Raw genomic sequence first — 72089 nt, 5'->3', positions numbered from 1 at the left:
AGACCTTGACTCCAGAGCCTGTGTTCTTAGCCACTAAACTAGCCTGCCATCCTTAAGCCTAGGCAGTATTCAGAGATTGCACAAAAGCTGGCTACGAGTATCTCTGGTCGACTCAGGGATCTGAATAATAAATCAGAACAGTATTAATTCCAAGTGATTTGGGAAATAAGCCTGTAGAACAAAATGAGCTCTGAATAGGCTTAACTCTGCAAAGTTGATTTTGATTTGGTTTCGTTGGTTGTTTTCTGAGCCTAGTGTATATCCAACTATCTCGTAGATTTTTAGTAATTATGAAAAAATACACCATTTCCTAGGGTTTTTTCACAGGCAATACTATTTTACTCCTATTTTTCCACTCAACACAGAATGTGTGCAACAATCCTCTATACATTCTGAACCCAAAATGACCAAGATCTGGGGCTACATCAGCCTTGCCTCGCAACCACTTGGCCAGGTTGGGGTCAGCCTCTCGGCAGTACTGCCGTGGTCTCCATACCTCAGCCGCGAACACTTGACCCAGTCAAATCTCTTCCACACGCACAGGGGCTGACCTGTGAGCTTGAACTCCATGAGCAAAAAGCATAAAAATACAAAATGAATATGGAAGAGAGACCCAGGTGGCAGATTCCACGTGTTATTTTTAGTCAGACCGCCAAAATCTTTTCACCCTTATAAATAGAACGTATCTAGACTCAGCCTTATTCCTTTGGAGAAGCTGATTAAATAAGAAAGGAGTTTTGCCACTAATAGGCAATGCCCAACAAAAATGAGGCTCTTGTGGCTCATCTCAAAAGGAAAAGCTACAAGAAAGCACTGAATTTGCAAAGAAGTGAACCTCATAAATTGTGTACAAAAAGGTTTTGAAGATTCAGATAAAAAGCTCACTTCCAGCATGACCATCTGTTATTTCCCCCTAAAAGAAGATAGCTAGTAGTTTATAAAAGCAATAAAACAGTTCCAGAACTCAAAGGCAATAGCAGTGACTTGCAGTTACAAACCAGGGAACATACAGACTGATGGGCAGCTGAGCATGCTTCTCTTACCCCTCACCGCCTAGCCAAACAGAAACAAAGATTTTTCAAGTAACTGACGTCTGATCCACTCTTTTTTTCTTCCTCAAAAAGGTTATAATTGGCCATTAAACCTGCCTTTCCCCTGTTCTTCCATGTCCACTGCTTGTTTAATTTTTTATCTGGCAATCTTTTCTGTACACATGTATCTTCTTTGACCCCTTCTTCATCACTATGCCCCAGTCCCTTTCAATTCTTATCTAGTTCTCTTAGAAGATCCTCTCCTCTCTAAGTGGTGAGCCAAGAATGGAATCGAACCCTGATTGGTCGGTAGGAAAAACTAATGATATACAGGCTTACCTCGCTTTATTGCACTTCGAAGATATTGTACTTTTTACAAACAAGGTTTGTGACAACCCTGCGTCGAGCAAGGCTATCGACACCATTTTTCCAACAGCATTTGCTCACGTCCTGTCTCTGTGCCACATTCTGGTAATTCTCCAAATATTCCAAACATTTTCATTATTCTTATGGTTGTTATGGTGATTTGTGATCAGTGATCTTTGATGTTATAACTGCAAAAAAGATTACAACCTATTGAAGGCTCAGATGATGGTTAGCATTTCTTAGCAATAAAGTGTTTTTTAGTTAAGGTATGTACATTGTTTTCTAAAGACATAATGCTACACTTAATAGACTATAGGATAGTGTAAACATAACTTTTAGATGGACTGGGAAACCAAAAAACTCTTGTGACTCACTTTATTACGATATTCCCTTTATTGCCGCAGTCTGGAACTCAACCAGCAATATCTCCGAGGTCTGCCTATACCTGGATCACAAAGAAGAAGGTTTAAACAGAAACCAGTAACATCAACTCCTGAAGCTGAAATGCAAGTTCCCCTTAGCTTCTCTTCCACAGCCTCCTTTCAGCCCCTTCATGGAGCATTATGCCTAAGAGTTTGAGCAAAGACTCATGCTGCCTGGACTTGTAAACTTGGCTCTACACTTACTGAATGTCTAGCCTTGGATGAGTCATTAGACTTACACATCCTCAATTTTCCCAGTGGTAACTTGTATATACTAATGTACCTTCTTCAGGGAGTTGTTAGGAGTAAATGAAATAATTCATTTAAAGTGCATAATACAATGCCTGACCCATTTTTAAGTCCCCGATTAATGTTATTCATCATTATGAGCAGCAGCATCTACATCCTTCTCTAATTAAACTGTTCTTATTGCACCTTACCATCCTTTTGCAGTAATTACTAAGACCACAACTGTATTTTTCCTATTGTTTTATTACAAATCTACACTGCAATTGCTTAAATAACACTGGAGCCTAAGCTTGACCAATGAAAAGTCAAAGGGGATGAAGCGAGGTGAAGACCCAGGCTACCTGGTGAGCTCCCGGTTCAGGGACTGACTGTCAGAATGGACCCATACCTGAGAGGTATATTTGATTTAACTGAACTTAGGAAACATTTATAGAACTGTCATCCTCATCTTTTACTTTACAATGATAAATATAACTGTGACAGGCCAATAATACTTGTGGCAGCATGGCCAGAGAAATCTCTCCCTGTAGGTAGACCTATTTAGGAAGCCAAATTTTAACCAGAAATTGTTGGGTGGAAATGCAAATAAGACAGTGAGCTGATGTTAACTGCATCGCCTAAAATAACCTGATGCATCTGTCTTGCAAAGAGGCCAGTCCCTTCAGAGGTCATCAGCTAAATAAAGCTCCCTCCACCATGTGCAGTGCTTCCCTGGGTCCTGTCGGTGGATCTCCCAGGCGCCCTTTTCTCAGTTCTCCCAGGGCTGACAAAGAAGTTTCTGACTTATGTCTTCCTTTTCTGGATAACATCTTAGAGGCCCAGATTCTATATTGAATTTTTAAAGATAACTTTGCATATCTCTGTTCTGATCAATTTTACACTAATTTTGCAGCTGGGGAACATTTTCTTTCCCTCACACACAAGTTCTTGGGATAAATCTCGATGGACTGACAACATTTAGTAGTTCCATTATATGAAAAACAGGCATGTGGGAAAGGGGTGCTGGTGAAAATCCAATAATGGATCACATTATTCTAAAGGAAAACTAACTTCAAGTTCCAAGTAAATGACTTTACAAATTTACTTGACACTTGCCCCCATCCCTCACCTCCAATCATAAGTAGCATCCTGCTAATTTCACCTTTAAGCAGAAGGATTTCTATTTCCAATACGCTTCTTTTCAATGATAATAAAGGTCACTGTAATTATTTTGGCATAAATGTGGCCCCAAAAGGGTAACACTTGTGCTATCCATGTTTGCACAGAGAAGTTGTAAAGAACACGAGAAAATCTTTAAAGGGTTAAGTGAAAAAAATCAAGATTAAAAATGTTATATTCAGGGCTTCCCTGGTCGCGCAGTGGTTGAGAGTCCACCTGCCAATGCAGGGGACACGGGTTCGTGCCCCAGTCCGGGAAGATCCCACATGCCGCGGAGCAGTAGGCCCGTGAGCCATGGCCGCTGAGCCTGCGCGTCTGGAGCCTGTGCTCCGCAACGGGAGAGGCCACAACAGTGAGAGGCTCGCGAACCCAAAAAAAAAAAGTTATATTCAGGATACAGGCAGTATAGCATAGGATTAAGCCGTGCCCTGAAATTTAGTGCCTGAGACAGATGCGCTGCTCTGCAATGTCCTATACAGATATACAATGTATCATACACGCATATGTACCTTCTTGCCTCAGCTGGTTTATCTGTGTAGTGGGAAAACTGCCTATCTCACAGATTGCAATGAGGATTAACTGACTTAGTATAAGAAAAATGTTTAGAACAGGGCCTGGCACATAATAGTCATTCAACAACTCTAAGCTCATTATTATCTCCACCATCATAAAAATATGAATACAAAACTAAGAGGGAATATATCCAATTATTATTAGTATCAACTTCCAGAAAGGAAGACATAGTTACTTGCTTTCTTCCTCTTTATAATGTCCTGTGTTTTCTCCAAATTTTATGTAATGACCATAGGCTACTTAGATCACCAGAAAAGAAACATAATTCCGAAAAGGAAAAAACTGTCTCAGTTGGCAGCTTGCAAACTGAAATAATGTTTGTCCGAAAGCCCTTTTAATGATGCCATTTGAGGGTTATAATTAATACTTCTCTATTGCTGCCATAACAAATTATCATGAACTTAGTGGCTTAAAACAATAGAAATGTATTATCTTACAGCTCCACAGGTCTAAAGCCTGACACAGGTCTCAGTGGGCTAAAATCAAGGTGTAGGGAGGGCTGCATCCTTTCGGGACGTAGACCATCCATCTAGAGTTGGACTGTCCGATATGGTAGGCATCAGCCTGACATAGCTATTCAAATTTACACTAATTAAAAGTAATATTACAAATCCACTTCCTCCATAACTCCAGCCACATTTCAAGGGTTCAACAGCCACATGTGGCTAGTGGCTTCTTTCCTGGACAGCACAGTTATGAGGCATTTCCACCACCGCACAACAGGACAGTGTGGATCCAGAGGCAAGACTCATCCTGGCTTCCTGACTGGTATCCTGGTTGAGTCTTGTTGCCAGCATTATCTTTTCAAATACTGCCTCACATCAATTCCTTGTCTTAAAATTTTCTTGGGTCTCTTCTGCCTATAACAGATTTTGTTCCAATACATTAAAGTTATAAAATCCTTAATCCACACCAAACCTTATATATAAATCATAACATGTAGCTACTCCAGTTACAGCTCTGGTAGGGACATCGAGATGACCTCCCCACCCCCTGATTTGCCCCATCCCAGGCCTGTAATCCTCTGAGGATGGCCAGACATAAGGATGAGACGAAATTCCTTCACACAATATCAAAAACATTCTTCATCTAGTCTTAGCCTATTTTCTATTCCCTAGGACACCCCACCATTCACTTTCACTCTTTCTTAAGTTCATCCATGAAATCCCCTTTACTGCTATGACCTCCCCTCTGTTAAAAATGACTAAAGATGACAATTTAGGTGATAGAAACAAACTTTGACACTTCATGAAGTGGGCAGTCTCCATCCCCAAGGGGCCAGAGAATTGCAAAATGGGACAGGAGGCAGGAAGCTTTCACAGGATAAAGAATAAGGAAAAAGGAAGTAAGTATAGAGCCCAGAGCTGGCTTGGTGTCTGGGGGTTCGCTGGCTGGATATACTGCGTTTCTGGTCAAGGAGAGCACTTACAGGGACATGAAAGTTATCTAAGTTTCAGTTTGCTGAAGTAGCACTCAGCCAAGAGCAGCTCCATCTTGGGCCCAGAACACCTATTTTTTAACTACAAAACTCCTCCTCAATCTTCAACCTCCAATTCCCTCATCACCACTGAGGAAGGCTCCTGAGGGGAAAGAATCATCAGTGCCCCACAGGCCTTTATAATAGCCTGAGAGCAAACACATGAATGGGCTTTACAGGATGTTTCTGTGAACCCCAAAACTGTATGCACAACTGTGTGTGTATGTGCACTGGGAGGGTAGATGCTCCCGGCTGTCCTGCAACTACCAATTGCTCTGTGACTCTAAAAGTATAAGAGCATTGCCAGAGAAGGTCAGGGTTCACAAAGAAGTCCTTTCAGCACTTTATGACCCCTCTTTTAACTTCAGCTTCCACATATACTTTAAAATTTCCTCCCACAAATATATGACAATACATTTATTCAGTCAGTCCTGCAGTCTCTTCTCCAGGTTAGAAGCACCTGTCCACTCTGCTTCATTCCTTTATTACCTAGACCACCAAGCACTCCAACATATGCTTTCAGAGACAGAAAAAAAGGTGAGGCAGTGCACACCCTCGAACTAGGAAAATGGTTCCATCTTTGTCAATTCAAACTGTGTACACTTTGGAGGAAATTATTAATAGAATCTACAGAGCTCTTACGTGTGCCAGCTGCAATACTATGTACTTTACACATAGTATCTTAATTAAGCCTCACATCCCTTGAGAAGTAAGTATTATCCCAATTTTTACAGATGAGAAATCAGGTGTAAGTCACGGAGCTAGTAAACGGTACACTGGGATTTGAGCCCAGGCCATCGGGTAAGTGGGTACTGAGACCACCACATTCTTGTAGTGTTCCTAGTTCTACCTGAATAATCCCTGCCAAAGATCTCCCTCTTTTTTTTTTTTTTTTTTTCCTGGTATGCGGGCCTCTCATTGCCGCCGCCTCTCCCGTTGCGGAGCACAGGCTCCGGACGCACAGGCCCAGTGGCCACGGCTCACGGGCCCAGCCGCTCCGCGGCATGTGGGATCCTCCCGGACCGGGGCACGAACCTGCGTCCCCTGCATCAGCAGGCGGACTCTCAACCACTGCACCGCCAGGGAAGCCCCAAAGATCTCTCTTAAAGTTAGGTCTGTGACTGTCTAAACTTGGAGGCCCAACAGAAAACCATGAAGAAGATTTTAGCCTAAGTATGAGAATCATTCCCTTCAAAAATGGAGGCAAAGGCTAGCATTAGATAGTGACTGTAGTTTGGATCAAAACATACCATGAATCCACAGATAACCCTGTCACTCACTGGCTCTGTAAGACTGGGCACGTTCCCTAACTCTCAGGGCACAGTCTCTTGATCTAAGAATCATAAAAATACCTGGTTCTTGGAGAATAAATTAAATAACTCAGGTATTTAGTGTGCTTCTAAGCACTTAGTAATGACTAAATACATATTAGTAATTATTGTTATTAATCGCTGGAAAACAGGTCTGAGGTGGGAGAATGTTCTGATTTATTAAATTAGTCTCCCTAAGAGAGCCAAGATAGCTGAGCTGAGGCAGACAGACTACCTACTCCTTTGCTTCTGGGTAAGAAGGAAATAAGGCAGAGAGATAAGACCCCTGACTTGACAAGTAAGTGCTTTATGGGAGAGTGACCGATGAAAAGCTTCTTTTTCTCTGAACATAAGGAGTTGGCGGGCAGCAGGGAGATGGGACCATAAAACATCTGGGTCCCCACACAGATTGGGGCCACTGCAGCTGGCTTTACATCCATCAGAATGATGTCTTAGACCCAGCCCTGCTCCTCCAGCTCTCCCCAGGAATGGACACCCCAGAACCCAAGTGACTGAACGCTGGTCCATGCGGAAGCACGAAAATTGTGTCTGACATAACCACATCCGTCCCAGGAAATACTTCTTGACTCCTAAGAATCTTCTGTCCTGGGGCTAGGAATGGGAAAGTACAATGGCTGAGTGACAAATGAATTTCTATTCTTTTCTTTGGGAACATAAAACCAATAAATGCTCTTATAGTCTGGTTTTACATGTGTAGTATTAATGAGAATTTAATGCAGATGAACCATACAGGCTAAAAGGAATGAAAGTGTGTGGTCATAACTAGTAAAACTAACCCACAAAAGACATTTTACAACGACTTTTGAGTTAAAAGAAGGCTATCCTAAAACTTTAAATGAATTTTCCATACTTATATTCATGCTTGGCATCCGAAAGCAGTACTCGGCCATGAAACACATCTTCCATGTTGCCAGCCTATCTTCCCAGCTTCTCCTTACTGTTCTGAAAACATCCTGAAATCATTCCTGACGCCTAGATTTAAGCCCGGGGTGTGTTCCATTCCCCACCTGCAATACTTTTGCTCCTCTTTACGTACTCACATCTATCCAACCTTCACATTTTATCCCAAGTCCCATCTTCTGTTTAAATGTTAAGACTTCCCCAACCCCTGTCATCTCCAGTCACCTTGCTCACGCTTGTATATATTCCACAAACACTGAATGTATTCTCTGTGGTAGGCAGGGTGCTGGGTGCTGGAGATGTAACAGTGAACAAAACAGACAAGTAGTAAAGAAGGCACAGCAAAAAGGATATGAAAATGAAAAAGGTATTTCCATAGCAAAAGGCACTACCACAAGATGACTGTCTAGGAAGGACTATATCAGAATGAAAAGTGATCTCATCAAGCTTCCTGGGATCTGTGTGGTTTTCTGAAAAGAACCAAAGTTTGAGACTAGTAGTTACCACTATCTGTACCCTATGAAGTACAGGACAGAAATAAACCAGAAATACACACACACACACACACACACACACACAAACTTGTGTGGGTACGCTGAGTTTATGCAAAGCCTATCTTGTCCCCTGTACATGCAAAGCCTGCTGTGCCATTAATGATATAGATGTCTGCCTTTCCTTCTTTATAAAATGAACAGGTCTTTTAAGGTTCTGGTGGCTATGGCTCTTTCAATATATCGTACCAATGCTACCTTTCTTCAAGTACCATAAAGTAAATTTTGAAGTGCTTTATTCTGATGTCCCTTGAAAGATGTCCATTTGTTAAGTATCTCTCATGCAATTTTCAATCTAACGTCCATCATTTGTAGCCAGAAGTGAGGACAGCACAGTTGGAAAGAGGTCTAAAGCTGTTACGTTAAATAAACAGCTACTTACAAGTGCTGGTAAGGGAGAGCTTCTCCATTTCTCTTTTCATACATGCGCTAGTTTGTCACCATAGCATTCGTGTCCTTAATCTGATTAGCTACAGGGGTGTACAGAAACCCCTTAGCTACAAGAGCCACTTGCAAAATCCAAATACATCAAAACAATGATTAATAAAATATATCTATAAGCATGTTTATAGTCACAGGGGGTTAAGAGGGAAATGAAACGCAGCTATTGCAAAAGCTCTTTTCCCCCAGAATTCATAACAGAATCCATAATTTATTTACCTTGTCTGTCTTGCTCCCGGTGTGGCTGCAATCAGTTGTATTCAATGTCAAGTTCTAGTGCAACAGTCTACTGTTCACTTCAAGCTCTACAAGCTAAAAAGTCTACAAATGCTTTTACGGAAACACCAGCATGGACATTTCACTGATCCAAATGAAATCTAATTGTTTCTAGAAAGTGATCTGAGGGCCTAACTCTCTGCCTAAAAGTATTTTTAAGGAGAAGTCTATTAGTCAGGATAGGCTGGCTGCTGAAAGAACCCCCAAACTTCAATGACTTAAGAGAAAAAACATTTATTTCACATTTATGCCCAGTCCAACGGGGATATCCCTGGTCTGGTAGCTCTCCTGGGTGGATCTGCTTTAAGTACAAACTCAGCAATTCAGTTTCCCTTCCAGCTTTTGTTGCTTGCACCTGTGACATAACCCTACACAATTTCCATGGAAGGATAAGAGAAGGTGGACATGGCCTATCAGAAACTTGACCACCTCTTCCAAAGGAACACGCATCCCTTAGGCTCACATTCCATTAGCCAGAAACGGCCACATGCCCTCAGCTAGACACAAGAACCTTGGGAAATGCAGTCCCAGCTGAATGGCACTTCAGAAGTCTACATCATGAGGGGAGCACCAGGCTGGTGATCAGCTACCCATCTCTGGCCTGAAGAACCTATGGTAGACATATATTTTAAAAAACCACAAGATCTTCTACCAAATCTCAGCTCCTACGAATCCGACAGCAGATACCAACACGTGGCTCCTTAGTGCTCACAGAGTTAACAGCAAGAGGTACCAGCTTAAATATATGTGCTTAGGAGGCCTACAAACCTAGATTCAAATCCTGATCCATCATTTAGTAGTCGTTTGATCTTGTGCAGATAACTTACCCCCTCTATGCCTCATCAGAACAACGGAGACAGTAGTAATAGTCTATTCGCAGGGTTGTAGTGCGGATTAAATAATGAAATGTACATAAATAAAGACCGCCCAAATGAGAACCAACACAGGCTCGGTATAGTAAGGAGTCACACACCATCACCTGCGTTAGGCAGAGACTCAGACAGGAAGGCAGTGAGAGAGCTTTATAATCAAAAAAGGGGGGCTTCCCTGGTGGCGCAGTGGTTAAGAATACACCTGCCAATGCAGGGGACATGGGTTCGAGCCCTGGTCCAGGAAGATCCCACATGCTGCGGAGCAACTAAGCCCATGTGCCACAACTACTGAGCCTGCGCTCTAGAGCCCGTGAGCCACTACTACTGAGCCTGTGAGCCATAACTACTGAGCTCACATGCCACAGCTACTGAAGCCTGCAAGCCTGGAGCCCATGCTCCACAACAAGAGAAGCCACCGCAATGAGAAGCCCGCTCACTGCAAGGAAGAGTAGCCCCCGCTCGCCGCAACTAGAGAAAGCATGCGTGCAGCAGCGAAGACCCAACACGGCCAAAAATAAATGAATAAAATAAATAAATTTATTTTAAAAAAATTAAAAGAAAGGGGTATGCTTTGACTGGAGATTGTTGGCATGGGGAGGCTGGAGGTGGGCTAACCAGAAGCAGAGGATCTTAACTGATAGGTTTGAAAAGTATATTTGATTTTCTCTGGTTGATCCTGACTTGGAAATGGGTAAAAAATAGGGGAACTGGCAGTCACTGACCAAGTCCTGACATTAATGGGCCAATTGCTGTGGAGGATGGGGGTCAGAGTTCTCTTATATGATCTGGCCGCCGTCCCTCTGTGTGTTCAGTCTTGCATGACCCGTTATATTCCAAAGTGGGTGGTGGGTGTACTCTCACACTGACAGAGATGCCCAGGTGTACAATCCTCTGGAAAAACTTTAATCAGAATTCTTATGTTCTTAAACCCTGGGCATTAAGGGATGCGGAGTGGGAAAAATACAAGAAAACAGCTTTAAATTCTGTGCTGTTTGGCAAAGCCAGGTCTACCGGGGCACACTGTATAATGCAAACCTCTCTCCAGCCAGGTGAAGCCACTGCTACAGTGCAGTAACGTGCTCCACGGTGCTGTGAATGAATGGGCTTTCCGGGATGCTGGAGAGTGGAGGGCAGAGAGACACAGCCCAGAAATCTGCACACTGACTGCTTTTTTCCCCAGGTGAGGATGGAACCCTCCGACGACCTGAGTTTGGTTCAGCAACCAGCAAGCTTAAAGTTTGCAAATATCCCCTTAAATGGAAGAATTATACACAGAGATTTTTAGTGAATATGTAAATTCTTTCTAAATGGGGATGAAAGACACGATATAAAGTCTAGCCCAGCACAAAATTAAGCTTCTTGGATCCTGCAGGACCTGACTTTAAGCAGACAATGTACCTGGTAGCTGCATGCCCCCCGCCTGCCAACCCATTAGAGACTCTGGGAACCAAGTGAAGCTGCAGAAAGATATCCTGCGTTTGCTTTTGCTCTAACTTACAGCAGGAGGGTGTGTGTGTGTGTGTGTGTGTGTACGCGAACATACACGCAAGCACACTGGCGCTGCAGGGGTTGGGTGGTTTTTATCACTGAAACAGAAATCATCTGAAATTATGCACGTGGCCTGTTCAGACCACAAGTGGTGCCCAGTCTCAGTCACAAATCTTAAGCACGACGTGAAGCACATTCAAAGAAAGTGATCAGGCCGGACAAGAGAGAGGCTTAAATGGATGTCACATGGGAATGAAGAGTTGAAGAATGAATGAAGGAAGGAAGTGGAGACGTTAAACCTGGAGGGAACCGAGTTCATGCTAACACCACATTCCAAAAATTGAAGGGGTCTTCCCTGGATTGGAAGGAGGAAAAGGAGTTGGTTACATTTTTGCCCTGAAGCAGATGTAAAGATGGTATTTTTGAAATGTTAATTGACTTCCTCAGCCCACCACCAAGAGTTTTCCTTTCCTTCTTAACCCTTCCTTCTCTGTACCCTTCTGAGCCAGGTGGCTGGTGCTCACTGCCTCATGGAAGGAAGGAACAGAGAGCGGGGAAAAACGGAGCCCTTTCTTGCATTTGTATTCCAAAAGCCTAAACAACAACAGCAAAACTCACATTAGAAAATAAAACCATGTCCTGGGCAGAAGTTGGAGACAGAGATTCTTGAATGCTGAGTTGGTGCAGTCCAGGATGACAGCCCCTCCCCTGGAGAGACCCTACAGGTAAGAACCAAGTCCACCTTTACAGATGGCACAAGTTCCCCTGGAACCAGGTGCACACACTGCCTATGCCTCAGGGTGCTGCCTGCTGCCCACTTCGGGGACCCCCAGCACCAGCACTGCAAGCACAGAGATGCCCAGTAGAAGAGCCCACCCATGCCCAGAGTCTCTGCTCAGCCTCGAAGACATAGCCCATGAGAAAACTCACTCCCACTACAGCCTTACAGTGTCCTAGATGCTTTCAGCTCCAGAGGTGAAAGGGTAGAGGCTGGAAAGGGAAGGTCAAACCATTAGGCTCTGGCAGAGCTGAATGGGACCAACCCCACTTCCCCCTGAGACAGGAGAGTGGGAAATGCTTTCTGATTACACACAGACTGAATGACCTCTTGGCATGGAGTTATGTAGAGGAAATTGCATTAAGGGTCTTTATTAACCAGGGTTCTCCAGAGTAACAGAATCAACAGAGTGTGAGTGTGTATAATGTGAAGAGTTATTATCAAGAATTGGCTCACACTATTATGGAGGCTGACAAATCCCAGTATCTGCAGGGTGAGTACAGTTTCACTCCAAAGGCTGGCAGTCTACCTATTTAAATATTAACGTCATCCAGGAGCACCCTCACAGATGCACCCAGAATAATGTTTGACAATGATCTGGGCACTATTCCCTATCACCAAGTCAAGCTGACACATAAAATTAACCAACACAAGGGTCTCAATGACATTTAAGGGCATTTTCAAAACTAGATTCTAAGGGTGTTTCATCAGGAGGGCATATAGGCATCCAGAACTTGAAAAAGAAGAAAAGGAAGTGGAGCAATTTGTTAAGGCTCACGTCTGTCTCATCTCGCTTTCAGCTGACGTTTCTTTCTGGGAATATTTCAGTGGAGCCAGTCTATTGACCCTCAGTGGAGCATGCAGGTATAGTGTAAGTGCTTAGCACGTTATTTGTCGTTAAAATCTCCTCATTCAGCCAGTAGAAAACAAGCTTTTTAGAGACATGAATGGCAAAAATTTCCAAGGCTATAAAAATGGAACTTCTTCCATATTTTCTGATAAGCCAATAAGTGTTTGCCCCAGTCAAGTCAATACAACGTCGTGATTAAAATGTGTTCTAGAACACACAGGCCCAGATTCAAACCCAGACTCTGCCAAGACATACACAATGACCTTCAGCAAATTACATTCTTTGAACCACACCCACAAATGGGAGGATAACAACACTGCTTCCCCTCACTAAAACAGAGGATGCCAGTAAATAACTTAGCACAGCATTTGCCACACACCAAATGCTTAATAAGCGTTAGAAGTGATTACTGTAACTTAGATGGAGTTCTTTAAAATGTGCTGCCAGCATAGCCCTGAAGTCTTTCTTTAAAGAAAACCCTTAGGCCACTCATCGTTTCTCTTCCTCCTTCCTTCCACGACTAGGGCAAACACAACAGAACCACCACTAATTCTGGAGGTGAGCAGAAAGACTGCTGGACAGAATACTGGTTGATGATTGCCTTGGAAACCCAGGAACCCCATTCAAAGGCAGGCCTCTGACTTGAATGCCAGAAAGTTGGAAACCCGAAAAGAAAGATAAATAATCCGATTTCCTCCTTCAAATTAAAGTTTTGTGCGCGTGCATGTGCACCAGAAAATACTGACTTAATCAGAGGCATCCGATTAAGATTAGAAAAAGTAAAACACAGCGTCAGAACAGAGGCAGGCACAGTAATCAAGTGGTTATTTCTAAAAGTCCAACCTCATGACAATGCTCAATATTGCGGATGTGTGGATATGAGCAACTCCAGAAAGAAAGATAATTGCACCATTTCACAGTAATGTAAATTTCCTCTCCCTTACTATGTCACTTTATCTCCAGCTGTGAGTCCAGAATTTTCCAGAGAGAAGAGACTCAAGAGAGATCTTGCCTTGACTATTTCTAAAGACAGACTTCCTAATAAATTTCTATATGCAAATGTTGAGTCACAGAAAGAAAAAGGAGGGCCAGCTACAGTCTGCTAAAATTTCATTATTTTAAACTACTCTGATTTCAAGCAATGGTTTCAAGAGTCAAAACTTTGAGAGGATTCTTTGCAACTAATTTCCTTAGAAAAGTTTCATGGATATAAGAAGTCAAGGGAGATGCTGTATGAGTGAAATGTCATTATTCGACACAGAAATAACACCTTTTGTGCCCAGGGAGTTCAAAAGAGTTTAGTCTATATCTATAGAAAAATTTTACCTAATAAAAAAAAAATCATCTCTAGGTAAGAAATAATGTCAGAATGGGATTGTGTTATTAGTCATCAGGAAAATGTAAATTAAAACCTGTGATTCCACTACATACACACATTCGAATGAATAGTTAAAAAAACTGACCATACAATGGGCCAAGAAGTGGAGGCACTGGGACTCCCATGCATTGCTAGTGGGAATGTAAAACGTTACAACCACTTTGGAAAACAATTTGTCAATTTCTGACAAAGTTAAACAGTACCTGCTATTTGACCCAGGGATTCCACTCCTAGGTATTTACTAAAGAGAAGTCAAAACATATGTTCACACACAGACATGTGCATGAATGTTCATTGCAGTTTTATCTGTAACTGCAAAAAACAAGAAACAACCCAAACATCCATCAACAAGTGAATGGATAAATTATAGAGTATATCCATACAATTGGAATGCTACTCAGCCACATAAAAGAATACATTATTGATATATGCAACATGGGTGAATCTCAAAATCATTACACTGTGTGAAAAAACATATTAAAAAAAGAGTACATACTATATTCTCCTATTTACATAAAATTCTAGAAAATGCAAATCACTGTCTATAGTGGCAGAAAGCAGATTAGAAAAGTTGCCTGAGGAGGGAGGGAAGGGAGAGCGCTGGACACCATTACAAATGGGCACTAGAAAACTTTTAGGGGCAATGGAAATGTTTGTTTTCTCGATGTGGTGAAGGTTTCACGGGTGTATACATATGTCGAACCTAAATTGTACACTTTAAATACGTGCAGCTTATTCTTCAATTAAGTATAAAGACCAAAAAAAATGAGAATGTGAATGAACTGTCACAGTGCCTAGCAGACAGTAGGTGCTCGAAAAATGTTGAAGAAATGACCTCTTATGGGCACAGTTTCTCTCCCCATACAGGAGCTATTGTTCTGTAAGTGTTATATGTGTTCTACATGTGTCTATATAGTTGTGTTCTGTATGTTCATAGTACGGTTTCTCTCTGATTTCTGTGCTTACTGTGTCATCATCCCCTCTATGACTGTCTATTCCTCTGTCCCCTATTTCTCTTCCTTACATAGGTATTATGGGCTTCAGCTAACAGCATCTTCATTTCCCTCTGAGGAATATCATTCCCTGACTCTCATCGTGTATTGTGGGGTGAAGGAGGGCATGTGACTCACTCTTGGCCAGAAGAGGGAAGAGAATATCCTCCTGGTGGGAATGGGTTGTTCACCGATGAAGGTACAGCCTAACCAGGGCCAAGGAGAATATGGCCTAAGAGTCCTAGTTTCTTCACACTGTGAAGAAAGAGCTGCTTTCCCTTTTCTGCCTGACTTAGAGTGGTGAGAATGTAAGCATGAACTGAGGGCAGACATCTGGCCTCACCAAGGGAAAGCCTGCCTACGACGGTGCCAAACACAGAGGAGAGATGGAGCAATAATAGTGTGTGAATCCCTGAGTCCAAACGTGCCTGACCTTAGACGTATCTCTGTACTTTCAGCTTTGTGGCCAGTAAGTGTCACTTTTTATTAAGTTAATTTCATCTGGGTTTTTGGTCACATGCCATCTCCCCCCCCCCCAAAAGACCCAGTGATATCCACGGGAAAGCATTCTTTGGTGCTTTGTCCATCAGGAAAACGTGGATGGGAATGTTTAAGTGCTAAGAGTATTTGCAGCCACTAGTTGACGTCTATAATCATGAACGCTGATGTATGAACAGATGATCTGGCAAGCCAGAGGATGCTCACAGGTGTGGCTGCCTCTACTAAAGGTACCTGAAATTCATCTCAGACAAGACGAACATGAGAAGCAAAAGAACTCTTACTAGCTGTGTGACTTCAGCCAAGTTTCTTGACATAAGTCTCAGTTTCCTCATTTTAAAAGGAGGCTAATTAAGACAGTTATGTTAAACTATACACTTTTGTGTGTGGTACGATGCCTGGCACAGAGTAGGCCCTCAAGAAATATTAGCTGTTGTGTTACTAAGATGCTATCCATCTTCATCTATACTGCCAAGCCATAATGTTTCTCCCTTCTCTTCCTTAATCCAAATCCTGTGTGTTCTTCAAGTCTTACCACCTCCTCCAGGAAAATCTTCCTGATTACTTCAACACAAAATGTAGTGACTATTTTCTTATCTGAATTTCCAAGCCCTTTAGTTTGCACATTGTGTCTAATGCCCCATCATACTGTGTCATAAACTGAATTTCCAGTAGTGAGCTGGAGTCAGCTCACATCAGCTTGTGAGAGCTAACTGTTAAATTTTGAGAGGTGGTTATTAAACAGCCATTATTAAATTATTAAAATTTAAATTACATAAAATTATACTTAAATAAATTATATTAAAAGCAAAGGTAGCAAACACTCAAAATATAACACTTCCTAGCTATTTGTCTTATATTTTACTATGACTGATGCCCTTCAGGTTTTTTTTGTCTGTTATACGTTTATGGAGGAAATAATATAAAATGGAGGGTTACCGTCCTCTCTTTCCGACATCACATGCTGTGACATCATGTTGGCAACTTGCGATCAGTCATGACAGGAGAGTTTACACCACAAAAATCAGCAAATGCAAATCCAGGCTCTCTCTCCACTCCCAAACCACAGAGCCGTTGTTAAATGTTCACTGGCATACCACTGCTTTTAACTTCTTCACGTTTGTAAACTGCTCTAATGAGTTCATTAGCTCTTTGACAATAGTGCTGTTTCACATTTCTCTTTGTCCTCTGTGTTGTTCAACATAGCACTGCATACACAGTAGGTGCTAAACATTTTGCCACGTGCTAGAAGCCTAGAAAGAGGCAATCGTTTCACAAAGAAGAGTTGGCTACGGCTACGTCTATGTGACCTGATGCATTTAAAAATACTGCCCACACAAACACCTTGCAGGTCTATCACTGCTTGAGTTGTAAACAATGGAGAAAATGCCAACTGTGAAAGTAGAGTAAAAATATTATAGCCTGACAGTCAGAGTGGATGCATACTGACACCAAGAGCTGAGATCACTCAAATTCATGTCATAGGGAATGGTCAAAAAAAAAAAAAAAATCAGTATTTTTTCAGAGAAAGGAAAAATTATAGATGCACAGAGGGCAGTAAAAAATGTCTTCAAATAGTTGAAAGGCTATCACAAAAGGAGAAGATTGGATATGTTCTGTATTACACTACACAGTCATACCAGAACCAACGTTTAGATGCTAGGATATAACTAAGCAGGACCCTGTGGGGCTTCCCGGAACAGACCCCTTCCCCATATCCTCTGCTGTAGCTCCTCTCTGAAGTACCTAGATAACAGTATCTGATGCACATTTCCTGAGTTGTTTCACAGGTGCTAAAACACCCACCAAATGAAAGGAATTAACTACTTGATGACCATGAACCCCCCAGACCTACCGGCATCTAACGACTGACAATGTTAACCCCTATGACACCGTCCTGTTACCTCACCATCACCCAATCAGAGAACTGTGCACTAGCAGATCACATACCCTGGAATGCCCCTCTCTTACCTTGCCTTTAAAGATGCTTTGCTGAAACCCATCGGGAAGTTTGGGCTTTTTGAGTACTACCTGTCACGGACTCCTTGTATGACGCCTTACAATAAACGCTGCACTTTCCTTCACCACAACCTGATGTCAGGAGATTGGCTTGACTGCACGGGCAAGCAGACCCAAGTCTGGTTCTATAATAAGGAGAGGCACATTTTGATATAATGAAGAAGAAGAGTCCTACAGAGATGACTGAAGATGGGCAGAATGAGAAGCAATGAATTCCTGCCTCAGTGTTACTTAAAACACGTACACTGGTCACAGAGCTTGGATAATAAATAAGTTAATGGGCCAGTAATGGTTCTCAACTGGGGCCACGACTGCCCCCTAGGGGTGTTTGGAAATTCACCGAGGCACTTAGTGAAGGGGGTGGGATGCAAGGCAAAGGATGTCTCCATACAACAAATAACTCTACTACCCAACATGCAAATCATGCTCCCACTGAGAAACAGCAGGCTAGACAAGTCCTGGAGGGCATGTTTCAGTTAATGTTCAATAATCAATCATTTGGTTGAGCAAGTAAGTTTCAGCCACTCTAGGGTTAACTGCACAAGATGAAGCTTTCTCTTGCAAGAGGCTTGAGACTAGAAGAGGGAGATAAGGAAATAAGTAACCAGTTTCAAGAGAGTCATACATGGCTAATCTAGAAATGTGAACAGGTGCTGAAAGAACAGAGTGCTCCTCTAACTACTGGAGTGTGGCTGGGTTATACAAAGAGGGGGAAAGGCCTCTCAGAGGTGGTAGTGCCTTCTAGTTGGGTTTTATAGAGTATGCACAGGAGTTCACGAGTTGGATGAAGGAGTTTCAGGTGCAGAAAACAGTACGTGTAAAGGAACAAAAGTGTGAGGGGACCTGGCACTAGCATTCTAGGAAGGCAATTCACTAAAATTTTTTTTTTGCAATAGTTACATATTGGGCACCTGCGTATTCTTTAAGCACCTCCAGTGTTTATAGTGCCGCTACAGAGGGCGCCGTAAGAACCTAAGTACAGCGTGAGTGAAGGCTGAGCATGAGTACTGTGGAGAAGAGAGACTGGGGTGTTTGGGAAATGTCCCTTCCAACCCTGAGAATCTTTAAACTTTCCGGATGCAAGAGGGGAGGTGTGGCCAGGATCCCATATGATGAGCAGAGACCTAGACCGTCATCTAGTGTATTCTCCTCCTTCTGCCCATCCACTCTGCTCCAGCAACATGGCCTTTCTTTCTGCTGCTTGATCTGATGGCTAAGCTCGTTCCCACCTCAGGGTAACTGCACATGCTCTTCCCTTTGCCTGAAACACTCCTTCCTAGATAGTCACACAGTTGGTTCCTTCTCCACTTGAGATCTCCTACTCAAAGGGGCCCTCCCTGTCCATCCAATATGAAACAGCATTATCTGTCTCCATCACTAGAATGTAGTTCTATGAGCGCAGGGCCTCTTCCATCTCATTACTTGTACATTGCAGAGCTAGTAGTCAGTAGGCTATTCATACATATCTGGACATCCCATCCTACAACAGATGATAGACAAACAGAAAATAGATCAGAGGAGAGCACCTAGGATCATTAGGACACCCTGAGCCACAGGATACGAAGGAGGAACTGGTGTGTGTGTGTGTCCTTCTAGTAGCCTGGGATGAGACTAGAACTAACTCGGAAACCAGGTCTTTTGAGAGAAAATTATAGGACGTGGGATATTTAGCCCAGTGAAAAGTACTCTCAAATGGTGCATACTCTTTTCAAATATCAGGAGGGCATCACACGGAAAAAGAACTGGAATTCCTCTGAACTGATCCCCAAGGGGAAAGACCACGGGGTAGAAGCCACATGAGAGAAAGGGAGATGTCAGCTCTACACAAGAAAGGGCACTAACAGGCAAAGTGGCAGGCAAAGTTCAGAAGGTTCCGACTTCCATCAGTGGAGCAGTTTAGCAGAAGCTAGCCAGCCAACCAACCCAACAGAGACGAAAAGCTCAAGCCTCAGGCAGGAGAGCAGACCAAAAAGCTAACATGTGTATGTCACTTACTGCATGCCAGCAGCACTACTGGAGGTACACCAAAAATAACTCATTTAACCCTTACAACAATCCGCAGGGACAAGTGCCGTTATCATTTTACAGTAGAACAAACTGAGATGCGGAAGTCTGATAACTTGACCAAGATCACCTTTCTCGTAAGTGGCACTTACAAAAGAAAAAAGACCTTTAATGTCTCCAGTAATTCTTTTTATGCCCTCTATTAACTAGAAGTGAGGTGATATCCTACTTTTGTCATCTCCTGGGCAAAACATGACAGAATGTCTAAGTATGACTGCCAGCCACCACGCGGTAAAGGCTGTAGATGGTACCTAACACAGCACTTGCCCAGAACACCTGTGCTGAATGAGGGACATGCCCTATGTCATAGCCCATGTGTCTTTACTTTTTATTGCCCATCTCCTCCTATATTCCAGACCCATAAGGGAAGGGATTTCTTTTGTTGACTGCTGGATCCTCAAGTGTTAAATAGATATTTGAAAAGAAAGGAAAGAAGCGAAGGAGGAAGAAAAGTATCTTCATGGGTCCTCTACTTCGGGCTCTGCACATTACGCTCTCTGTGGCTCCGTTCACTTGAACCTACCAAGAGGAAGAAAGCCCTGGGAGCCCAGATCTCAGACAAACTCAACATGTAGCCCTTGTGGTTTTGAAAAGAATCTGTCACCAACAGTTTGGTTTCTACATTAAAAGAAAAAACAAGCATCTTTCAAGCAAGTAGCTGAAGCACGGATAACAGTTGAGAGTACTTCTCTCAGTAACTGTCAAAATCCCACTCTGCTTAAATGTAATAAAACAGAGTCAATACTAAAATGAATAAAATGCTGTTTTTCCCCAGTCACTACCATCTAATAAAGGTGTTTTTATTCTATTTATGATATAAATTATATTACTTAGTACCCAAGGGAGCTATTTTGGCTGTAAGAGGTAATCTTTTTCTAATTTAATGACAGAGGGGGAAAAAATCATGCACGACTAAAATAACTACAACACAGGCTATCCAGAAGACTACATCTTGTGAGGGGCTACAGACATGCCAGTGCCTGTTCAAGTATTAAAATTAACAGGCTTAAATTTTTTCATCTACTATGTATTCAGTTTGCCTTCTCCCAGACCCCGTAAGCCCACACCATCTTCCTCATGAATATTTAATGTCTTTTCCCGGGAAGTCAACTCTGCAGCCACCCCTCCAGAAAAAGAACTGTAAACAAGGCTGAAGGGAAAAGTGAGACAGGAAGGTGAGGCAAGAGCAAATGCAAAAGGACAGATGGCTAAGAAAAGCAGAGCACACCAGAGTCACCCTCCAAGGAGGAGAGAGAAACAACTGGAACCCAGAAGTGAGCAGATGCATTGTGGAGGCATTTAAAGCTCTCATACCTTATCCAAATGGAGAAATGGGTTCTGTTTTGAGGCAAAGGGGAAGCTTATGAATACTTTACAGTCTGTGCATTAGAGCCTAGTCAGAGTGAATAGACTGCATCCTTTGCGTGAGTAAGCCACTCCCTGGTCAGTGGTTAGAAATTTTAAATGTCTTCCCTGAAGCAAACTTCCCAGGGGCGGTGGAGTCACCAATAAGGTGGTTTAGAGGCAGATCGGAGGAATAATGAACGACTTCGTAAGCATCCATTAGGCCCATGAGTATACTTGGCCCCCAAATAGAGTTGAGCAGAAAACCATTAGTGCAGCCCCATTCTGAAGCTGTGTGAAGACAATTGTGGAAGGGCTTAAAGAGGAAACCCTCTTCTCGCCCAGACCATCATCATCTTCTACCTCAAGTTGGGATGGGATTCCTGGGAATTGATTTTGTCTAGAAAACAGGGGTCGGCACCATTTATTAAAATTCAAATTGTTGAATCAAAATTTCCAGAGAGAAGAACGTCCTTTTCTAGTACCCAGGCCCCATGATTAAGGCCAGGCTACTATCACAGCACGTTTTTCTTTCTAGTGAGTAAGAGAAGTGCTGGGCCTAAGTGCCAGACTCTGTAGAGTTCTGTAGGAAAGGCATATGCCTTGCCTTGAGATTGCTCAGGGCTAACGAAATTCCATGCCTAACTTATTTCATTAAAGTGGCATTTGGTTTCAGGTTATTTTATAGTTTAGGTTCCCCCAGAAGGAGATCTAGAGGTGGAGATCAGAATGTAACTGGGAAGTGATTCGGGGAAACATCAGTAAAAACATGAGGCAGGGAAAAGGAAGAAAGTTAATCAAGGGGTCATCATCAATTGGTTACCAGCATGGGCAACTGGAGCTCACCCCCACTGAGGAATTCTGAGAAGCAGCCTCATAGTTCCCCCACCTGAGGAAGGAGGTGCTGGTGTTTTCAAACACCAACTGCCGTCACATCCGCTGCTGGGGGCGGAGGGAGGGCCTTACTTGCCAGGCACCTCCAGCCTGCACGGCTGCGGTGGGAGGGCAGAGAAAGCTCGGAGAAGAGAAGCCGGCGCTAACACTGAAAGTCAGGTGCGGTGTGCACGGAAGTGGCACAGGCCGAGGGGACGTAGGAAGGGCAGCAGTTACAGCTGCTGCTACAAGAACAAGAGTCAGAAAGGAGACACAAGTGCCAGCACCTGGAGGTGGACCACAGGGCGAGCTATGAGTGCTCAACATTCAGATACCGATATCTGTTGGTTTCAACCGCAACCAGAATGGTCACTGGACTTCTATCCATTTCAGCAGCAGCAGTAGTACGGCTGAGTGCCCAGGATGCTTAAGTGTGGGACAAAACTGGATTGCTCTGCTTAATAAAAGGAGTGGAATTTGAAGACCCCTAAGAGAATCAGGGAAGGAAACAGAAGTCTAATTTACTAGGTATTGTGTGAAGGTTGAGGAGGAGAAAAAAATCATTCTGCTCCCCACCCCAAGCACAGCAGCTGTGTAGAAAAGACTGGAGGAAAGAAATATGTAATGGGGGATCTGTAATACAGTTTTTCTTGTGTTTTGATGTGACATGAGTGCATGGCCATACATTAAACTCCCTCTCCTCCTATTCTTCAAAATCTTCAGTAGAAACTACATTATTTACCAATGCTTTGGTCTGAGCTGATTCTAGGTACGCTCAGAAAGTCACGGAGTTCTAATCTCTCTGGGGCACAGAATGACAATGGGACAGCTGACATCAGGTTACATCACTGTTCAGAGCACTTTCTTATATACCAAAGTCCTAAAACAAGTGACCTGCAAGCTAATTTAGTCTCAGATGTAGATTTTTGCTCCCACCCTACCCCCAACTTCCAGCTATTTTAAAAAATTGGTACCAACATTTTTCATATAAGAGATTTCACATTAAATTTCTGACTTCTCATGGAACACAAAACAAAAGATGTTAGCATTCACTGGGATAATCACCAAGCAATAATTAGCCAACTAGTATGCATTATTTAGATTGTAACAATCCCTACCACTCTTGTTCCCCAAACATCACATTTGCACTGATTTTTCCTTTCCCAGCAAAAATGGGACTATCAAAAATGGAAAAAGGAAAACTACTGAAAGTACTTCATAATTCTAGGAAAAAAAGGAATGCGTGCTTCTCCATGGAAGTGAAGAACAATCCCTTGTTTAAAACAAAAAGTGTGCATTAAACGTGAGGTTTCTAGAGTCCTTGAGGGTGACCTCTGTGCTCAGAAAAGATTAGTCTGATGGTGCTTGGGTTTTAAATATTAATGTTGGATTTATTCAAGTTACAAATTTACCTAGTTTTTCCTTAAGCTTCTCATTTCAGCTTACAAATTTAATTCTATTTATAATCTAGTAAATTTTAGCAATTGCTTTTAAGAGGACCTAGAGGAACATTTAGCTTCATTTATAAACAGCTAATTAAAGCTCTTCAAACATTTAAAAATTCATTTATAAATTTAATGTATTTGATTTCCTTTAAGTATTTCAATTGTCTGACTTAAAACTTTCCTGAGTAATTAAATAAACCTCTTAAATCAAATAAACTTATAAACATAGTGAATCAAGTTCTTCTAAATATTCCAACACTGTAGATTAATTTAGTAATATTTCAACCTAAAACCACAAGTCTAAATCAATTACTCAATTATACATTTTAAATTGGAATTACGAAACTGATGTTACTCTACCAGATCAAATTCTCTTAAATATTATAAAAACTTTAAATACCAAACACACACAGATTCCTTTTTTAACACAAAAGCTCCTTGTGTTAAGTTTTGATTCTCTTAAATATTTATATATTTAATTTAAAACCTTTCTGGCTAAAAAAAGATTACAACTTTTCCAGCTAATAAACATAGCTATTGATTTTGACCAGGACACTCATTGGATTCTTGTTGGTAAAACTCATAGGACATCCTGAGTCCTATTTATACTCTACATGAGGGACTTCAAACTAAAGTTGGTGGTCACATACCTGGTTCCTAAGATTTTAGTCACATCATTTCTAAATTTCAAATCAGATTAGAGTCTATAACTGCCACTCAGATGGTTATACCACTTTGACTGAATTACATGTTTCTTCGGATATTGATATCTCCTCTTTTAAGTCTGAAGACCTATGTCTTAACAGCAGAATACATATTCTTCTCCTATATTTCCTACCTCTGCCCCAATACTCTTATGGACATTAAAATGATATCCAAATGGATTTTGGACATTCCAGACCCACTTCTGTCTATTTAGTCACGATGTCGAAGACAGTTGTACTGACAGTGCTATGTGGAAAGACGACGCCAGGCCCCCTACTCATCTGTTACTGGTAGGAATTCACTTTGGCCAACTATGAGCTACACCTACAAGACAGGAAATCCAAAGGCTGTTAACAATGGACCTCAGGCAAGCTGTAAAACTGCTCAAGTTAAAATGGTGGGTAAAAGAGAGATGTATGATTTAATTATTCTTAATGTTTTTAGGAGTCCCCAACCCTTTAGAGAATCTGATAAAAGTTTTAGACCCTCTGCACAGAAAAACGCCCAAGCCCTTTAATTAATAATGTCCAAGACTTCACATTTCCCTTGACATTCATAAATGGATACCAAGTGAAAAAAAAACAAACAAAACAAAAAACCCTTGGACTAGATGGATCTTTAAAGTCCTTTCCCAACATGGTTCTGAAAACATAATCTATCAAAGTGACATATTACAGAGGAGAGGTCAGAAATTTGTTTCAGAGGATTGATTTTCAAAATGACTAATCTAGAGAGCTCACTGAGTCACAACAGAATAGAGTTCAATGGAGACTGGATGGAGTAATTTTCTTATAAAAGTTCATAGTCTGTTCTAATTTTCATTAAACATGTATGTCATAGGTAGGGTGTAGTGAAAAAATTAACCTATAAGGTCAAAAAATTTTTTTATTATACTCAGCATTCAGAAGCAGCAGTGAGGAAAATTTTTATGAGGTGTCTTCCAAGTAGGTGAAGGGCTTTTATGCAATGGAAGATAGTAAGTTTGGCTGCCGTCTTTCCTAAAATTTTAAGATACAGGAAGTTTTTGGTTGGTTGTGTTTTTGGTTGGTTGGTTTTTTTGAATGAGTTACTGAACACAAAACAGAAACAACTTCTCTGGAAGTCACAACCTCCAATATTCCTCATCTGTCTGGGATAATTAAGGGTTACTGAATAGCATGAGGAAGAACTACATGTTTTGTGAATGAATGAATGAATGAATGAATGACGTCTTAATAGTCCTTTCAAACCCGTAATTTGACATATATCTTGTAGTTTTCCATGAGCTTCAGCAGCTGTTTCATCTATACACACTATACCATAATATTTACCAAATAGAAATAATTCTGCACCACATTATTGTACTTTTAGCGTCTACATTTTATCTAATAATGTCAATGCTGTTGAGTTAAAATTCCACACTGATAGCACAAGTTTAAAGAAAGATTTACAGCTACCTTAGGCTCTCTGTGTCCCCTTTGTGCTAAAAGCTCAAGGCAAACTTCTAACCTGGTTTTTACCTTCTGCAGTATTTTTAGAGGTGTGGTGTGGTTTTGAAACTATTTTATCTACAGAGCCCCCAGAGCTAGGACTCCTGTGTTGAACACATTTAAGTCTTAGGTTTAAGCTGCCTGGCTTTTAGAGTAACACAGAAAACAAAGCTCTGATGCATGAGGCCGTCAACAAAAGCAACATGCTTTCTTTAAAGTTTCAGTTCAAGAAAGGTTTGCCATACAGAAAGGTCTTTGCTTTCTGAGACTTTTTCACTCAAAAGCTCTCATTTTACATCACGTTTTAAAAAAAATCTTTTTTGTCGTTGGTTGAAAGTGGAATCACCAAGGTGCCTACAAAACAATGGGGTTGTAGCGAAATGAAAGGCAGGAGGCTTGAACTCTGCAACCTTGGGCAAGTCCTTAAACCTCTATGGCAGAAATAGTGAGAGTAAAACCTAGGACAGAGAGAGAGCAAGAGGAGATGGAGTAAATGTCTTCACCATTTGGACAGCTACCATAAGACTGGCTCTGGAAGGAGGGTTCATACCTCCTCTAAAAGCATTAGAGTTTGATTTTTCTTTTTGTAATGCAATTAAAGATATGTCCATGAGATGGGCTAAACCCAAGGATTCAGAGTCTGAGGTGCTTTTGTCCCTTCCTGCAGAGACATTCCTCATCAGGGAAGAAGGTGGCAAATCTCCTTCCATCTTCTCCCTGCAGGAAAAGGGGCCTAGAGGTAAAAACAACTTCTATCAGCCTCCTCTGCACTGTTGAAGCCAAACCTGTCAATATTTCAGTAAACGTTTCATTTTTACCCTCGCTTCCTCTAGGGCCAAGTCCTTTTTTCAGTACTGCACATTTTTCATAGAACATTCCGATTAACAATTTGAAAAAACAATGCTTCATGTTTATGTTAAACATGTCGTATGTTAGAACCTAAAATCAGGATATGCAAACCCATAAAATGAAAGCAAAATGACACGTGAAGATACACTGGAAAATGTATTTTAGTCCAATCATATATAAAATCCAGAAACAATGCTAACTCAGCAAAAAATGCATTTATTCATCTATCCACTCATCCAATTAGTATTCATTCACTCATTCATTTATTCAGTCATCATATACTAAGCTCCTATTATGTGATAGGCACTGAGTGTAAAAAGATGAAAGAAAAAGACACTCTTTCAAGGAGACACTGCCTGGAATCCGGCAGAGACAAAACACTGATCATAAGATTGTATGTTAGAAGATTACAGATGATGCTCTGGGAGCAATGGAAAGGCATACCTAGCTCAGATAGGGAGGGGGTGGGAGCTCTAAAGTCTTCTTGGATAGTTTTAAAGGATAAGCAGGAATTACTTGGGTAAAAGGAAAACAGCATTTTAAAGTTAACAGTTTTTTCATAGATAACAACAGAACACATTTCTAGTACACAAAACTTTTCCAAGTCTAATATAACCCTGTGAGATTCAGATCTGATCTGAGCACAGCCAATCAAATTCTCTCTCTGAAGATCACAGGAAGTTGGCATGATTTTTCCTAACACAGGCCCCAGTGATTCCTCTGATGGCCCAGCCGACACACAGGGCAAACTCTATGGCATCTCAAAGAAATTTGGCTAGGAAAAGACAGCAATTAAAATCCCATCTCTCTTGTGCAGCGTGCATGCACACAACCACACAGACACTAATAAGAGTCCCAGAATCCTAAAACCCCATCCTTGCAAAGGAACATTCACATCCCCTTCAACCAGTGAAGTAAATTAAAAAACAAGGGAAACTTTCTTTTAGAAATAATTGAAATACTTAACAAGGAAGATTAATTCTTGAGACTCTTTGCATATTGCAAGTAAGCCAGAGGAGCTGTACTTTGTCTTTCCTACTTGAAGTCACTTTTGTTTTCAGCTCACTGTACTTTTATTAATATTAATTAGAACATACTTCCTGCCAGAGTTTAGCATTTCCAGATTATTTCTGTAGGTACTGATTTAATGGCACTGACGTTAAGCTTTCTATCCACTGGGTCACATAAAAGTCAACTAAAATGGGCTGCATTAAGAGAAGAGTGTTGAAAATCAAAAGGAGTGGGAGGGCAGAAGAAAGACTGTCAATGTGCTTAGCCCGCTGCACACACAGGGTAGCAGGTGCTGACTCCAGTTATTAGCACAGCTTGTTCAAGGTCTACTGAGAGTTTCCACTGAGCCTCCTCCTGATGGGAAAAAGCTCAGGAAGGAGGAGAAGGCTACAGTCTATCTTCTCTAATCTCATAGGCTTTGAATCGGATATTCCTATCTCAGTGGAAGAGAGAAACAAGCCAGTCTCCAAATCAGTTCTTTGAGACTTTCCCAAGGGCTGCTTTGCCATCCTAGTGAAACTTAGGCATTTCTGCAGGAAGCACAGATTCACAGCTCTTTCAGGAGGAGAGCATAAAGGCATGAAGTGATGACCAAGAGTGTAGCCTTTCTAAGGTCACCTTGAATCAGTTAGTGCTTAAATTCTGCAGGAACCAGACAAGTAATTGAGGGAAGCAAGTATGGACGCTACTGTAAGAGAGTGAAGAGGACTGTGGCAAACTGGAGAGTTCGGGCTCTACTGAAAGGGCAGCCACTGTTCAACCTCAGCCCAACGTTTTGTCATAACAGCATGGAGGTCCAGGATGGACAAATCTTCTGAATATTTCAAGAGAAGTAGAAATATAAATTTTAATGTGAACTTCCCCAACTTTGAAATGTTGGCAACAAACGTAAAACACATCCAGGTCAAACAAAATACACCTGGTGCCAGATGCAGCTGAGAGACCAATGGTTCGTACCATGTGATCAAAGTTTTAAGGCAAGGGTTTGGAGATCATCTCAGCAGCAGGAAGTACGACGAAGTAGAGGGCCCGCTAGAACTTAGGCACCTGAAATGCTACTCTAACCCAGAAGGGCCTGCAGAAGATTACCAGCTAGCCTTGGATATAAATGCCTTTTATGTTTCCTCTTCTTTTCTCAAAGCAAACTTAATATTGGGTTCAATATTTCCAAGGAAGAGAAATAAAAAGGGGCCTCGTTTTGATATTTTTTAAGGATTTCTGGGGCATGTGGCACTATCAAATCGTTTGCACTGAATATCTACACTCAGTCTTCTTTATTGAAATAAATTTGCTGGTTGAGTTTTCTCTGCTTCTCAAGATGACTTACTCTCAGAGATATTAGGGCTGAAGGATCTGAGTCTCCTGATTAGTTTTATCGACAGAATAAGGGTTTTTTAACCTGGCTTTCTTCAGTGTTTCAGGGACTGTATGTAAGAATAATTTCCACACACAAGGATACCACAGCTGAACTGCGTGGGGTCAAAAGTTGTTCAGGGCTAAAAATCATATTTAAGGGCTTCACAGCCACTGAGCCTGGCTCTGCGAAGTGGGCAGTCAATGGGTGAGGGATGGAAAGTGCTTTATTCTGGACAGGCAGGGGTTGAGCCTTTCATTCTGAGAATCTGCAGCAATGCAGGGCACAGGCTTGAGAAGAGTGAAGGACTGTAGTTGAGTGGATTCATGTGTTCGTCCAGTAAAAATTTATTTAACGCCTACTGCAAAGCCAGGAATTGTTCTACGTGCTAGGGAACAGTAGCAAGTTAAACACGGTTTCTGCCACCACTGAAAAAACCATTCTCAACAAATAAATGTATACTGTAACGTCAGACAGTGCCAAGTGCCACAAGAGAGAAAGGACAGAAGAATAAATGAGTCATGACTGGATAATAGGCTGCTTCAGAAAGTTTTCTCTAAGATCACGGAGAGCATTTCCTGGTTATGGCAAAGAGCAAGAAACGCTGTTGCAACCCAGCCTTCACATCCCCCCTCACCCTGGAGGGACAAAGCACAGTTTGAAACCCAGCTAAACTAGTTGAAACTCATGTTCTTAGGCAGACTTAGACTCCCTGGGCTTCAGTTTCTTCACCTGTACAACGGGGATAATTGTACACCCATTGTACAATAATAATTGAAATAATCACCCGCCACAAAGGTTAAATGTGGTTTACACGTGACAATGACGTGACGTGCTGTAAAGAGAGCTATGGACAGAGTTAGCACCGCATTAACTGAAATCATTTTCATCACTGTCCCCAGCACACTGTCCGCCGCCTCCAAGCAATCCCTTAGTTGAAATCAGCTCCTCTCCCTTTTTTGTCTCCCTCAGATTCATGGCATGGAGTGGCTGGGAACATGCACGTCTGTGTTCCCAGCCGGCTCTTCTGTAGGAGGGTGTTATATTGGAGACATGCTGGAGTTGAGGGAGGCTAAAGAATTCTTTTTGAACCAAAGTAAAGAGCAAAGTTAGCTCTTTTCTCTTCTTTGTTTCCACACATAGAGTTAAAATTTACACACTAATGAAGAATTAGAAAGCAACTTTCAAAGGCACTTGTTGGACTGTACTATTTCCTACAGAGGATTTCTTTGTGGTCAAAACAAAAACTTCCTATTTCCGTTAAAGAAAAAACTAAGAAAAAATTAACAGAATAGAATTCTATTAAATAGAATCCTGTTAAACAGAATCCTTCGAAATGGTATTGCTCTAATGGGACTTGACTTTGATTTATATGGGTTGATGACTGCCAAAAAGTTGAATGATAAAATTTTCCAATGCAAAACTAATAACTTCAGTGAAATGGATAAAATGCTCCAAATATATGTGATGAATAAATTCTAACACTAGTTGAATGCTGACTGCCAGATTTTTACAAAGGTTGTTGAAAATGGTCCCTTTAGCAATGCAGGTGAGAGAAAAGTAGTGAAACTGATTTCAAATTAAATTTGCAAACTTAATCGAACAGCTGGCTTACTTATATTTGGCCAAATATGAATTTAATAGATTTTTCTCACTTACCATTGAAAAGAATGTGTGTTAGTCTCCTGAAAAACTGCCCCTAGGAAATCTATTTGAGAAATAATAAAAATAAACAACCATTAGTTTATGAAGACCAATTAATTTGTAGATTGCTATACACCATTATATCTAGCATATTTGTAAATTTATTCCAAATCTTTCAAAGTAATTAAATGTATTAAATCAAAAGCTCCATAAAGCACAATATATTATAAGAATTAATGTTTATTTCTATACCTAACGTATCTGTGGAGAAACCATGCCAGTTAATTTTCATGGATTGTCACAGACAGAAAGAAACCAAGACTGCTCTATCTTTGACTGGAAACAATGAATCTGCACTGCCATTATCAGCTTGCACTACTCCACACAGAAATGACAGGTCAAATAACCAGGCCTAGCACTAAATACATTTTTGCAAACCCTTGCTGAGTTCTTTGCAAACTTTTAGCAATAGCCATTATAAGTTCATGTATATCTAATCCTTTTGCCCACTGTATTTAATGATTCAACACTCCTCAGCTTGACTCCTGATACCCCTTACTTTCTTTCTTATCCACAATTGTCTTATTTCTTCTATGTCCATGTAAATATATGTATACATTATGCATAATATTTGTGGCCTATTTCCCCTCAAAAGACTATATGATCCACCACAATCCACAAAATTAAGTAGAAATCTTAATTTTGTTCAGTGACATGACCCAAGCACTTAAAATGTATGAAGGTGGAAATTTTTTTTTGATAAGATAAATTCTTCCATTTAAAAAATGTATATTCATTTCTTAACCATGAGCCCATATTTGTGTTTGCCAGGTGCTCTTAAAACAAGGATTAACTGCAGTTTATCTATCAAGAGGAAAAAAAAGAAGAGGTCACAAAACCACCACGTAGGAACAAGAGAATGGAGGCCGTGGCAATGCAGCTCACAGCCTCATAACCAGCGATAGATACTCTTATTTAGCAGCTCCCTAGGCCAACAACATAAAAATGGCAATGTACCAAAATACTTGTCCCCATACAAACATGGCCTAGGGCTCAGAAATCAAAAGCATGCCTTGAGACATTCGTGTAACAAGCAGGCTTCCTGCAGAAGACCACCCTTCATGCCAGAGTAACCACTCAGCCACAATCACAATTTCATCTATATTGATGTTCACCTTGTTTTTCTCTTTCAAGGCAAAATGCGAAACACTTAAGTTGTGAATACTCTAAAGTACAAATACATTCTAAGGTATAACGTTCTCTTTCAAATGGCTAGCCGAGTGCCTTTTCTCTCTCATTTTGAGCCAATCATCAAATCGTCCATAAAGAAATGTATGAAAGTCTCATATATTAAAAATTCAACTCTCGGGCTTCCCTGGTGGCACAGTGGTTGAGAGTCCGCCTGCCGATGCAGGGGACACGGGTTCGTGCCCCGGTCCAGGAAGATCCCACGTGCCGCGGAGCGGCTGGGCCCGTGAGCCATGGCCGCTGGGCCTGCGCGTCCGGAGCCTGTGCTCCGCGACGGGAGAGGCCACAACAGTGAGAGGCCCGCGTATCGCAAAAAAACAAAAAACAAACAAAAAAAATATTCAACCCTCTAATCCAAGCTCTATCATTTAACAGCTGTATGTCCTCGGGCATATCATTTAAACTCTTGGAGCCTCAGCTTCCTCATTTGTTAAACAGGGTCAATACCATGCAGAATTATCAAGGTTTAGGGGTACTGAACGCAAAGTTTTGAACATGATTTCTGACAAGCAGGACTGCGGCATAATATCTATTGAGGTGATCGTTTGAATTTTACTCACAACTCTAAGAAGCAAAATCCTAAGTAGTATTTTCCCTGTTATAAAAACATAGCTATACGTCTTTGTGATCTGAGTTCCGGGGCTTTATGTGAGGGCTGAAAGGGGCAGCAGGTGGCAAGGAAAGAGGGATGGGTTAGCTTTCCTTCGAGTGAGACAACAAATAGGGTGCCCAAGTGCATCTTCTAAATAAGACTATGTGGTACCTGGAAAGTGTAAAACAAATCCTGCAGCTTAGTGCCCTGACAAATGATTGCTGTGCCCATCTTGCCTTTAAAATGGATCATGTTGACTTAAAAAATGAGTCAATGTCAACCGATACAGATAAGAACAAGAATACTTTCACAGAACGTCAGAACTGTGTAAGGTCTCAGGAACTCATGGGAAACCTTAGGAAGATTCCCATCCCAATAACTTGTGTTGGGCATCTCTCCACTTTGGCAAGAAAGGGCTTAGTCTCAGATCTAATTTGAATTTTGAGCAAGGAGGAAATGTAATATTCATGCATTCAATTAGAATAGATCAAATTCATATCCAGCACTTAAATGCGGGACCCATACTATATTAACTCTACGCAGGGATTTTCTTTTGAGTGTTAAGACAGTTAAGATCGTTTTATTAGAGTGATATCATGGCATCTGCAGCACTGCTGCATCATGCCTTCAAGCCCATAGTACATTCCAACATCCAATCTGCGTGACAAAGCACTGGGACAGGGTCACCAGCTTCCTCAACAGATGAGCGGCAACTCCCCTGCAAAGCAACTAACCATTCTAAATTCAGCTCATCGAACAAAGCTTTCTGCTTAAAATGAGCTTCAAAAGGTGAGTCACTCTTTAGCACAGTTAGCAAGTTATCTGTGGGTAAAAAGATAACTTCAATACTGAAAACTTGGGCTATGAAATGCCTCCTTTGATGCCATTCAAAACAAAAGGACATGAGTAACTACAGCCACAGACGTCAAAAGGCATTCCCCAGGGTGACTACACAAGCAGCAGCAGCATGGAAATGGAAAATCCTTAATTCAGAGATTATTCATGTGCCAGCCATTGCCCTAAACACGTTGTAAGTATTATCTCATTTAGTCCTGCCCATAACTCACTGATATTATTATCCCTATTTTTTCAGGTACAGAAATTCATATTTAAAGGAATCAAATAAACTGTTGAAGAAACAACTAGTTAAATGGCAGAGCTGAGGCTCCAGGGCCCAAGTTCTTCACCCCAATGGCACTAATCCGGCATCCTAGTCAGAGGATCTCTGAACTGCTGCTTCTCAGTTGAGCCTCTCAAATCCTGGTTATCAACCAGTCATCCTACCTTCTGCTCTTGTACCACTTCTACTGACACTGTAATTACCGTATCTTCCATCCTGGATCCTGGGAGGAAAACAGAAACCATACCAAGTATCTTACCAGAGAGACTTTGATATAAGGAATTAGTTAAATAGGTATTGTGGAATCGAAAAAGTAAACAGGGAACAGTGAGTTAATGCAGAAATAAAAACCAAAGGAAGCAGTTTCCCTGGTGGCGCAGTGGTTGAGAATCCGCCTGCCAATGCAGGGCACATGGGTTTGAGCCCTGGTCCGGGAAGATCCCACATGCCAAGGAGCAACTAAGCCTGTATGCCACAACTACTGTGCCTGCGCTCTAGAGCCCGCGAGCCTCAAGTACTGAGCCTGCGTGCCACAAGTACTGAAGCCCACGCGCCTAGAGCCCACGCTCCACAACAAAGAGGCCACCGCAATGAGAAGCCCACGCACCGCAACGAAGAGTAGCCCCCGCTCACCGCAACTAGAGGAAGCCCGCGTGCAGCAATGAAGACTCAACGCAGCCAAAAATAAATAAAAATGAAAATAATTTAAAAACCAAAGGAAGCAACCACCACCCTTAGGGAAGAAAGGGTAGAGCTCTAGAAGCTTAGAGAAGGGGCTCTGTGAGCTGGGTGTGGACTTCTGAGGAGTCGGGGCTGCCCAGCCAGTGCTGGCTGTGTCAAAACAACAAACAAACTGGAGGCTGAACCAAAGGACCACTGCCAGGATGAAAAGCATAACAACAAACATACAGGAAGGAGCAACCCCTCCTCCCCTTTTCCAGCCTCCCAGTCTCCCTCCCTGTGGGCGGGATCAAAGTGGGAGCTGGCTTCAAGGACTGACTCCCAGTCCAAACCCCAAGTCGAGTACAGAGTGCGAGTTGGGAGTCGGAGACAAAGCTTAGGTACTAACCAGCACACGTCCCATCGGGGTGCACTGGTAAATGGAATAGACAGAGCAGCCCCCAGGAGCCCACCACCAACGGTCCCGTCCCCTCACCTGATGATGAAGTGTGACCCATATTAATGCTGACTGAAAAGATCCTTCCTATTTGATTGAATGGCTTCCTGAATGGAGGAAAATCAGCCTACGTGGATGCCCACAACGTGTAAATATTGTACCAAGAATGTTATCATATGCATCCTAACATTTAATCTTCACAAAATAGTCAGTTCTGCTAGAACTCAACACAGGCATTCTTAAAAATCACTATGCTATGCAAAATCGCACAATAAAAACCACAGGGTTCACGGGAAAATTGAGGCTAGGGATACAACACTCACAAAATTTTGTCAGTGACACAGAGAAACCTAATAAAAAGAGTAGCATAGTTTTATACATACTGAATGATTAAGAAATACATACATACTACAATAAGTATGTATGGAATTTTATGGAACTTCACCTTGAAAAAGGCCGAGTTTGTTTGTGGAAATGGGCAGCTCAGGAGTTACTGTGATGGAGGGAGGGTTATCTGAAACCAGAGGGACAGTTGTAATACCAGATTGGATGGCTGTGGCTTACAACCCTTGCAGAGAACTGAGGCAGCTGGTAGATTCCTGAGGTGTGGATTTGTGATCTGTGTACTCCTATGTGACCTGGGTCATCTGTGTTCACCTAATGTTTCTTGCAGACAAAATCTTGAATAAGCAAATATAAAATCCATGTTATGATCAAATTTTCCCCTTATTGAGCATATTAGAACAAATTAATGGTTTCAAAATAAATATAGCAGAACTGATTATATTCTGCAGGCCAGATAGTAGGAACTCCAATTTTACAGATGAGGAAACTGACTCAGAAAGATTAAACATTTTGCTGAAACTTATCTTAAAAAAAAAAAAAAAAAAAGCCGGTGACCTCTCTTGGGCCAACACTGTATTTTCTCATCTAAGGTTAAGTTGCTTGACGGTATGAGGTAAAGCAGTAGAACCTGAGGGCAATGACCCTTTCTAGGTGGTGTAAGTGCCCCAGGATGGAATGAGCTCAATCTTCTGTAGGTCAAAGTTCAAGGCAGAGCTGCTGAGCAACAGAATTCATGTCTCTCCCACAGTTTCTCATAAATGGACTTCTAGACCTGTGTCACAGTGATCCTCAAAAGATGTCTGATAATAGTTAACATCCCAACTTTCAAGGTCCAATTTACTGATGAAATAAAACGTAACATGACTTTCTAAATTTGTTCTTTATAATGTGCCACAGTGATCTTTCTAAAATGCAGAAGTCAATGTCATTCCCAAGCTTGATACCCTTCAATGGTTCCCCAATACCCAAAAGATAAGGTATAAAATCCTTACATGGGGTGGGGTCCTCCTGCATAGGGCACCTGCTTCATCTCTAGCTAAGTCCTCATGTAAAACCCATGCTGAACTGTGTGCTTTTCCACACACACCAGGTCATTTCAGAGCTACATAAATTGGCAACGCTGATTCCTCAGTCGAATGCCCATGTCCTCTATGCCCGACTTCCGAACACCAACCCACCGTTGCTCACAAGCTCCTCTGACAGGATCCCCTCCCCTATATCTTTAGGCAGAAAGAACCACTTCTTTTGTTGGGTCCCCACCGTGCCCTACACTAGCTCCTATCACAGTACTTTGCCAGGCATATTTGTGTAAAGGCTGACTTTATTTTTAATTGCAAGCTATCTGAGGGTACTGACCATGTCTGAAAAGTCTCTGCATCCTTAGCACCTAGCTCACCGCCTGGTACGTAACTGTGTCATCAATGTTTAAGGACTGAATGAATAAATAAACAGCTATAATGTTATCACGACAAGAAAAAAGTGCCGTCAGGATGATCCATCTGTGCCTTTTTCTTTCTTCCATCTGAAATGTGGAAAAGACCCTCAGCTCCACTAAACAAGTTTCTGTGTAGGGTAAAACCTACTGAATTGATAAAGGTAGGTATTGTAGGCTGAATGTCTGCATGTCTCCCAAATTCATTTGTGAAGCCCTAACCCCCAGTGTGATGGTATGTGGAGGTGAGGCCTTTGGGAGGTGACTAGGTTTAGATGAGGTCACGAGGGTGGGGCGTCATGACGGGATGAGTGCTCTTACAAGAGGAAGACAGAGAGAGCTCTTTCTCCATGCACATGTACCAACCAAGGAAAGGCCATGTGAGCTGACATTGAGAACGTGGCCATCTACAAGCCAGGGATTGGGTCCTTACTAGGAACCAAATCAGTCAGCACCTCCATCTTGGACTTCTTGCCTCCAGAACTGAGAGGAATGAATTTCTGTTGTTTAAGCCATCCAGTCTGTGCTATTTTGTTACAGCAGTCCAAGCAGACTAAGAGTGATTACTAGATGTATCACATGATTTTGCCAAGATGAAGATGGCCTGGGTATACCATCTTACATCAAGGTGTTAAGATTCTTGAGGACAGGAAACTCACAGATGCTCAACATGAAAGGCATATTCGATTAAATACGGATAGCACGGAGGAAGGTAAACTTAAACCATAGGAAATGTTCACCCAGGTTGAATTATTAAATGAAGTATCTGCATAAGAAGCTATGGAGGGAGAATCTAATTTTGACTACTGCAGATAATAAACACTTCTTTACAGAATCCGAGGACTGTGAGAAAACTCCTCCCCTGTGGTGTGAGGTTAACAAACTGTTCAAGTGCAAGCAGCCAGTCACCCAGTCCTACACTGAGGCCAACTTAAATCAAAATACCATAAAAAGTTTGCAGACACCAGATAGATGATGGTATAATGAACATGGATCACGCAATGGCTTGCCCGGAGTTCTGCTGGATCCATATTCCTCAAGAGGTCTACTGTACTCAAGGGTGGCTCACTCTCCCTGGGTGGCAGTGGAACAAATATAAATCATGTGATGGTAAATCCAGTCCCAAGGTACGCTAGGCACAGTCTTCTTGAAAATGCATATTCTGAAAAAGATATCCAAAAAAAGCCTAGATTTTCCCCTCTGTTTGGGTTGCACATGAAGGAAAGGTAAGTCCTGAGCTTCGTCTTCTGACAGCTCAGTATCTAAGATGGATACAGGCAAATGTGCCCTCATTTAGGAAAGATGGCCAGGCTGAAGCACTAGGCCTATTTTTCCAAGCGCCTAAGGAAAATTTCCATGGTACAGCTCACAGTTGCCTCAAACACCCTTCCCTGGTCTTTTTCCCACAAAGGTGCTGACCTGCCCCAAACCCTACTTCCTATAATGTCACGATCACCAGCCTAGTTAGATCCACTACTTCAAACTTCAAATCCTTCTTCCCTTCTCCTTTAATCTCCTCTGTCACCAAAATCTCATCACTTCTTCCTTTAAAATATTAGGGACAGACAAAACATCTAAACCTTCACTTGACCGTGCTTTGGAACCTCAGCATAGATTACAAGTTGGCTAGCTCTTCTCCAGAATTCATGCACCCTCTCTGTGGTGTAGAGCTGGGAAGTGGCTGCCCACCCAGAGGTTCTATTTCTCAATCCCACTACTTGCAGTACATGTGAAGCCGTGAATTAGTTCTAGAGCATGGAATGTGAGCAGAAGTGATATGCACCACTTCTAGGCCAGAACCATGGAAAACCCTCTCACAACGTCCCTTTATTGCTTCTCCCTTCTTTGCTGGCACCAAATTTGAGGTCTTAAGGGCTGGTGGAGCCACAGAATGGAAGAAGCTTGGGATCTCAATCACTACGTGAAGGAAAGTTACCCTCTGTCCAGCAACATCCCATTTAACAGATACATTAAGAAATGAACTTTATTGTACTAAGTCACTGAAATATTGCAGTTTCCTTTATTACAGCACAAAAACCGAGAAGACTAGAACCATGTAAGGTTCTATTTCAAGTCATCTTCCTATGCATGATTATGAGGGCTGTGGTACTGCCCTTGATTATATGACTCAAACCCATCAAGTATGCTTTTGCTTTAAGAAAATAATTGTAATTATACTATATATCATATTGAAAAAGAGCCAGCATTTACTGACCTCTTTCCATGTGCTAGGCAGGGATCCTACTATGTGTTTTATGCCATTGTACTCTTACAAATATCCGATAAGGGAGATGTTGCTACTCTGGCTCATTTCATAAATAAGAATGCTTAGGCCCAGGGAAAGGAACAGGGACAAGCCTAGGTCATATAGCTAGAAAGCGGCACAGCCAGAACTCAAGCCCTACGCTGTCTTTCTCCAAAGCAGTCTTAACTGCTACCCGCCTTCTTTAAGAAAAACAACAAACAAGAGAAGAATGCCATATAATGGCTCTCACTCCGGTTACCACATGAGACTCTGCATTTTACAACGTGAATGTAAACTTATTTTCTGCCACACAGAATAAGCAAGCTGGTACTTCAGTTAGCACCACCACAGAGTTGTTTAAGTCTAGCTTCAGGGTTCCCCAGCCGGATCTCGGCAGCTGTGTAACGAAAGGATGTTTTCCTGCTGCTCATCTCCACCTTCCCAAGAACCATGTTCCGCCCTTCACCCCATGAGCGCTTCACCTGCCTCACATGGATGCTTCTGAAGTTACACTAGGACCATCCCTGACCATCTTTTAATTCAACCGCCAGTTTGAGAATCCAGATTTCAAGCTCTCTTTCCAAAACAGGAGACCCTCCCTAGAAGCTGGTCTAAAGTGAAAGGCACTAAATTCATCATTTAATCATGCACTAATTTTCTTCCTGTCTTCAAGAAAATCCAGACAACAGGTAGCTGGCACCATGCCTTAAATTGGTTTTGAGAAATGAATCAGATCCCCAAATAAATCTACCATAACGAATTGGTTTTTTTTAAATTAATGATCTTTACATAAACTGCCTTGTTTATGACTGACCGCTTTCCAAATTACAGGCTGATAGGACACTCATCAGTCACGGAGTCTCCCTAGACAGAGCAACTTACGTGACCGACGGTGACTGACAAAGCCTTTCCAGCAGATGACAGGGGAGCCAATTTGTCAAACAGGATAACCAGGGATGCTGAGGTCATCGCCAGAAGCACTGACCCCCTAACCCAGGAGAGATTCCAAACAGGTATTTTATGTGTCTTGGCACAAAATCTAACTTTCTGAGCTAAAATGAAGACAAAGACAAATTAGCCCCTTCCAAGAGTACTGATTATTTTTTTCCTATTGCTATGGTAACACTATTCCATTTTAGGAGAGGGAAAAGAGTGGGCCTTAAAAACTAAGCTATAAAACTTGTCAATGACGTATCAAAAAAGAGTTTATCAAGAAATTTCTTTATTTCACTGCTAGGAAATTATCCAAGAGAAATAGTCTGATAAATGTGCAAATATACATGTAAGAGACTTATAAATAGTACTTTATTATACAGTGAAATTGGAAAAAGATCTGTGTCCAACAATTAAGTAAATTATGGTATATATTTGTACAGAGGAATACCAGAGAGTCATTATGAGTTAGGATACAGATGTGTGTTTACTTGCATGGGTGCATGGCCATTGTGTACCTTGAAGTCAGTACCTAAGTGACAGGATAGTATAGACCATTTGACTCCATTATAAAAATTTCCCAGGGAAAAATATCTGAAGATATTTATATCAAGATTCTAACAACAGCAGTTATTTCTAGTGAGAGAAACTTGGGGTGACTGGAAATGTTTGCCATGTGCTTTTCTGTGTTGTCTATGACGATTTTCATTGTTTGTGTAATTCAAAATAGGGATAAATGTAACCATAGCTGACCATTATTTATTCATATATATTTGCTGCCCCAATGCAGCTCTTTCCTGATGACTCTTCTTGTGAGAGGAATATAATTCTTGTCCCCACAGACATCTGGCTTAACTATATGATCTGCTTTGGCTAATACAAGAAAGATAAAATAAAACATCGAAGGGACATGTGTGACTCCAAGCAGAAACTCGGGGAGCTATCATGTACTTTAATTTAGTTTCCTTCCACCCTGAGACAGGATTGTTCTAGATAGGGCTGCTGCTTCTGCCTGATCACAAAATAGAGAAGATGTGAGGCAGACTTGAGTTGACTTGCAATAGTCATAATAGGAATGAGAAGAAGTAAGTCTTCAGTTGTCATAAGCCACTGAGATTTCGGAGCTATTTGTTGCCAGAGCATAATAAACTCTAAGCTGACTGATGTATGAATTTTTACTACCACTCAAGCAAGACCAAACTGAGATTCAAATATAACAGCCTCTCAGTTACCTATCTCTGATTAGTTCTAGAGTTTCATGTTTAGTACAAACCTCCCTGTTAACAGTATTTTAAAACTGTTATTTGTGGCAGAGTTGACTGCACCCAGCCTTCCATTTTTTCCTTTCTGCCTCCCCACTGCCTCTTGAGTCACGTTGATTATTTCTGTCTTTCATGACCGTTTCTTTTAGTCCCCGCTATTCTGCCTCTGGTCCAAGCCTTGCTCATTTCATGCCCACATATGGTGGCCAAGGTCAGTGACACTATCCTTCAATCCTCTTTATAATAACACTGTTGTGAGGTTCATCTTCCTTAAACACTGCTTCATGAGTTACCACCACTAGTTCAAGGCTCCCTGAGCCTTTAATCTTGAATTCAGGCCACCACTTAATTCTTCAAATTCATTACCCTCCTTACTACAAACCCTCATCACCAATCAAACTAGCTCATTCATTATTTCCTGTGTACGCCTCACACATTCCCAGAATCAGGGCCTCTCTGCCCAGGGTTACAGTGATGATGTTAGTAGCCTGAACCCTCTGAAGAAAAATTATCCTGGTGGGTGGAATGAAGGAATAATTTCATGGGTGACTCTGATATACCAAAACACAGGTAGCACACCCTTGAGGAAACAGGTAACAAAGTGGACAGGGTGACAAGGCATGGTGATAACCTCCTAATATGACCACCGACAATTCCTCCCGTCCCCAAACACATGAGACCTATTTCCTTTCTCTTAGAATCTGGGCTGTTTTTGTGACTTGCTTCGACCAATAAAATGCAGCGGAAGTGAAGTTCTGAGACTTCCAAGACCATAAGAGACCTGGCAGATTCCCCCTTCGCTGAGCCTAACCACTGAGCTGTCAGGAAGTCCAGGAGAAACTCCTGAAGGATGAGAGCCATGTGGACACGGCCCTGGAGAGTGGGTGCCCATCTCGGATTTACCAGCTCCAGCCGAGTTCCCAGCTGAAAGCAACTACCTGAGCAGACCCAGCGGACAGCACATGGAGCAGAATAACTGCCCAGTTGAACCCAATCAACCCAAAGACTTGTGGAAAAAAATGAATTGGAATTGTTTGTTTCACAGCAATAGATAACTAAGACAACAGGAATTCTCCTTATTTCTGCCCTGAATACAGTACCACTCCAGCCTCTCAGGGGACGAGGATTTATGGAACCCAAGTCAGTGTTTGTGGCACAGTAGCAACACTAGGGTGCCCTCAGGTGACTAACAGGGAGTGAGTTTAAACTATGGATAAGGGCTGGGGGTGCACATGAAATGGGAGACAAAAAAGTATTGCTAACAGACTGACCTATTAGACATAACTAGATGAAAACCTAGAGGTGGTGGAAGATCCCTGCTGAAGCTGTGGGCAAGAGCCAGTACAATCTGAGTTATTTTTTCTGTGGTTTTATCTGGTCCCACAGGCCAGTAGTGACTGAGTCTATTCCTACTCCTCACACCCTCCTTGCTCCGGTTATTAGGAAAGAACATAAATCCAACATGAGCAGAAGCACAAACCTACTAACATCAGAGCAATCAGAGCTCAGGTGGCAGAGACTGACAGCTGATCACCAAACTAATTTCTGCTTGTTCCCGGACACACGGTCAGACCCTATTCCCAGCCTCCCTTGTAGTTAAGCACGGCCACATGACTGAGTTCCAGACAACAGAATGGAGATGGAATTGATGACACCACTTCCCAGCCTGCCCAGTCGAAACCTCCATGTTCTCTCCCTTAACATGGCAACCTTGGAAGTCACATGTTGACAATGGTTGAGTCTCAATCTTTTCTCTTTAGGTCTTCAACTGACTGGATGAGGCCCACCCAGGTTATGGAGGGTAACCTGCTTTACTCAAAGTCTACAGATTTAAATACCTTCACAGCAACATCTAGACTGGTGCTTGGTCAAATGACTGGTACCACAGTCTAGCCAAGTTGACACTAAAATTAACCATTATGCCAGGTGATGCTGAAGTCCTGGGGTCCTCTCAGAGCCACTGCTGTACAGGACTGTGGTGAAGATAAGTGAGAAAACATAACATCTTCTGGTGGCAAAGGGTATCCAATTACAATTACCTCTTCTCTTCCTTTACAGGCCTTTTAATTTTGAATTGACCAGGGAAATGAGGGTTTCATTCTCCAAATACTTGAGAGTGTGTTTGCGTAGAGAGGGTATGCGTAAAAGTATACATCTGTGGCTGCTTCCTAAATTCATATACACAAGTTCCAGATTAGCCACTTGCTTACATTACCTGAGCCCCTTCTTGATCCCGTAAGTATAAAAATCAGAAGTTTAATTATGGTTCTGAGATCACCATTTTCATTTGACAGACATGGACACTAAAACAAAGTTAGTGTGGTTTTCCATCCACCGCCCCCCCGCAGATTTCTCAAGCCTTCAGAGATCTAAATTTAGTAACCTGAATTTCAAAATTAAAGCTGGTGTTCTTACGGGGCACTTAATAATTACATGTTACATAAACACGATGAATAATTTTATATGTTGAAAAGTTGTAAAATGATGATATAAATGAAATGCTAATTATTCTCTTTTAAGAGAGTTGTTTCCTACCAGGATTAAATTCTTGCTTTTTTGACACATTTTAAAAATCTGCACTTCACAGCAGTTAGAAAATAGCAGAATTTAGCTCTGATTTAATCAGATGAGAACTAATTCAGCTTCAGGCCAAAATGACACTTGGTGGGAGAGGTTGGGAAGCTCTCACACTATATTTTTTTAAAACATACACATTTCTTTCACTCTTCCCTTGAACTTTCACTTTGCTTGGTACTATTCCTAGATTTTAATTCCTAACTCCCCAAAGGCTAGAGAAAAGCTATCTAATGTATTATAATTTAAGATATCTTTAGTTAAAAAAAAAAAGGTTTTATAATACTAGAATCAAATAAGCCACTTTTTAAAAACTCTGATTTTGGCAAGGATGACAGCAACACTACTTACATAGAGATACAGATACACACACACACACACACACACACACATTTTTTTGACCAGCCAAAATCATATCACACCAAAACATTTGGTTATCCCTTATCTAAATTCATTAATACTGTGTTTCACAAATAATGCTCCACATAGTTCTTTATAACAGGCTGGAGGGAAACTCTAGGTTAAACAGGTTCCTTTATTCTAGAAGGTCTTTGGCTTTTTAAAATGTTAATATGCATCATGACTATTAAAACACACACGTGCATGCACGGTTTCCCAAACTTACTTGTTCCTGAACAACATTTGTTTCCCCCTCAGAGCATCTCTCAGGATTGGGGTTCTACTAAAACATGCTAGAAAAATGGCTTAAAGATGCACTCAGGAAGAACTTACCCTAACAACTGATGGCCTTCCATTTAAGGATATGCTTGCAAAATCCGGATATCTCTGTACCAACTCAAACTCAGGGTCAGTAAGGCCAACTCTTAAACTGTGGGAAGAAAGCAGAGTCTAAGCTGAACAACAGCACTGTTTCTTCAGTTCTCCAGCATTTCAGAAAATCCTACCAACAATAATCATGGTGTTTCAACCCAGTGTGGACAAATGGTATAACAACTGCTAAACACTCTAGGGAAAGAACCAATGTAACATGATAAAAGAAGCCGAAATATCAAGAGTCGTCATTTCTAGTTGTTAAATTACAGAGGCTTTTTTTCGTCTTCATGCTGTTCTGGGTTTTATAAATTTCCTAAAATGAGCTATCCTTTTCTAATCGCAAAATAAATGTTAGATATCATTTTAAAAGGTAGTCTAATGCAGTTGCTTCTCAGGGGAGCTTTTATAACAGAACTATTTACAATGTCATCATTTTCATCTGCACACCCAATAGACTATAGAAAACCTAGATCAGAAATTAAAACTAAAACATGGAAAATGAGCAAAAGTGCTAAATTTGCCTTTGTTTTCTCTGGCAAGGTATAGGAGCTGCCCTTCATTAGAAAGGAAAACACATTCACTTTCGCAAGAGATTCACAGCACACCACCGTAAAGATACGCTCTTGCCTACCTAGAATTCAGATTGTTTTTTTCTAAAAAAAAATTCAGCATTATAGTCGGTAAGTCAATTCCAGAACGGTCACTTCCAGAACAGCTTACATGCCTGTGGTAGGCTGAATAATGTACTTTCTCCCCCAAAAGATATCCACATCCTAATCTCTAGAGCCTGTGAATGTGGCTTATATGGCAAAAAAGGATTTTTCAAATGTGAATAATTTAAGGATCTTGAGATGGAAGATTATCCTGAATTATCTGGGTGGGCCCTAAACGCAGTCTCATGTATCCTCATAAGACGGAGACAGATATGGCAAACAAAGGTGAGAAGTCCTGTGGCCACAGAGGCAGATGTGAGAGTGATGCAGCCACAAGCCAAGGAATGCCGGGAGCCACCAGAAGCTGGAAGAGGCAAGGAATGCTTCTGCCTTAGAGCTTCCAAGGAGGAGTACAGCTCTGCCAATGCCTTGATTTCAGCCCCATGGATCTGATTTAAGACTTCTGGCCTCCAGAATCGTGAAAACAAATTTCAGCTGCTTTAAGCCACCAAGTTTCTGGTCGTTACAGCAGCCCTAGGAAACGAATGCAATGCCCCAGTCTAAAGTACACAAGTGGTCTCGATTTACACCAGGACACAGGAGATTCACTCTCTGGCTGACCAGCTGGTGCCTGAAGGCAATCCCCACCGTGAGTGACTGTCCCTTGGCCTTGGTTCAGGAATGACCAGGACACTGGCTTGCAAGCTCTGGACATAGCACCTTTGAGTGGCACACTGTTAAAGTGAGTTAAACCTAGGAGATAGGAGCCCAGTCATGTGAAAGCTACCTGGGGTAATGTGAGTTTATCATTAAATACATTATCCCCTGACATTTTTAGCATCTGTTTAAAATCATCTCTCTGGCCAGGATATTATTAAAACATGCACCTGGCACAATTATACATATACCTATAATCCCGATGTCAAGAAAAAGCTCCACGAATCTAGAAACCAGAGAATATTTTATACAGGAAACAAATGAGAAAGACATTTCACTTAACTTTAGTTATTGATTAAATTTTGAAAGAATAAAACATACACTGTGAAAAACATCAGCAACTGAAGAAAGAATTGCTGTTCTTATAAATGAAATTCATTCCACTTCAGAGCTCCATTATCTCCTAGTAGTACCAAAATTGAAGAGAGGTTATTGCTTTTAAGGGTTTAATTTAAATTTAGGCCCTTCAACAGTAAGTTCAATGATTTATCACACTGATTGAATTCTAATTCTCTTACTAGGTTGAATTCCAGAACGCCATTTCCTTCAAACACATACCACACTTACAGGAACTCCTTCATCCTCCAAAAAATAATGTAATTTATATGACACTTAATTGAATGAGACAGGGTTACTGCCACATAGTGATGAAAGTAGTGGTGCTGCGTACAGGAGTATGATGAGGCATGGTATATTTTTTTCACACAGTCTTCTAGAAAATCTGGCTTTGCAAAATAATAAAGTATCGATGGCTCAATGTATCCTAAATAAGGAAAGAATGATATGTAACTACTAGAATGCAGGGATAACTATCTACACAACTCACTTTTCTGCAAGAGGGACTTAACTCCCCCTTCCTACTACTCATGCCACACCACACTCTACGTAAAAGTGGCTGAGTATCTCCATGGAAAGTAATGGGAATTCAGATCTGAAGGTAGATCAATTCTCAATAAACATATGGCAAAGACTTGCTAGCTATTCACAAACCATATCCATCTTCCTCATGGAAGTCTAGCTAGACTAGATTTCCCAGCCTCTAGGCAGTTAGGGTTGAATATACGATTGAGTTCAGGTACAGTGATGTGCATCGCTTCAAGGCCTGGCCCACAGACCCCCAAGGAGATGACTCTCCACACTCCTTATCCTTCTGCACCAGCCTTTGGAGCCATGTGTTAAAGAAGGCTTGCACAGCCACAGAATCAAATGAACCTGGAGGAATAAACTATTGCCATTATTTCTTGAAGCAGCTAGCATTAGCTTAATACAGTTGTTTTGCTTAATTTGTTAACTTCTATGTTGACTCAGTTAAAAACAATAATACACTGGCTACTCCACACATGCCAGAAAATGAGGAAACACAGGACTTAACCCAGAAAACTTGCCAATCAAGGAAACAACACAAGTAGACAAAGATCTAAGGATGCATGTTCCTAAGTCCTATGAATGAAATACATGCAGAGTTCTGGAAGTGTGGAAATTGGAGAGTGGTGCTAGGGGAATATGGGCCATGATTCCCAAGTTGATTCCTGAAGCACAGGTATGACAGAAGCTTTTCCAATCACAGGAAAAACCGTGTGAAAAAGTGGTAAGGGGCCAGATTGTGGGTCCTGTGGAGAATGGAATAGAGGAAAGTAGTAAAAGATGAGGCTTCACATACTGGCAGGGGAGTGATAACCACAGGCTTGGCACTCTTTGTGATACCCTCAAACACTAGTCCCACTGACTAAATGATGGTAATATCTTTGCTAAGGAGAGTGAACTCCATCCTCAAAGCAATGCAAAGTCACTGAAGGTTTTTATGGTGGGCACAGAGAGTTAAAACCATGATTTGGGGAAAAAACACCCACATATTAGGACAGGTTTTTTTTTTTTTTCCTTTAAGAGATGGGATAGTTAAGGAAGGAAAGGAACCAACAATAGGGAGATAATGTTTACAAGCTACTGGAATTCTTACATCACAAGTCAAAGGTTCTGCATGTATGACTTTTAATCAACCTTCTAAAACTTACCCAGGATAATATTTCGCAAAATGCATATATTCAGTTGGGTAAATGACTCTTTCCTAAATCTAAAAGTTTTATCACTTTTTACATGCTCCCATTATACACTTATCACAGAGAATTTCCAAGAGAAGAGACAATAAATATGAAGTATCAATAACAGCCCATCTATCCAGAGCTCTGGCTGTCAAGCAACCATGCTCATGAGAACCTTCCAAAAGTGAAAAGGTCTCTGACAGGTAAAGAGAGCCATCACACTGGCTGGTGACTAAAGACGTGGTACTATTCCCCACAGGAATGTCTTCTGGAATCTTACTTTGTTAAAACTGTATGGAAATAACTGCGTGGAAAAGGCAAGGATCTAATTTTTTTAAATTAATAGACTTTATTTTTTAAAGCAGTTTTAGGTTTACAGAAAAATTACACAGAAAGTGCAGAGAGTTCCCATATACCTCTTCTCCTACCCCACACATATCAGTTCCCCCATTATTAACACCTTGCATTAATGTGGTACATTTGCTAAAACTGATGAACCACTATGGATACATCATTAACTAAAGGTCCATAGTTTACATTCGGTTTTCTTTTTGTGTTGTACAGTTCTCTGGGTTTGACAAATGCACCATATCAGGTATAGACAAGTAGAGTATTAAACAGAACAGTTTCATTGCCCTAAAAATCTCCCTGTCCCCACAGATTGTTCCCTCCTTTCCTCTCTCTCCCTGAACCTCTGGCAACCACTGATCTTTTTACTCCAAAAACTCCATGGTTTTTCCTTTTCCAGAACGTCATAGAGTTGAAATCATAATGTAGCCTTTTCAGATTGGCTTCTTTCACTTACTAATATGCATTCAAGCTTCTTCCAAGTCTTTTCGTGGCTTGATAACTCTTCTGATCACTGAACAAATTTCCACTGTATGGATGTACCAGAGTTTGCTTACCCATTCACCTGCTAAAGGATATCTTGGTTGCTTCCAAATTTGGGCAATTATGAATCAAGCTGCTATAAACATTCATGTACAGGTTTTTCTGTGGATATAAATTTTCAGCTCACCCGGTTAAATAACTAGGAGTGTGATTGCTGCACTATATGGTATGACTACACTGAGCTTTCTGAGAAGCTGCCAAACTGTCTTCCAAAGTGGCTGTACAATTTTGCATTCCCAATGGCAGCCAATGACAGTTTCTGTGGCTCCACATTCTCACCAGCATTTGCTGTTGTCAGTGTTCAGGATTTTAGCCATTCTAACTGGTGCATACCTCATTTTAGTTTGTAATTCCCTAATGACATACGATGTGGAACATCTTTTCCATGCTTATTTTCCTTCTGTATATCTTCTTTGCTGAAGTGTCTGTTCAGATATTTCACCCATTTTTTAATAGGGTTGTTTCCTTATTGTAGAGTTTTGAGAGGTTTTTGGTATCTTTTGGATACACAACCATTGTGATATATGTGATTTTGCAAAGATTTTCTGCCAGTCCATGGCTTGTCTTTTCATTCTCTCAGTGTCTTTTGTAGAGAAAAGTTTTTAATTTTAATGGAGTTCAACTTGTCAATTATTTTCTTTCATGGCTCATGCTTTTGGTGTTGTATCTAAAAACTCATCACTAAGCCCAAGGTCACCTAGATTTTCTACTAGGTTATCTTCTAGGACTTTTACATTTAGGTCTATGATCCATTTTCAGTGAATTTTTGTGAAAGGTGCGAGGTCTGTGTCTAGATTCATTTTTTTACACGTGGATGTCCAGCTGTTTCCATTTGTGGAAAAGACCTCCTTTCTCCATTGTGTGGCCTTTGCTCCTACAGTCAAAGATCACTTGACTGTATTTGTGTGTGGATCTTCTTCTAGGCTTTCTATTCTGAGCCAATGATCTATTTGTTCTTTCACCAGTACTACACTGTCTTGATTACTGCAGCTTTACAGTAAGTCTTGAAGTCAGGTAATGATTTTTCAACTGTTAATTAAAAAGGAGAAACAAGACTCGCCATCCAAAGGTTCATGGGCAACTCATTATACATATGTAAACTGGAGAGAATAGAGCACCCAGAGGAAGGCCAGAAAGTTCAGTTAGCTTGGACTCCAGGGTGCGGACTATCAGGCAGAGCCCTCAGCTGAGGCACAGAACTCTGAACTGGGAAAACTCTGCACAAGTTTAATGAAGGAGATGACCTTTGGGGACTTCCCTGGCTGTCCAGTGGTTAGGATTCTGCACTTCCACCACAGGGGCACAGATTCAATCCCTGGTCTGGGAACTAAGATCCCGCACGCCTCGAGGCACGGCCAAAGGAAAAAAAAAAAAAAAAAGAAGGAAATCACCTTTGATTTCTGAATCCTTCATCAAATGAGCGCCAAAAATGCTCCTGTAGGAGTAGTCACGTAACATTAAACACGGCCCTTTCAAGAAGGAAGAAGTGAGCCCCTCGGCTTTGGCAGATACAGGGCTCTTAATAGTAATAATTTAGAGGTTTCAGGCTATCTGTACCCCGTAAACAGAATAGTTTCTAGTTGAACCTCAGTTAGGCAGAAATCTTACCACCCAACAGAGTAGCATGCAACTCCTCCCACTACTGTAGGGAGGCTGAAAGCAGGGGCAGGAAATGAGAGGAGAAAATAGGTAGAGCCACCACACCACAGCACAGAGACAGCAGTGCCTAGACTACCAGAGATTGGCTGCATGTATTTTGCGGATGAAAGTGGACTCAAACCAACTGAAAAGATTTTGTACCTGAAGGAAGTTTTGATTTCATTATGAGATTGAGACGCCCCTACAATGAAGGCAACTGATTCCAAAACAGACTCTTGGGGAGGAACAAGTACAGGGCAGGACAATGAGCAGGGCACAAAAGGGGTAACCAGACTGGCCCGAAGGGAGACTATCCTTAGCCATGGGATATGGGTCCCCGTTACCTACGACACCTTTTAATGTGTGCATCCCACCTTGAGCTATTATTGTAAATAAGTTTTATTGTTGTACCTCTTTGCTTATGTATTGCCCATGGCTGTTTTAGCACTGCAACAGCACTACAAAGGGCTGAGGAGCTGCAAGAGAGATCATATGGCTTGTAAAGTCTACAAACTATTTACTATTTGGCCCTTTACAGAGAAAAAGTTTACCGACCCCTGATCTAGAGTATAGATTTAGTCAACCGATAAGTCCTTTTGTTGTCTTTGGGAAATCTCAAGTTTTAGAGAACAGTTCCACTAACTTTATTTTAAAAGGCCCTATCTGACCACTAATGTCGACATTCCTGTACCCTCAAGAAACTGATAATGGCACTTGCTTTGAGGAGAAGGACTGGAGGGTTGGGAAAGAAACTGCTACTCTCTACCATATTCTTCCTGTTCGTTTTGACTGTTTTAGCAAAAGCATGTGTTAAATTCAATTTCTATGTATATATGTATGCATGCACAGTTTTTAATTAGTTCTTTAAAAAACAGTTCTAACAACCAAATTTATGTGGATTAGAAGTTTAATTAGGGTTCATTTTATTTAACTCTGCAATTGTAATGATAAAGAAGTCATCTTAAATCCACTGGGTGTTGAAAGAGTGTTTATCTGATTCACTTTGCTGTACATATGAAACTAACACAACATTGTAAATCAACTGTACTCCAATAAAAATTTTTTAAAAAAAGAAGTGCTTATAAGAGTGAAAAGTAGAAGCCTCTTAAATACCCAATTTTCCAAGAAATGAGGGGATGAGATATATAAATTGTGGTATATCCATTCAGTAGAATTCCACACTGCCATTACAACAGTGATTAGATGTGCATTTCCTCATATGGACAAAATGTGGTATTAAGCTAGAAAAGCCAGTCACAGTACAAGATGAATCTCGGGATCCCATTTTAGTTTAAATAATACATCTATGTGCATATGTGGGCATTGAAAAGACTGGAAGTATATACATCAGAAAGTTAAAATTTATGTATAAAAGAGTACAGTGTTTCCTTTTGCTTCTCTGTACTTTTAAAATTTTCAACAGTGAACATGGATTCCCTTTCATTATTGAAAAGTAAGAAATATTTTAAAGATTATAGAGTGAGTAGAAGGGAGTACAAGGTGAAGCTTCTGGGATACTGGGCACGTTCTGCTCCTGATCTGGGGATCTGTAACACACAAATGTTTGATAGGTAAAAACTTATCAAACTATACACTTATGTGTACTTTTTGAGGTATATATATTATACTTCAATAAGACACTTTTAAAAATATATTATAGAGCCCAAAAGGGAGAAAAAAGGCACGAATACACCATCCCTTATAGAATTTCACTCATTCAGTTGGCATTTATCAACTACCTCTCAAAGACTGGACTCCATGCTAGGTATTAAAATAAAGATACACAGAATGTACATTTACAGAGCTTGGTGGAATACACAGGCACTATAAATAAAATCACACAAATAAGTACATACTTATGTGTATCTAAGTAGTAGGATTCAATTACATGTTCCAAAATAACTAAACTAGCTTAAGCAAAAAGGAACTTCACTGGCTCATCAGAGAATCTAAAGAAGCACTGAAAGGCAAACTAAGAGCAGAGGCGCATCTAGGCCAGTGGTTCTCATGGGAGATGATTCTGTCCCACCCCCAACCCCAGGGCATCTGACAAAGTCTGAAGACTCTTCCAGTTGTCACACTGGGAGAATGCTAATGGCATCTAGTCGGGAGAGGCCAGGGACGGTGCTAGACATTCCACAAGGCACATGACAGGCCCCCACAACAAAGAATAACTTGGTCCAAAATGTCAATGCTGCTAAGGTTGAGAAACACTGACCTTCGTTACTATACATGTGGTCTGTTGATCAGTAGCTCTCTCAGTGGCATCTAAAAGCAGGTCAGAAATTCAGAACTGTAATCCCAGCCCAAATTACTTAAATCAGAACCTGCACAAGATCCCAAGTGTCTCTTAAGCACACCAAGACTTGAGAAGCACTACCTACTGCTCTAGTAACAACTGGAGTCAGGCAATGCCTTCACCAGGCAAGTCTTTCCTTACATTATTTCCCTCCTCCCGCTGAGGATAAGGTTCTATCTCACGCAGGAATCCTGGCCGCTGTTGGTTCCTGAGGCTCACGCCTTCCACAGGAGAGGCAATGGGTCTTTTTCTCAGATGCTGGGCTTACCAAATAATAGGTGGCTCTTGTAGCTACAAAGGAATAAGGACAGCCACCTTTATTTGACAAATAATGGCATTTCTCAAATATTGACTAAGCACCTATTATGTTCGACACTGTTCTGGCCCTGAGAATTTATCAATGAAAAGAACTTTGTCCTGATTTTGCCCTTGAGGAAAGGCTTACGTCCTACTGGGCAGAAGCAGATAAACCTGGAAACAGAGACAACACAATTACAGAATGTGATGAATGCTAAGAAGTAGGGAAAAGGAAGGAAAGAATCTGAAGGTAAAGGATGATGTGACAAAATGCCTGGAGCACCAGGATGAGTATTTGAAGTAGGATTCTCCAAATGAGGTAACATTCGAACTGAAACCTGAGGGATAACGAGCCCGACAAGCACCCAGGGGCAGGGCATTCCATAAAGAGAGTGATGATTTCATCTGTGGTGAAAAGGTCCCAAGGATGCCAAGAGCTTGGCAGGTTTAAGGATGAGGGCAGGGTTGAGGGGGAGGAAGGGGGTGCGGGTGGCAGAGAAAGGGACAGAGCTGAGGGGACAGAATGAGGGAAATGTGGTCCTGGTGGTTACACTGACTGGAAAGACTGACCTCCAGGCAGGAGAGAGGGTGGTGCAGACTGGGGTGGCCCCTGGCTCTGGCTGCCTCGGTGTGCATCGGGCCTCCACCATTTATTAGAAGTGTGACGACCTCACGGGGTCGCAAAGATAACAATATGGGAAGACACCTTAACAGGCCCACTGCCTGTTTTGATAGGACTGTGACATTTTAAACGGTTATGTAAGTACTTGCATTATATCCTTGATTGTGCCCTTAGTCCTCAAAGCCTAAAATATTTCCCATGTGACCCTTTATAAAGAAAGTTCATTATAAAGACCTGAGCCAGGTCTGCAAGTAGCGGGCGCTCAGGAGGTGAGAACCACTGCTGCCCTCTGCCATCACATGGACTAGGTGGACACCCAGCCAGCAGTACCTGAGGCTCTTCATGCAACACCTCCCAAAATAACCATGTGTCTAATTTACAGTTAAAATGCAGACAAGTGACTTCCCAAAAACATACAATTAACTCTAATTCTTGAATTCAAATCCATATTTCTATGTCCCTAAAACCCATGGTCTTTCTATCATGTAAACTCCATAAAATTAATCTGTTCTCCGAGCCAGATATTTTGTTCCCTGCATATCTGACACATACAGACAGTTAAGATGGAACTGAATGAATCTGTATCATGTTGCTCATTGTACGGCCAAAAAAAAGGGTGGGGGGATAAGAAAGAGGAGGTGGTTGTTAAACCAATTCATTGTCCCTCTGTTTACTTTTCTCCTTTTCCCAATTTTCTATAATAGATGTTACTTTTATAATAAGGGAAAAATACTTCTTTTTTTATAAAGAAAGCAAGCAGATATAATCAGCCTTACCCAGAGTATCTACATTGCACTTTTTAAAGACAGCACTATTTTGACAGCCAAAAAAGACACTTAGGAATACAGCATTACAAATTCAAGATCATGTCTATGAACTTGGCTTGAAAAAAACTCTCCGCAAAAATACAACCTACCATCTGTACAACGTATTCGAAAATGATTAGCATAGTATGAAAAAATAATGCTGGAACAGCAGAATATTTTTCTACTTTTTTAAAGAATGCTTCCTGTTCAGTATTCGTTTCAGATTTCTCCAGGAGGTATAAGCAAAGGTGAGATGGAACAATAGGTCAAGAAGACAGAAACAGGAAGTAAACAAAGATGAGAAAGGAACACTAAATACTCTTTACTGAAGAGCATTTACATGGCGCCGCGCTGTAAATTTCACCAAGCCTGAGCATCTTCGTCTGCACGGACCAGCGTCAAGAGCTGTACGGGGAAGCCCACCTTCTCTGGCTTCAGTGTTAAGCCTGAGTCCTACTTAGACGATCTCAGCCATCGAAAGCTATAGTGCCATTTCTCTGACAGCAGTACTCTCCCTCTCAATGTCACTGAAAGTGAACCAGCAGAGCTTGCAGACATGGAGCCCAGAAAAGTGCCTCTCAGATGACTGTGCAGAGAGCACAAGGGCGTGTGGATGGAGTCCGCTGATGGCCTCAGGGAGCGGCCTGTGGCCCCGGGCTGGGCTTCCTCACTGACCAGATTGCAGCCTTGCAAACTCCTCAACCCCCTGGAGCCTTAGTAAAGAGGATTAGGGCAAGACCCCACCTCCAACCAAAGAGCCATTCTATGCTTCTGTGATGGCAAATCATGAGGTCACACTCACATTTATCGAAATACACTCCACTAATGTAAATTCTGAACAACATCAGTTTTAGGAAACTGTGTCCCAACCATAAATGTTCAGATATTATCCCCCCAAATGAAGAAAACTTTAAATGTATCAAATTCATACAAATGAAAGGATATTTACCACGTAGGTGCAGTACCTACCCCCAAAGAACTCAGGAATACGGCCTTTGTATCTGAAAAGCAGGCTGGGTGGGTTTTGCTTTTATCTTGACAGGGGGTACTGGAGGATCCCTGTTGAGAAGCTTCTATTTGTATAAAACTCAGCCCCAGCAAGAGCTGATCAAGAGAACGACCTCTGGCCCTATATGGAGGCGGAAGCTGGATGCCTAACACACAACTTCACGTCTCAAGGGGCCAGAACTGAATGATGCCAAAAACAATCTCTGCAGAATTTAACTTTAAAAATGAAAAGGGTTAGGTCTGAGCTACTGCCAGGCACCTTTCCTCCTTTACCTCTGGCAGCTGGTCCCTCCATCCTCAAGGCAGCCAATGCCCTTTGGTCTGTTTTCCCTGGGACACTGGCCAGCTGGTCCCTTCCAGGACAGAGGAGGCTGTGTTCCTGATCCTAGATCTTTGTTCACCACCTCTATAATCTCTTCAATTTCAGAAGCTTCCTTAACTGGCTGTTGGAATAGGTCAAGGCATTAAGGCTGGTGAACAAAATGCCTCTTTAATGCTGGCTTTCTTCAGTCCACCAACAGCAAAGACAGAAAAATGCACACTTCTGACAACGCCCCCGCCAAGACGTATCTCAGGGTTAGATAAGATGGACGAATGAACACCAACACGTTTTTCCAGAGACAGCTAGCACAGGATCAGTAAACTTTCTGTAAGAGGCCAGATAATAAATAGTTTAGGTTTTGCAGGCCATGGTCTCTGTTGTAGCTACTCAACTCTGCCGTTCTAGGGCAAAGGCATCTACAGACACTATGCAAACGTTCCCATAAGACCACTTATGGGCACTGAAATTTGAATTTCATGTAATTATTAACAGGTCACAAAATACATAGTTATATGGGGATTTTTGACTGTGTGTAGGGTTAGCGCCCCTCACCTCCGCCTTGCTCAAGGGTCCACTGTATTCTTTGCTTGACCTTTATTTCAACCACATAAAAATGTAAAGAGCACTCTTAACTTGCAGGCCACACAAAAAGAAGTCGGCTGTAGTGTGCTGATACCTGACTGGGAATGAGACAACTGTCATATTCAGCATCCTACCCCAGAGAATGCAAAGCACAGAGCCTTGCTTCAGAGGCTTGGTCACACCCGATTTATCCCTTTCCTTCCCCAAACTCAATCCTTCCAAATATTCCTCCAGTGGATCCACATGTCTCCCCATCTCCCATCACCCTGCCTCATCTTGCACAACTCATACCGTCAGAGCAGCCTCCACCCAAGCATGAAACGTGAGTGATGGGCTTGGAAAGGAGATGGGGCCGAGTCATTTCCTGTGTAATAAGCACCTTCAATAGCCCCCAAGTACTTTCAGAATAAACTCCAAACTTCTTACCAGGACCTGCATAAGCCCGTGCCATTCTCTCCAACCTCTTTTGTACTCCCCTCCTTGTCTTTGACCCTGTGTGATGTTTAAATTTTATATGTCAACTTGACTGGGCCACAGGGTACCCAGACAGTTGGCCAAATATTATTCTGGGTATGTCCGTGAGGGTGTTTTTAGATGAGATTAACATTTCAACCAGCAGGCTGAGGAAAACAGACTGCCCTCTGTATTAGGCAGGGGTCTCCAAAGAAACAGAACCAATAGAAGATTGGCTAGTGGGATTATGAAGGCTGGGGAATCACAAGATCTAAGTCCAGTCCAAGGGCAGAAGAATGATGTCCCAGCTCGTACCCTTTAATTTTCTCCCCCGCCGATCTGATTCAGCAAAATGCACCAAGTGAATGAGGAAATCAAATAGGTAAGTTGATTCATTCAGCAAACTTTTAAGTACCTGCCATGTGCTGGGAACCGAGGTACCTAGGACCTTCAGCAGTGCATACAGCCCAAAAATAGGAGAGTCTTTGCCTTGAAAAGTAGAATTTGAGCACCCATTGGCCTAACATCATCTTCTACTAACAAAAATTGTTTTTTCCCTATGACTTACAGCTACCTTTGGCAGGTTCCACCCAGTCAGTGCTTGCTTCCTACTCCCCACACTGGCCTGTGAGGAGATAAACTTCCACAGTGCGCAGAAAGCAAAGTGAAAGTAGGACGGGTATGCACTGATTTGTTTGTGGTTGGTTAGTGATGAAGCTGATGAGCTTCTAACTGCTGTGGTCCAACTCACCCTCTGAGCCCCTCCCCTGCTTCACAAACTGCAATACAAAGAACATCTTTAAGTAGAACAATCTGATCTCAGGGCATGCTACAACTTAACTGAAGATAAAATAACCTGTCAACACTAGTTACGTGAGTTTGTCTCCCTACACCCGAGAGTTCCCCAATGAGGCCAGATACAGTTATCTGAAACCTGCCAGCAACTCTGGGAACTGGGCCCTGGGAAATCTTCCTTTGCTAGAACTGCTTCTTATCACAGGGAATTCAGACCCTAAAAGATCTTCGGGTCTGTGTGTGCCTGGGATAGCATCCTGCTCACCTAGTTCTTTAATGTAGAACATGGATGGGATTGGACTGTGAAATGTGTTCACTTTCTGTACAATTTTCCTTCCAAGTAAGAAGACCCCTGTACTTGCTCTACTGAAAAAGGCTTAATCCCTTCACTTTTCCAGTGTGAACTTCATGCTGCAAAGGGGCTAAGTTTTGGAAAACGAGGCAGCTATTGTTATACCTGCCCAACTTTCTGTTCATATAGGCAAACAGGAATATCAGTGGCGATGCTTCCCCAAGATCTCTTGAAAAAGATCGTTGATTTAATTGTGACTTACATCTGGGCACTTCCCCTTTGAATTAGATTTTCTTCACAAAGCAGTACCTTGAGGTGCAAACTTCAAAACAGCAACCAGAGCAAAACTGCAGGCATTATTCTTTCCTAGCTCTACACATTACTATGCAGGCTGTTTTATTTTTCAGCTCTCTGATATAATGTTGGGGTGCTATGTCTGTCATGTGACAGTAAGAAAACCAATTATGTGGGTCACACTCTAAAGTGATTAAGTGCTGGCCGGTGAAGCCGAAGCTCCTTTTGATTCACTAGAAATACATTTTCCAACCCTGCATTTTTACAAGGCAATGCAGTTCAGTTTGTACTGCAGTTCCCTTTATACAATACTTCTTTATTTGACTCAAAGTACGTATTTGTGAGCTATCGCTGAAAGGCACAAAGGGAAGGAGGGCATTAATTGATCGTACATCTCCTAAAGCTTTATTTCCCCAATACACGGGTAACTGCTAGAAATGAGGGAATGTCTCAATTTGCCTGAAAACCTCCAACATGGCTTTCTAATAAGTAAGACTACAGGGTAAAAGCATTCCTCAGCATTTGACTCGTGAAGCCTCCCACAGCTGCTAAGATTAGGTTTCTAGGAGGACGTGTCCCTCTCTCCTCAACTGCATGAGTGAGAAATACAATGGTCTCACAGCTTGATTCCAACTATACTTTATTCCCTGGACTTATACTTTGGTTTTCTTTAGGATAGAGCTGTTTAAAGTCAATTGCAGTGGTAAAATAAGTAAATAAATAATGGCAATGTCATGAATATTCTTGCTGAAAAATTGTTGTGCTTCGCTTAGATTGCTGAACATACTACTGGTCTACTCAAGAATGCAGGGCCACAAAAGCCAATTCACGTGACAAGAAATGTCTATCTAGCCTGACAATCAGAACAGGTTGGCATTTTCAAAAGTGTAATTTATTAAGTAGGGACTAAGAAGCCTTCTCTGATCAAACAAGTACAGGAATAAGTACAAGAAATTCAGAGTGAGATAAAAGTTAACCTGGATGCTTTTCTGCAGTATTTCTCTGAGCGTTTAATATTCAGGCATGTATTCTAAATCTTCTTTAACGTTTTACCACTGAATTCTTTTTCATAAAGTGCCACGTTTTGTAGGGCTAGTGTTCCATGGGACAAACTTCTGGAATCTCTGGAACTGGTCATTTAAAAGTGTTAGGGGGCTTCCCTGGTGGCGCAGTGGTTGAGAGTCCGCCTGTCGATGCAGGGGACATGGGTTCGTGCCCCGGTCCGGGAAGATCCCACATGCTACGGAGCGGCTAGGCCCGTAAGCCATGGCTGCTGGGCCTGCGCGTCCGGAGCCTGTGCTCCGCAACGGGAGAGGCCACAACAGTGAGAGGCCCGCGTACCGCAAAAAAAAAAAAAAAAGTGTTAGGAATCTTCTACTATCTTTTCTATCACACACACACTCTTCACTATTTCCCACTTTTCTATGATGATATTTTGCATAGTGCAATCTAATATGTAGTATATCACAATATAGAAAAGATAACAGGACGATGAATGTGCTTCAAAATGCTCCCTGGCATGATTACTCCTATTTCCTACTTGGCTAAGATTTCGGGCAATTCTGGTATGGGTCTTTTCTCCAAAGCACACGGCGGTTTGAAGAAAGCATGAATGAACAAAATGAGGGGCTGCACAGTGTGACTGCCACATCTGTTAGCAGTGCATTTGGTAAGCTTTCTCCTGTCACTATATATATTCAGAAATAATGACAAAGAAATGTAGTTCCTCCGGGCAAATGAAATGGAGGTGCAAATTAGAATCACACCTCCAGTCTCATTTTGGTATCACTTCTTATCTGGATAAACAACACTTACTCTCACTTTCCTACTCATGGCAAGTAGCCACTGTCAACACTTGCATTAGGGATCAGTCACAACACATTACAGTTAAGTTTCACACTGCACTGCAGGAGGCAGCCCGGGCCCCAGGGGAACACCAAGTTAAGCTAGGCCATTACCAATTTTGAGGTAACTAGCATTGGTGCTGAAAAGGCCTCTGTGCCTCAGCCACATGAAGTGGTTAAAATTCTAATACTCTAAGTGGTATCTCAATATTTCTGTGTATGGTAGTTTATTATTCTCTGTGGAGGGCAGCCGTGGGTAGCTGCTTGCAAAAAGGGTGATTTTAATCACCAATCATTTTCAAGAACACAAGAGATCAGCAGTACTCAACTGTGAAAGAAAGCTGTATTATGGAAACTGCCTGTGTGGATTAAAAACATAAACAGCGTTCACGTCAAGATAACTGTGTGAGGAGCCAAACTTTCAGGATATGGAGAATACCTATAGACCGTGAGCCACCCAAAAAAGTCCACGGGGAGGGATGGGGAAGAGACAACGCGTAGACTCACAACACCCAGGAATTTGCCCTGTCTATTGGATGAACTGAGGAAAACAGGGTTTTGTAACCCGAATCCTAAAACAGCCAATTTATTAGTTATTCAAGTACAGCAAGATCTACCTGTCCTAACGAAACACAGGTGAGACCTGCAAGAAAGTCTATAGAATTCATACAATCAACTCTTCTAAGAAAACATAAAGAAAAATAAAATCTTAAAAAACCTTTAAGAATCGGCAATGCTGTGTATAAATGTGAGAAATAAGCTGCTAGATGTTCTTCAAATGAAACAAATTAGGATGAGCCCATTGATCATCAGACTTACTACAGTTTTAAGCATATTACTTATCTAGGGCACCTCTAAGAAGTTCCCTGAGTGGTCTTGACATTCCAAACTGGGAGGAAGAATCAAGGCCCTTTGTGATACAGAATCAGATTTTTCCAGATCTGGGAACAAGATTCGTTCTATAATTTAGTAGACTAAAAGGTGGGGGGGGGGGTAGGGGTTGGGTGGGGATATTTTGGATATGCTTTAATCCCAAGCAAAACATGATGGGTTTATGCTGGTTGCAGATTTCTTTTCCACAAGACTCCTGTTAGTTAAGTTTCAGGTATCTGCTAGTTCTTCGAGAAGTACAGGAAAATGATTAGAATCCATCATTTGGACATAGCCTCATCATTACACCTTGGGACATCCATTAGTACAGGTGTCCTCTCTTAGTTACAAGAAATCATTACGTGAAGTGCCCCTCATAAACCAATACCCACATAGCTATTAGTAGCAGCACTCAATAATGCCAGCTGTCATGCACCGAACGCCACGCTATGTACAGGATATGCATGACCTAACTTACCCTTCACAACAAATCTGTTTTACATTGGAAGAAGTTGAGGCTCAAAGGATGAAATAAACTGCTCCAGGTAACAGAACCAATAAGTGATATGGTACAGATTCAATCCCAGACTGACCCCAATAAGCATGCACAGACGTTCACTGAGAAACTACTAGGTACATCAGAACAAACACAGGCCTGAGTAAGTCAAGACATATCCTGTCAATGAGGTTAAAGCTTAGTGTAGCCAGATGTGAGAACCAATCACCATGAAACCCTACAACAGATTTCAGGCCAAGGCAGGAGGATGAGGGAAGGTGGCTTTTGAAGTGAAGCCTGCGAAGAGGAAAAAGTTCCCTTTTCTTACTGAAGTCCTACTCTTTCTTTCAGGCTCATCGGTGTTTGGTAAGTGGGACAAGGGCATTTAAGGTAAAGGAAAAACGTAGGGAGAAAAATACAAAAAACAATGAAGCTCACATGTTCATGAAATTGCAAACTATCAAGGTTGGCTAAGATGTAAGGGCAGGAAAGGAAGTATAAGGTAAGACTGGGAAGGTAAGACTGGGAAAGTAGGGCTTCCCTGGTGGCGCAGTGGTTGAGAGTCCACCTGCCAATGCAGGGGACACGGGTTCGTGCCCTGGTCTGGGAAGATCTCACATGCCGCGGAGTGGCTAGGCCCGTGAGCCATGGCCGCTGAGCCTGCACGTCCGGAGCCTGTGCTCTGCAACGGGAGAGGCCACAACAGTGAGAGGCCCGCGTACCGCAAAAAAAAAAAAGACTGGGAAAGTAAAACTGGGCCAGCTGTGCAAATGAGATATGCTTCCGAATTATGTTGAACTCTTCTGTGTCACTGCTACATTCCAACATCTACCCCTGCCTTTTCTTGCAAGCCTCTTTTTCCATTTCCATGGACACTTTCCCTTCCCTCACTTGTCCTAAAGCGAAGGCCACTTAGTCTCCTAGTCCTTTTTCATCTCTCTTGAGTTCTCCTTCAAACAGAGGTCAAATCCTGTCACCTCTCCTTATCTGCAAATCTGGCTTCACGTGGAGCATTCACAGACCACCCCCCCACCCCCCCAAACCTGGTCCCAAGCCTCATCTCTTGCTCCACCTCTCAACGTTCTTTTACACCTGTTCAGTTTAGGCCTCTTCCCAAGCAGCTGTAATGGCTTTGATAATAAACCATTAACTCATCTCCTCCCTTCCCAACACTGTTTCTCCCCCATTGCTCCCCATCTCAACAAATGAGCAACTGAATACATGGCAAAATCAAGTTAGATACCTCACCATCAACCAAAACTCCTACCTTTCCCTTGCTCTGATTTTGAATATAATTTTTCAAAAGATTCTATAGCCACTAATTCCCTGACTAGTCAGATTTTAGAAATGGATACCATCATCTCTCATTTGCTTTACAGCAATGGTCTAACCAATCTCCTTGCTTCCAGTCTTATCTTCCTCCCAACCCTTCATCCATATTTTCCATAGTGATCGAATTTAATCGAATCACTCCTCTGCTTAAAACTCCTCAAGGCATCCCACTGGCCCTGCGGGGGTTAAACAAAAATTTTTTTTAAACTCATCTTTTTGACATGGTGTATAAGACCTATCAAGATCTGACCCCTCTTCATATCTGCAAGCCTTGCCTCTCACCCACTCTTCTCTCCCTTGTCCCTATACTCTAGTTAAAATGAACTATTGGAAAGTTCCTGAACTCACATATATTTTTTCTCATCTCTGAGCAGGCCAGGTCCTGCACATGGCATGCATCTCCCTGCTTTCTCCTTGCTCCCTGCTAACTGCCCTCATCTTTCAGTGTCTCAGCTTGCACATTACTTCTACCAGAAAGACAGATCTATCTCTTCAAGTCTCAGTTAGGAGCTATTCTTCTCCTCCACAGCACCCTCACATTCTGCATTGCAATTGCCTTTTTGTCTTTCTCACTCATTATCTTAAGAAGCTGTGGAAGATCTCATCAAATCCCTGCAATCTCACAAATGAAAAAGTGAACTATTTTCCACAGTAAGTCAATACTACTGTATTTACTGATGCTTATGTATTATTCACTCATTACTCATCCTTCACAACTCTCCCTCCAATTCTGAGGAAAACACTATAGGAAAAAAAACTATATGTTCACATGTACCATTTTTCATGACACTACTATATAAATTCCATTAACATCAATTAATGGTTCCTAGAAGCTTATAGTTCACTGGACTAAGATGGGAGAAAATACACCAGTATTCATCCCTCTGCCTCACTACAGTTCCTTACTTTCTTCATTTCTCATTCATTCTCCTCTGTTGTTTGACAGTGAATTTTCCTGGTAAAAATAAGCTCAAGTGCACATAAGGCCTACTACGTGCATTTGAGGTTTCCATGTATCTCCAAGAACAAGATATTTAATTAAGTGAGAAACAAGTCATTGCCCAGTTGCTCAACTTATCCGATCAAAGAAAATTAAGTCTTAAAACCAATGCTTAAATATAAATATTGCTTTTCAGTCACCTAGCAAAGAGGTTAGTACCTCTCCCTACTGCATATTCCTGATCACAAATAAAAAAGCAAACATTGCACGTGTCTAACAAGGCATTGTCTCTTTAAATTGGGCAGGAAAAGCAGAATGTTCAGATGGGCGCAATTACCATCCCTCCCCTTGGAGAATGAAGAGAAAGGAAATGATACAAAATAAAGTGGGAATATTTGACTGGTATTCACATTCTAGCTTGTAAACAATTTCTAATTCATTTGCCTAGATAGTTAGCTATCAGTCTGGATGTAAAGAATTTAAGCCCAACCAAGAAACAGGAAGCATCAGTTTTGTCACAAGTGCATTTATTTTGGTGGCTCACATCTGCAGCTTTTTCCCTTCAGTGTATCCTTTCAGAGCCAAAACGGGGAAGGGAACATAGTTACTGGGCCTAAATCCATCACTGTAATTGTGATAAGCTGTACCACCCACAGCATCTTTAGAAGGAAGTTATTAGTTTCCTGATGAAGAACTCCAACCCATATGTAGGCAAAATCTAGAAGTAAAGGAACAGTCTATTCGAGATGACTGACTTTATTCAGTATACACAACAACGTCAGGACTGAGCTGGTCACACTCAGTTTAGAAGCAGCATATTTAAGTGGATGTGTTCAGACTGACATTCAAAAAGCATCTGGTGTTCTTCTGGGAGTCCAACATCAGCACAGAATCTTCTTGGTGTCATCTTGTGTTGATGATGAAATTACTTCCAAATAATCAGAACTGTGACTAAACAGTGAACACCGTGGAAGTGGAGGGCAAAACTGCCTTAAGAAAACTGCAAATCCAGAAGCATAGATTTCACAACATCAGCCTGGACAGCTACACTGCATGAATCCAAATCCTTCAAGGGAAAAATCCCCCATATATACTGATTTCTTGCAGTCTAGAACAGGGTCATAAACTATGGCCTGCAGGCCAAATCTTGCTGGCCGTTTCTTTTTGTAAATAAAGTTTTATTGGGACACGGCCACGATCACCCTTTTACGAATTATCTATGGCTGCTTTTGTGCTACAAAGGAAAGGGTGAATAGCTGTGACAGAGGCTGTGTATGGCCTGCAAAGCCATATTATCTGGCTCTCTGTGGAAAAAGTTTGCTGACCCCTGGTCTAGAGTGATGGGTCATCCACCAATCCTTGCTCTACAAAACTAGGTTCTGGATCAAAATTATTTTGTCTTCATTCTATAATTCCTCACTGAAGAACCACTACTTAAGGCTTTGGGTTGGCCCAAAGACAGCCCAACCCTCCACTTGGAAGCACTATAGGAACAGGTCCAGGTGGCAACCCTGCAGATCTGAACAGATGCCTATTTTTCTTCTGCCCATGAGACAGATGGTCCTTAGAGAGGGAAGAAGAATTAGTCCATGAGAGAGAATTCTCTGTGCAGCACTAATTTTGGAAATGTATCCCTGGTCCATCTGGCCAAAAAGGATTCCTTAGGAGTACCTTTGCTATTTGAATTTGTTCAGCATTCAGGAGGGAAACCCTAGGTACAAGGCTAGAAGCTCAGGTATTTGCTCTCTGACAAAATGTCAGTAATGCATTCCAACTCTGCCCTTGAGACAAGATATCTCAAAAAATTATAAGGTCAGAAGACGACTGTAAGGTTGAAGATAAGAACAGCTAACACTCATTTAGGGGCCCCATTTCAAAGGATTTGTTCACTCCTCTTACAGTAAATAATCCCCCAGAGGAGGAAGATAACACCCAGATATTTGTGCCATGTGCAGAAAGCAGGAGGAGCAGTATTTACCTTCAGACCTGCTACCAGCTGCTCTCCCCTAGACACAGCAATGCTTCTCCTCTCATTAAATGCCCTAACTCGCTTCTGATACTGACCTTGTTCTAAAGAGTTTTTCTCCCAGGGTAACAAACCATACATTTGCAAAGTTAATTAACCCAGAAAAACTGATGTTTTCCTCCATTTTGCTCCTAATTCTACTCCACAGTGTAGCGTATACGTTTCTGTTTTGTCTTTAAGTGTGGAAGAGACAAAATTAAGAACCGACAAAGAAGAAACAAGAGCATTAAGGACAGTAAGTCCAAACAAATTCTTTCCATCCAGTCTCAGTTGACAGGCTTTTGAAGCCTGATGGACTTGAGTTCAAGTCCCAGTTCTACCATTTACTATTTGGATAATGTCAGGGTCCTCTTCTATAAAACAAAATAATAACCAAGTTACCTGTGGAGTTATCTCTAGAAGAATTGAATGAAAATGCATATAAATCATTAACAGTGTCTGGGTCATAGTAAGTTCCTAATATGTACTTAAGTCCTTAATATATACTTAAGAACCATTACTGAGCAAAGTTCCTGCTAAGAACACAGTGGTTGTTATAAACAGAAACACAGATGGGCTAGGGAAGAAGTCACAAGGGGAAGATATCCTTCTTGACTTTCTTCTAAGCCATTCACTTAGAGACAAAGGCAAACTCTCAGTAGAAAAGATGGTTTTAAATTCTACCTCTGCTATTCTCATCATGAGCAATACTAAAGCAACTCCCACCTTTGAAGTGCTTTGGGGGACTTTCCTGGTGGTCCAGTGGTTAAGAATCCGCCTTTCAATGCAGGGGACGCGGGTTCGATCCCTGGTCAGGGAACTAAGATTCCACATGCCGCCGGGCAACTAAGCCCATGTGCCGCAACTACTGAGCCCGCACGCCCTGGAGCGCGTGTGCCGTAACTAGAGAGAAGCCCACTCATCGCAACGAAAGATCCCGAGTGCCGCAATTAAGACCCAACACAGCCATAAATAAATAAATAAATATTTTTAAAAATAAAAAAATAAAGTGCTTCTGATCCCAAAGCCCTCTGTGGGGTTACTGACGCAGCCGTCCGACACTACCTCACCCAGGTGCAACATCAAGGGGAAAGAAGATGTCACCTCAAATAACTGGGGGTCCCTGCAGATGATGCTAGGCCACATAAATTCATCAAGAAATAGTTACCTACCCAGTATGAATTAGGCAGAGTGGGTTGTGAAAGAACGAGCTCCTTTGACAAAGAAAGTGTAAGTAGCTGTAACATTAGCAAAATACGATCACTGACCCTGATGCAGTAAATCACTTAGTCTTACAAGATTTTCTTAACAACATACTATTTATTTGTTTACAAAATTAAACTCAGTGTTTTTCTAAAATTATCACCTTCTACATGAGATCCCCAGACATATGTACAAAACGCAGGAACAGAGACAGTGAACAAATAACCAACCCAGGAGCGACGGTCAATTTTTCAAGAAACCCAGGCTGGGGATGAAAATGACAAAGGGCTTTATACATGAAAATCAATACTTGAATTCTATCTGGAAGGAAATGGGTAGCCAGGACAGACTCCAGGACACAGCTGCAATGACTTCTGGCTTCCATTAACCCCTCAGAGCTCATCTCTGAGGGAAACTCCCTGAAAGCAAAGGGAGATGATCCTCCTCCTGTCACCACATGCTTCTCTTTTTCCAAGCTCCCCCGGGTTTGGGTTACATCTGAGCTCACTTTCACCCATGTTGGAAGCTAATTACAAAGAATCCAGAAATGTGGGAATGAACTGGGAATACTGTAGGCTGCTTTAACAAACCTCATCACCATCTGCTGAAATATTAAGATGCTTGTTTTAAAAGTTGGCTGCCAGGGAAGGAGGTCATGGCACTGACAGTGGGGGAGTTCTCTTTAATAATTACTTTTTACTTCTCTTTCCTCTATACAAGCAGTAGGGCACTGAGCCAAAGGTGAACAGTCCAGAGATGAAAGACTGTCTCTGCTTACCTTCTTCTCCTGCTCCAGGCACCAGCAAGACAGAACCCAGAGAGCCTTGGTCATCGAAGGAGGAGAGATCCAGTCAAAAGACTGCCGTGTTTGTATATTTCACTGACCAACAGCTATTTGGGAAAATATATAGGGATGTTATTAAAATCCATTTCTCTTTTACAACTGGTTGGCAGAGAGACATTTAAAGTGCACATACACTTAAGAAAGACACCATATGATTTTATCCTGGTATGATAATCCTTCAGTAGTCTGCAACTCATGGGATTTGGGGCCCCCTTTGTATGCTACATGTTTCTTTCTCAAACAGAACAGGAGAAAAAAGCCTCAGGTTTGTCGACAAAGATCAGGCCAACAGAGTTCCAAGGGGCTTAGGAAAAGGAAGGGAAAGCCTTGTACAATTTACTCTCACTGTTATAAGGCCCCAACACAATCAGTCACATCAGTGGTCAAGAACTGGACAATGATAATCTTGGGATTTTTGTATACTCTCAGAAAAGGGAAGTATATTCCTATGATCCCCTGCTCTGAGTGACGATAATAATAGTAATAACAAACAACAGTAATAGTAACGGAAGAAGCTAACATCTTTTGAGCACATACCATGTACCAGACACTGTGTTAAGGGGGGGCATCTGCTAGATATTAATTCTTCCAACATTCTGAGGCAGGTACTGTTATCTCATTGTACCAGGGAAGAAAACTGATGCTTACAGGGGGTAAGCATCCAAGAACTAACTCATCAGCTAGGAATGGGTGGAGGTGGCACTGAAGCCAAGCTGTCTGACTGCACTCGTAACTACTGCACTACGATGCCCATGGACAGGCCTCACGTAGCCCAGCTTAAATAAGGAAGTGTCATCATAAGGATATACTGGTAATGAGGAAGACAGAAATCTTACAAGAATCCAGTGCCATGCACTGGGGAGCCTAAGTAACTAGAGGGACTGCAGGCAGCACAAGTTCAAGAGTCTTCCCTCTTGAGTGCCATGATTATTGGGATTCAGGTACTCTGCCTGCCTGCTTCTCTGCTTTCAATTAACTTGTTTCCACTCTGTAACTAACCCAAGTCACTCACTGGCTAGCCTACAACCTGGCTGTCCTTGAGTCAGGTGCCAGAGGTCTGATTACTGGAGGCCAGTTACAGAAGCCTGGGTCGTAGGGGCTGCAGAGGACCGTAAGTTCAGCACTAGTTACAGGAGAGGAAGACAACCTTGGAAGGGGCTGTGAGCACGAGCCCCATGCTGCTTCCATCATATACAGAAAGCAATTCTGCACCCTCGTTTGGATCCTGCCTCATATTTTTGGCATTTACAGAGATTATTTATACCCAAAGGGGCACAAAGGATAAATTCTCAGTCCCAGCAGTCTATGTATAGTGACTATACAGTTAAAACAGTATGAACATGAAGAGTTTTCTACTTATCAGTGCAAGAAGTACCAACGAAGACAGACTGGTAACTTACGAAAGGTTTTCCTCCCCTTCTTATCTTTGTGTTTGTTTCAATGTCCTGTTTATCAGAATTAAAAGGTGCATGGGGGGCTTCCCTGGTGGCACAGTGGTTAAGAATCTGCCTGCCAATGCAAGGGACACGGGTTTGAGCCCTGGCCCAGGAAGATCCCACATGCCGCGGAGCAACTAAGCCCGTGCGCCACGACTACTGAGCCTGTGCTCTAGAGCCCGTGAGCCGCAACTACTGAGCCCATGCACCACAACTACTGAGTCCGCGCTCTAGAGCCCGCAAGCCACAACTACTGAGCTCATGTGCCACAACTACTGAAGCCTGCGTGCCTAGAGCCCGTGCTCCGCAACAAGAGAAGCCACCGCAGTGAGAAGCCCACGCACCGCAACGAAGAGTAACCCCTGCTCACCACAACTAGAGAAAGCTGGCGCACAGCAACGACGATCCAACACAGCCAAAAATAAAAACAAACAAATAAATTAAAAAAAAAAAAAAAAAAGGTGCATGGGTTCTGACTTCCACTTACCAGGAGGCTGGTCATTTTTCATCATTACGTAGAGGGGTGGCTCTCGGTTTAGCTCGACCATCTGTCGTCCCTCACAAGCCTGAGGGATTCGCAGCATGACCAAGAGAGTCTGCCAAGCCTCGCAAGCAGGCTCTCAGGGCAGTCACGTTCTAAGCCTGGGCTGACCAGACAGAAAGAACAGACCCCCACGCATGACTAGATAGAGCCAGGCATGCGGGCCTGATTGGTCAGAACAAACACAAAGTAACCCTGCAGGAATTAGAAACCCACCCCTGCCACATTCTCGACCAAAGTCCCAAGTGTTCACACTGGACACTACCTTCAAACTCCAAATGTCTCTTGAGAAGCAAAGAGGCTAAAAATGTTCTCATGGTAAGTAAAACCTCCTTTTATGCAAATAACAAGTAATGATGTGAACATTAAGCTGCAACAGAAGCCTAAAGATGAATAAACTTTTATAGCAGTGTGATCAATCCACTGGATAGAATATTTTTAAAGGGCACCAGCACATTTAAAAACTTTTTTCCTAAGAAAATTAAGCTCTGCAGACATGGGTATTAAATATGATTAGATTAGACCCCCAACTATTAACACATTTCATCCAGCTGGCCGTGGGCAGCACACAGCTTCCTGCTAGAATCAATTTATAAAGGATGCTGTGGTAGGGAAGGCATGGATGGAAAGGTGTTTTTTTAAAAGCCTTTTTTAGGAAATGTTACAATCCTGAGATACTCTTGCTTAACAACTCCTCCAGCCTCTTTGAAATACACTTTTAGCAAAGAGGGAGGGCAGGCATGAGAAAGTGCCTGAGGTTTGAAGAGTCAACATGAGGATCTGATCAGAGCCTCTGCCACTTCCTAGCTTTGTTCAATTCAGCAAGTCCTTCAACCTGAGTCTCAGATCCTTACCTACCCCCACTCCCTCCTACCTGTACATGAGCACATTAGCACCTGTCCTGTCTATTTCACAAGATTTTGAGGATCAAATTAAAATATATATTTAAAACTTTGAAATCCTGAGGTAGGCATTAGATTTTTTTCCCCCCATGAATGCAGACTCAAATCTCTCTTACCCAGCTTTCAACAAAGTAAGGCACATGTTGACAACAGGCTCCAGAGTCCATGTGCAAAACTGAATTTAAATCTCAGCTCTGCATATAAATCTTGGGAATTGATTTAAGCCTGTTTCCTTAGCTGTAAGAACACACAACTTGCTTTACAGGATTCTGAGGGGCCTCACAGTGCTAGGCTAACAGCGGCCACTCCATGAAACACTGGTTTTCTTCTTCTAATCTCATGAGCTCTTCCAAATAAAATTTCTGGACTTATAAGCTTTGTGATACCATAATATCTCAGGACATATGATATATACCTCATATATATGACATAATATAGTAAGTACATATACATGCCATGCCCAAAATGAACACTAAACGTTTTTCTAGGACACATTTTCTAGAAAATATGCATCCAACTTTTTCAACTATTACACTGTTTCAAAAGCAAAAAAAAAAGCTGAAACAAAAGAAATTTACAGGGTGAGCAGCTTTTAAAATCCCGACATCTGTCATATAGTAATTTCTCCCTCTTAATAGTACTTTATATATGAATAAGTTACTTAGTATAATTAAAGGAGTTAGTTAAAAATTAATGGCAAATGAATAAAACCTCACATACCCAAAGCTTCACCTGCAAACTTAAAAGAAGCAGAGTTTGCTGAATATCCCACCCACCACCAGTAGTAAAGCAACCTTTTTCCTTTAAGACATATCAAATACTTAATGCCAACCACTGAAGATAAACAATGGTTTAAACGTTGCAGAAAAAAAGTCCTCAAGAAAAACGTACTTTTGGGGTGTGTATGAATTTTCCAGTGCCTCTGTTTTAAAATTTCATAATACAGGGCTTCCCTGGTGGCGCAGTTGTTGAGAGTCCGCCTGCCGCTGCAGGGGACACGGGTTTGTGCCCTGGTCTGGGAAGATCCCACGTGCCACAGAGCAGCTGGGCCCGTGATCCATGACCGCTGAGCCTGCGCGTCCGGAGCCTGTGCTCCGCAACAGGAGAGGCCACAACAGCGAGAGGCCCGCGTACTGCAAAAAAAAAAAAAATGTCATAATACAAACAAGAGTACACTTGAACACCAAGAGTTTATATTCAATACCTTGTAATAATAATGGAAAAGAATCTGAAAAAGAATATATAAATATATATGTATAACAATCATTCTGCTGTACACCAGAAACTAACACAACATTGTAAACCAATTATACTTCAATTAAAAAAAAAAAATCCAGTATCTACTTCCCTGCAGACTTAGCAGTCGTACAAGGGTGGGGGAGTTCAGTACTTCCTGACTGCTTGGATCAACAGAATTGCTTGCAATCCTCAAAGGTACCTATGCTCTCAATGGATAAACACATTAAAAAAATGCCTTAAGTCAAAGTCGTAGGTAGCCTACCCTCACCTGTACAAGAACTGCCCTAAATCAGTACAAGAGGGGAGGCAGGATGGTCATGTCAGCTACTAAGTTCTGATCTGTGTTTGCTATACTTGCCAAGGGAAGCAATCAGAATTCTTAGAAGGAAGTGGAATGTTAGAAAAGTTGAAAAGTGCAATTTTTCCTTTTTGATGGATAAAGACGGCAATGCTTCTGGTCAACCCATTAAATGGTTTACTGAAACTTGTTCAGACATTATTCTCCTGTTCTATTTACCTTTATATATATAGATAGATTTTCCCTTCTCCTAGTGACCACAGAACAGGTTTCCATCGACCTTAGTCCTCTGCAAGGTAACTTTTCAATAAATAAATGTGGAACTGGTGTGGACTCCATCTTCGGCCCTTGGTAAAAGTTCCCAGAATTGGTTGCACAGGA

This window comes from Monodon monoceros, unplaced genomic scaffold, assembly GCF_005190385.1.
Source record: "Monodon monoceros isolate NGI ecotype Baffin Bay Population unplaced genomic scaffold, NGI_Narwhal_1 Super_Scaffold_5, whole genome shotgun sequence".
Taxonomy (NCBI): Eukaryota; Metazoa; Chordata; class Mammalia; order Artiodactyla; family Monodontidae; genus Monodon; species Monodon monoceros.
Note: the sequence above shows the minus strand (reverse complement) of the source record.